The sequence below is a fragment of the Galleria mellonella genome, unplaced genomic scaffold, assembly GCF_026898425.1.
Source record: "Galleria mellonella isolate WM207_F2 unplaced genomic scaffold, CSIRO_AGI_GalMel_v1 utg150, whole genome shotgun sequence".
In the NCBI taxonomy this organism is placed as follows: domain Eukaryota; kingdom Metazoa; phylum Arthropoda; class Insecta; order Lepidoptera; family Pyralidae; genus Galleria; species Galleria mellonella.
The window spans coordinates 2,934,818-2,989,952 of record NW_026442002.1 but is presented as its reverse complement, the minus strand read 5'-3'; the positions used below and the strand labels follow the sequence as shown (position 1 = coordinate 2,989,952).

The 55,135-nt window shown below is 36.5% G+C and overlaps 4 protein-coding genes across 8 annotated transcripts; 1 reads left to right on the top strand and 3 right to left on the bottom strand.

Annotated features, from left to right (window-relative positions):
• The first annotated feature begins 8,416 nt into the window (after positions 1 to 8,416).
• Positions 8,417 to 12,081, top strand: LOC113519121 (uncharacterized). 3 transcript variants are annotated; one of them, XM_052892244.1, is made up of 3 exons: positions 9,860 to 9,926; positions 10,920 to 11,462; positions 11,920 to 12,081. In XM_052892244.1, the coding sequence occupies exons 1-2, from the start codon at positions 9,875 to 9,877 to the stop codon at positions 11,411 to 11,413; spliced, it is 546 nt and encodes a 181-aa protein (XP_052748204.1). In that variant the 5' UTR covers positions 9,860 to 9,874; the 3' UTR covers positions 11,414 to 11,462; positions 11,920 to 12,081. The 3 variants fall into 3 exon arrangements, with proteins under 3 accessions (XP_026759977.1, XP_052748204.1, XP_052748202.1); XM_026904176.3 differs by lacking the exons at positions 9,860 to 9,926; positions 11,920 to 12,081 and adding an exon at positions 8,417 to 8,528 and having other exon boundaries at positions 10,920 to 11,546; XM_052892242.1 differs by lacking the exon at positions 11,920 to 12,081 and having other exon boundaries at positions 10,920 to 11,546.
• Positions 12,082 to 14,981: 2,900 nt separating this feature from the next.
• On the bottom strand, positions 14,982 to 30,759 carry LOC113519119 (streptococcal hemagglutinin). 3 transcript variants are annotated; one of them, XM_052892267.1, is made up of 24 exons: positions 30,670 to 30,759; positions 30,010 to 30,037; positions 29,344 to 29,412; positions 29,167 to 29,235; positions 28,216 to 28,287; positions 27,668 to 27,739; positions 27,191 to 27,262; positions 26,999 to 27,070; positions 26,806 to 26,877; positions 26,616 to 26,687; positions 26,423 to 26,494; positions 26,230 to 26,301; positions 26,033 to 26,104; positions 25,681 to 25,752; positions 25,358 to 25,429; positions 24,698 to 24,769; positions 24,502 to 24,573; positions 24,268 to 24,339; positions 23,058 to 23,135; positions 21,936 to 22,013; positions 20,655 to 20,735; positions 18,286 to 19,197; positions 16,493 to 17,029; positions 14,982 to 15,645 (listed from the first exon to the last, which is right to left on the bottom strand). In XM_052892267.1, the coding sequence occupies exons 1-24, from the start codon at positions 30,712 to 30,714 to the stop codon at positions 15,488 to 15,490; spliced, it is 3,063 nt and encodes a 1,020-aa protein (XP_052748227.1). In that variant the 5' UTR covers positions 30,715 to 30,759; the 3' UTR covers positions 14,982 to 15,487. The 3 variants fall into 3 exon arrangements, with proteins under 3 accessions (XP_052748227.1, XP_052748229.1, XP_052748228.1); XM_052892269.1 differs by lacking the exon at positions 16,493 to 17,029; XM_052892268.1 differs by lacking the exon at positions 20,655 to 20,735.
• Positions 30,760 to 36,615: 5,856 nt separating this feature from the next.
• LOC128200087 (uncharacterized) lies at positions 36,616 to 41,134 on the bottom strand. The gene is made up of 6 exons (XM_052892248.1): positions 40,949 to 41,134; positions 39,891 to 39,962; positions 39,618 to 39,657; positions 39,420 to 39,490; positions 38,700 to 38,783; positions 36,616 to 37,740 (listed from the first exon to the last, which is right to left on the bottom strand). Exons 1-6 carry the CDS (start codon positions 41,034 to 41,036, stop codon positions 37,610 to 37,612), a joined length of 486 nt encoding a protein of 161 aa, XP_052748208.1. The 5' UTR covers positions 41,037 to 41,134; the 3' UTR covers positions 36,616 to 37,609.
• LOC113519118 (uncharacterized) lies at positions 41,051 to 54,094 on the bottom strand. The gene is made up of 10 exons (XM_026904173.3): positions 54,029 to 54,094; positions 52,633 to 52,666; positions 50,058 to 50,201; positions 48,105 to 48,182; positions 47,545 to 47,601; positions 46,522 to 46,596; positions 44,538 to 44,585; positions 42,674 to 42,748; positions 41,556 to 42,224; positions 41,051 to 41,202 (listed from the first exon to the last, which is right to left on the bottom strand). Exons 1-10 carry the CDS (start codon positions 54,065 to 54,067, stop codon positions 41,051 to 41,053), a joined length of 1,371 nt encoding a protein of 456 aa, XP_026759974.2. The 5' UTR covers positions 54,068 to 54,094.
• Positions 54,095 to 55,135: the final 1,041 nt, after the last annotated feature.

Below are 55,135 nucleotides of genomic sequence, written 5' to 3'. Positions count from 1 at the left end.
TGATTATAATGTATAGTACTTACTTACTTACTTACTGTTTTGAAAAAGTTTGTATTTGATGATTCTTTTTATTATTCATAAGAAGTATTTTCCTTATTGACGAAAATGGATAAGTAATACGCTGGCGGGGCACCAGTGACTGATGATAGACGAGGATGAAGTCTAATCATTAGGCACGTCTTGATGAATTCACCAAGAATTAACCACCACAAAAATACTTTCCAGGGGGATTGCGTAGTTGATATGATCTATTGCCATGGAATCACTAACTCCCATTACTAACAATGGCTGTCCCCTTCAATCTCATTTTAGCTCTCATGGATATTTTGTCAAAATTGGAATCTTTTTCGATTTCTTGAAACTGTCCACGTCCCTACGAATGACATTAGGGTGAAATTACAAAAATCTTCTTAAGTATAATGTAAAAAATATATATTTTATGCTAAAAAAAAAGTTTAATCGTAAAAACGTATAAATACTTTGTCATATTGAAAATATTTAAATTTGCAAAGAGCAGACAAATGTTTACAAATAAGTTTTGCATCGTATTAAGCAATTTTTGCTCCGCAAACTAAAACGGCAGCTTCAATTGTCACAAAATTGAAATGTGACCAACACGTCAGTAAACCCTATCGATTGGGAATAGAGTTATCAAAATCGGTTCAGCATTGACAATGAAAATATGAATATATCAAGTATTGCTTTGTATTTCCTCTATTCAATAATGCACCGCCTACTTATTTCTCTGTTCGCCCAATGCTCGACTGGTAGAGAACACCGGCCGGTGTTAAGTTCGCCAAATGTACATAGACTTTTACTGTGCCTTAAAGTTTAAATAAATAAATAAATATGATTCATGGTTGATTGGTAGAGTACACCATTTGGTGTTAAGTCCGCCATATGTACACTTACTTATATTATATAACTAGCGACCTGCCCCGGCTTCGCACGGGTGCAATGCTGATACTAAATATACTACAAAATACAATTTCGAATATATATTTTTTAAATTTATCTTAACGTACTTATAAGTACAATAAAATTATGTGTGTTTCTCTACAATATTATGCATGTATTATACATATAAATCTTTCTCTTGAATCACTCTATCTATTAAAAAAAAAAACCGCATTAAAATCCGTTGCGTAGTTTCAAAGATCTAAGCATACATATGGACAGACAGATGGGAAGCGACTTTATTGTATACTATGTAGTTATTTCGAATTGAAGTTTAAATAAATAAATAAACACTTTTTGAAGTCACATCGAAAAGAAAATTAAAATACAAGTCCAAGAAGCCCCAACTCACTCCCGCCTTAAAAACTATTAGGGTAAATTGAGACAAATGTAGCCAGGGTGACGATACCCCCAGTGATTAACTGAGATGTAGCCCCTCCCTCCCCACCATAGTGGGTGCTAATAATGGAAACGGACTCATAGGAAAACAGAATGCTAAATTTAGTACCGGCGCGATGCATGGGCATGGTTCATCATAATGACAAATAGATAGATAGATAGATACTGTTTATGATCTACTCCAAAAGGTTCATCAACATATATATAGAAATAGTGTAAATTCCGACAGACCCATATTTACCACAACACTACCTAGCAGCGCATGAAGTTAGCGCAAATGTGACGTATTGGTCTCGGGATGGTTTGTGGGAACATCAGCTGTAGTGTTCGCACAGTATACCTACAGTGCGAGCAATGTAGCGGACGCACCATACCACTATTGTTATAAAATATAGTTTAATTTGCTTAACGGATGCTTATGTTTTACTCTGTGGTAAACTATAATTGGCTAGCATGTAGTAAATGTAATGTAATATGTATTCAATTTTGTAAAAAGCTGTTGTTATACCAAATAAAATAAATAAATAAAAATAGTGTTTATCTATCTATCTATCTACATCACCATCATTTCAGCCGTTATCCGTCCACTCCATAGACTGCCATAAAGAAGTCCTAAGCCACCTGCATACACTGACTCCCTGCAATGCATTTGAGGTGGTCTAGTAGCGAGCTAGCTAGCACTTTATCTAGTAGCGGGTTTTTTTATGGGTGAAACTGGAATGGTATCTGGTACCTGCGCTATCGGTATAGCGTATACCGTAAGGATGATAGGTGAGGATGAAAATGCAGGTCAGTTAGTTCATTATGACTGTCAATTTGTTGAATTTGTTGTTGAATTCAGACAACAGAAAAGAGGGTATATTGCTGGCAATGAGACTCTAGTCTGCATTACTAACAATCCCTTCCTTTCCCTCCTCCGCCTATTATGTGTCGTTTTTAATGGTTGATAATGGAATGGTAGCCCCACCTGTGCTATCGGTATACGCTGGCGGGGCACCAGTGAGGGATGATAAGTGAAAATGAAAGAGCAGGTCAGTTAGCCCATCGTGATGAATACACCTGGAATTCAGCACGATGGTTTGTAGGGGAGACCACGTGGAGGTCGACCTGTCAGGGTATATTGCTAGCAATGAGACCAGTAGTTCGCATCCCAATTAAGTATATTGTTTCGTAAAAAAAAAGAATTTTCCAAACCGGTTCACAACTGACGGACTTGTAAGGTAACAAATTTGAAAAATATACAATCGAATTGAGAAACTCTCTTTTTTTAAATTGGTTAAAAAAATTATGGTAGTAAACTCATTAATTCCTCACTTTCCGTGTCTAGGGAAAGTAGATAAAGCTTCATATGAAAAATCAGTTCAGGATAGGATACGGCTGATATATCTGAAGAAGGTAAAAGTTCTTAAAATTAAAAAAATAATAAGTTAGCAAAATTACAAAAAAAAAAAAGAAAAACAAGAAAAGGTAATTTTATAAAGAAAGAGGAAATATATGTTTGTCTGTAAGGAATAAAGACTGTTTGTAAGAGATTGCTTAGCAATAAGACCGCCTTTCGTACTACACTATACTTATTGAAAATTGTTCAACAAATCCTGTTATGTTGGTGCAATAAAGTGTTAAATAAATAAAAATAAATAAATAAACTCAAAAACTACTCGACTGATTTTTTTATTATACCACTGAGGTGGCAAACAAGCATACGGCCCATCTGATGGTAAGTGGTTACCGTAGCCTATGAACACCTGCAATACCAGAGATATAATACGCGCGCGTTGCCGACCCTGAAGAAACCTCTTTACCCCCCTTTTGAAGAACCCCACGCTGTAGTCTCTTGGGAAAACCTCGGCAGGGAGCTCATTCCACAACCTGAGTGTTCGTAGGAGGAAACATCTTTGAAACCGCGCAGTACGCGACCATTGAGGCTGTAGGACATGAGAATAAACTCCCTGTCGATGGCGAGCTGTACGATGGTAGAAAGTGGCTGTGGGCATCATATGGAACAATTTGATTTAGAAAATTCTCTCATCTATCATCATTCATCATTTCGGCCATTAACTGTCCACTGCTGGACATAAGCCTTCCCCATAAAGGGAGTTTTGCCAGTAACTGCCACGCTTGGCAGGCGGGTTCACAACCGCAGTTAGGCTATTGGCGATATTTTGAGAGGGACGCTGCTACCTATCCTAAGAACTTTAAATTCTCTTAATCGCCTCTTACAACACCCATGGGAAATAAGGGATAATCCATTCTATGTTGGGACCACAGAACAATGAAAGCTAGAATAGCTAGAAAAGCATAGAATTGGCCACCCCTTCCTTTCTCATTCCTTTCTAGTGGGTGTCGTAAGAAGCGACTAAACGAGCTTATGCTAGAGAGATAGGCAGTAGTGTCCCTCTTAAAAGATCATCAAAAGCCAAACTACGGTTGCCAACCTGCCTGCCAAACATGACAATTACTGGCAAAATACCCCTTATGGGGGATTATGTTCAGCAGTGGACAGTTAAAATCTGATATAATAAAATGTTAAGGGGCGAAATGCCCTTTATTGCATAAGACAAGGACCGGAGGGAGACTTAGTACAAAAGTCGATTGCTTGGGCACCTCTGTCTCATTCGTGTTTCAACCTTGAAGCAGTTGTGTTTGCATGGCTGTGCTTAGGTTTGAAGGGTGAGATATGGCGTGAATTTACTGGCTACAGAGGAATAACACCTGAATCCTCAGGAATGGCAACGCATGGGGAGTATTATGGGCGAAACAGTATACTCCGTTATGTCCATGGTATTGCTCATGTCTATAGGCGACGGCTACCACTTTCCATCAGGTGGGCCGTCAGCTTGTTTGCCATTCTAAGTTGTATAAAAAAAAATAAGGCCCTTCTTTGCATAATGGTGGAAATTTCCATCATAGCATTGAATGCCCAAAAATTATATAAAAGAACAAGTTCACTTTAAATTGATCGTGTCTGGATACCTTTTTAATGTCCATTGCAGAAAAAAAACATAACTGTCAAATTTATTTTTTAATTTTTTAACCATTTTTCTTTTAATTTTGGACATGAATGTAATATAATACCTTGATTTATTTCACCAATAAAAAAAAATCATGCAAAAAAGGGTTAGTACGCTATAAATTCACAAAAATAGGATAGTTAAGGAACTATCCTAATAGTTCCTTTCAAATTTATTCATGGCAGTTACTTGAGGACTGGACGCGCCTTACTCGATAATTCACTCATGCAAATGTTCACAAGTGCATAAAATTCCCCCTCCGTAATAATAGAACTATATCCGATACTAAATTTAGCCACAATCGTTGAATGGAGGAAAATGTACTTATCATGTTAATATTATAAACTAATTCTCCGCCTCGGCTTCGTATAGACTTTTTTTATGCAACTTAGAATGACAAACAAGTTGACGGCCCACCTGGTGGAAAGTGGTAACCGTCGCCTATAGACATGAGCAGTACCATGGACATAACAGAGTATACTGTTTCGCCCATGACACCTCCCATGCGTTGCCATTCCTGAGGACTCAGGTGTTATTCCTCTGTACCCAGTAAATTCACGCCATATCCCACCCTTCAAACCGAAACACAGCCATGCAAACACAACTACTTCACGGTAGAAACACGAATGGGACAGAGGTGCTCAAGCAAACGATTTTTTTTACAAAGTCGCCCACTTCGTTTCCACTTTCCATCAGGTCGTCACCAGGTTTCCATTAGGTGAAACGTCATCTTGTTTGCCATTCTAAGTTGCATAAAAAAGACTTTATTTAAATAATAAATAAATTTTGGGTCAGATATTTGTGTATTAAAAATGTTGGGACACTTGATACGACACGACGAACTTATGAACATTATAATAGAAGGTAAGATAGAAGGAAGGAGGGGGAGAAGGAGACCGAGACATAGTTACATCAGGCAGATCAAGGAAGGAGTTGGTGTCGTGTCGTATCAAGAGGTGAAGAGACTCGCTGAAAATCGTAGTGAGTGGCAAGAGCTCCACCGACAAGAGCGCAGCTCTTAAATAGGATAGATAGATTATTTATTTACATTTCCATTAAATTCCATTGAAATGAAATTTAATGGAAATGAATTTCTTAACTCACACCTTGTTTCCAAATCTTTTTTTTTTATACAACTTAGAATGGCAAACAAGCTGACGGCCCACCTGATGGAAAGTGGTAACCGTCGCCTATACGAGTAGATACGAGCAGTACCATGGACATAACAGAGTATACTGTTTCGCCCATGATACCCCCCATGCGTTGCCACTCCTGAGGACTCAGGTGTTATTCCTCTGTAGCCAGTAAATTCACGCCATATCCCACCCTTCAAACCGAAACACAGCTATGCAAATACAACTGCTTCACGGTTGAAACACGAATGAGACAGAGGTAGCCAAGCAATCGACTTTTGTACAAAGTCTCCCTATATCTTGACAAAGTATTAAACAGTACAGTCTGTTCAGTATATTAAACTAAGTGACAAATTAGGTTTAAATTACATATGAATGCGCGTAAAGTGGATTATAACACATGAGTGCACAGCGTAATTGGACGACACTATGCAATATACTGTGAAGATTTTTTTATACAACTTAGAATGGCAAACAAGCTGACGGTATAATAGTTTAAGGGTATAATGTTGTCGAGCGGGGGAAAAGGGATTGTTAGCAATGGAGTTTGACTGCCCCATTGCAGGCAATATGCCTTATTAGGTCGACCTCCGCGTGGTTCCCCCTGGAAACCATCGTGAACAATTCTTGTTGAATTCGTCACGATGGGCCAACTGACCTGCTTCATTCTCACCTATCATCCTTTACTGGTGCCCCGCCGGTGTATACCGATAGCGCAGGTGGGGATACCATTCCATTATCACCTATTAAAAAAAAATGTTGTCGAGCAATAGCACTGAAGTGTACGACCATTTAGTATTTCAGAAAAAATCTACAGCAGCCTTGCCCAAAGTGGGCGATAACGCCCCCTTGTGGGCGCTGTTTAAACTCATTTTCACATTTATAATTCTAAGAATCTATACAAAAACATCAAGAGAACATTTGAGAGACATTTCATTTAATCAGTGCATGCTATTTTTGGGTCAAAATCAATGAATTTTCATTAATAAACACATTTAGCGATTAAACGGACAAATGGTGAAGGCGGTGTCTTCGTTAAATGAAAGTAATAGATCACGGAGTCGAAGCCAATAATGCTGTTGCGAATGGTATAATTGCTGATTCGTAAACTTAATTACATTTGACTACTTTCTTTTTATACAACTTAGAATGCCAAACAAGCTGACGGCCCACCTGATGGAAAGTGGTAACCGTCGCCTATAGACATGAGCAGTACCATGGACATAACAGAGAATTCTGTTTCACCCATGATACCCCCCATGCGTTGCCATACCTGAGGACTCAGGTGTTATTTCTCTGTACCCTGTAAATTCACTGCCATATTCCACCCTTCAAATCGAAACACAGCCAAGCAAACACAACTGCTTCACGGTAGAAACACGAATGGGACAGAGGCACCCAAGCAATCGACTTTTGTACAAAGACTCCCTCTACTTTTCAGCCGACTTCAAAAAGAAGATACTCCATTCGGTTGTATCTTTTTTACGTTTGTCACCTCATAACTCTGTCAGTTGTAAACCGATTTGCAAAAATTCTTTTTCTCAAACAATGATATAAGTGTATAATATAAAAATAGTTATATAAAAAATATAAAAATGTTAAAAATTCTACGAAACTGACTTAATTTGAATGAATCTGTAATATTAGTCTAGTGGGGGGAAAGGAATTGTTAGTAATGGAGACTGAGAATCCCATTGCTAGCAATATACCTAATCAGGTCGATCTCCACGCGGTTCCCCCTGGAAACTATCATGATTAATTCCTGATGAATTTATCATGATGGGCTAACTGGCCTGTTTTCATTCTCATCTATCACCCTTCACTGGTGCTCCGCCAGCGTATCCCGTTAGCGCAGGCGGGGCTACCATACCATTTTCACCCATCAAAAAAAAACATATTAGTCTAGTAGAAATTTTATCAAAATCGATTCAATAGTTTAGTTTTTATATTAAAATAACTGGTTTCGCTACCATTGAAGACGGTATTTATTTTTTATTTATTTATTTATTTATTCATTAGTACAAATATGTGTACACGGCGGACTTAATGCTAAAAGCATTCTCTCCCAGTCAACCGTAGGGAAGTGTCAGAATACACGAACGCGGTACTAGTAATTATTGATATACATACATACTAAAATTACATATATAAACGAATAAATATATATGAATAACAAATATACTTACACATATATAACATATACTATATTATGCACGAAATTAAGAATAATATAAAGCACTTACTGCTATATATATATATATATATATATATATATATATATATATATATATATATATATATATATATATATTGTGAAACACAATCTTTTAGAAGACATAGAAAAAATTTTAGATGTTTTCTTTTTTTAATTTTTTTCAATAACCCTAATCGATTTATATATTTACCCTATGACATGTGGTCCCGGCATTGAATAAGCCACCTCTTCTTTTCCTGTAGGTGCCGTAAGAGGAAACTAAGGGAGGATAAGGGATGGGCATCAGCGTTCCTCAATAAACATTTACAAAGTCTAACTGCGGTTACCAACCCGCCTGCCAAGCGTGGCAACTACTGGCAAAACCCCCCAAGGGGTAGGGTTATGTTCAGCATTGTACAGTTAAAGACCGATGTGATAATTATAAACGGAACTATTACAAATATGTATTTAAAAGAACAGCCAAATTGATCCGTTTGTTCCCAAGTGATACGTAGAAATAAAAAAGAAAGCTACTATTTATAAAGAAAAGTGAAGAAAAGAATAGAGGGAAGAAATTGAAGGAATAACTAGAATTTTTTTTTCTTTAATTCGCTTTCTTTCATGTATACAGAGAAAATGATTGTCATCACAACGTAGTAATTTCATTTACAAATATTTGTTTACTTTAAAAATATTACAAAATACATTATTGGTTCAGTTATCGCATAACGCTGTTTTCGAGACCATTGTAAACTTGATTCATCGTGATACTGTGGCACCGACAAACATACTAAAAGATCGTATTTTTATATCTTTAAAATATAAAAAAAATGTGTAAGTACCTATACAGTATTATAAGTTTTTTCACCTTTATATTTTATAAATTAAGGTTTTTTTTTTTACAGATCGTAATAAATAATCTCAAAAAAATACTTAACTGATTTAAAAACTAGAGGGAGACTTTGTACAAAAGTCGTTTGCTTGGCCACCTCTGTCCCATTCGTGTTTCTACCGTGAAGCAGTTGTGTTTGCATGGCTGTGTTTCGATTTGAAGGGTGAGATATGGCAATGAATTTACACGGTACAGAGAAATAACACCTGAGTCCTCAGGAATGGCAACGCATGGAGGGTATCATGGGCGAAACAGTATACTCTGTTATGTCCATGATACTGCTCCTGTTTATAGGCGACGATTACCACTTTCTAACAGGTTGGCCGTCAGCTTGTTTGCTATTCTAAATTGTATAAAAAAAACTATGGTGTTTTGCCTTCGTACATTGTAATTTTACTGTTAATTGCCACCTTGAAATGTGAGAAATTCCTTCTCAAGTGGAACCCGTGGGAATTATTCTGGTTAATTACTAGTAAATTTGTTACAATGGCCCAACATACCTGACTTCGTCTTAAGCTATTATCCCTTACTGGTAGCCCGCCAACTTATATTGACAGTGCAGGCGGGTTGTTCATTACATTTTCAGCTATTAAAATACTAGCTGGTCAGCAAACTTCGTACCGCCTAACCACAGACAATTGGGGGGAAGGGATTGTTAGCAATGGAGTTTGACAGCCCCATTGCTAGCAATATGCCATATTAGGTCGACCTCCACGTGGTTCCCCCTGGAAACCGTCGTGAACAATTCTTGTTGAATTCGTCACGATGGGCTAACTGACCTGCTTCATGCTCACCTATCATCCTTCACTGGTGCCCTGCTGGTGTATACCGATAGCGCGGGCGGGGTTACTATTTCATTATCACCCATTAAAAAAAACCAAAGACAATTTGTGTTTGACTAATGTTACCAACGTATAAATATTGACAAATATTGACATCAATATATATACAACTTAGAATGGCAAACAAGCTGACGGTCCACCTGATGGAAAATAGTAACCGTCGTCTATAGACATGAACAATACCATGGACATAACAGAGTATACTGCTTCGCCCATGATACCCCCATGCGTTGCCATTCTTGAGGACTCAGGTATTATACCTCTGTACCCAGTAAATTCACTGCAATATCCCACCCTTCAAACCGAAACACAGCCATGCAAACACAACTGCTTCACGGTTGAAATACGAATGGGACAGAGGTACCCAAGCGATCGACTTTTGTACAAAGTCTCCCTCTGGTCTTTGCCTTCCCGGAATCTCTCCACTAACGCTTGAACTTTACAGTATGGTATTAAAGTTTAAATTGTCTTTTAAGTATTATTACGAATCGTGTGTACGTGAGTATATAAAAGTGTTGTTTTAAGACTTTCTCAGGCAATTTCTTAAATTTTTCTCTCCGTAAGAACCAACCTCGTAATTCAAGGAATATTCTGTAAAAAAAGAATTCGCGAAATCGGTTCAGCTGTTCTCGAGATTTTCGCTTAGCAACACATTCAGTGATTCATTTTTATATTATATAAATGTATAAAATAACGCACGAGAGGTGTCGTGGGCATCATATGTTGATTCATTATCATCATGACAGCCTTTAACTGTCCACTGCTGGACATATGCCTCCCTTTTGGGGGTTTTGCCAGGTTTTTTTTTATGGGTGAAAATGGTATAGTAACGGTAACTCCGCCTGCGCTAACGGGATACGCTGGCGGAGCACCAGTGAAGAGTGATAGATGAGAATGAAAACAGGCCAGTTAGCCCATCATGATAAATTCATCAGGAATTAACCATGATAGTTTCCAGGGGGAACTGCGTGAAGGTCGACCTGGTTGGGTATATTGCTAACAATGGGATTCTTAGTCTCCATTACTAACAATCCCTTTCCTCCCGGTTTTGCCAGGTTGCCACGCTTGGCAAACGGATTGGTAACCGCAATTAGGCTTTGGAGATGTTTTAAAAGGGACATTGCTACCCATCTCTTACTACTACTTACAACATCCACGGGAAAGGAAGGGGTGGCCTATTCTATGCTAGAGCTACATGCCAATATGTTGATAGAGGGGAAAGGGATTGTTAGTAATGGAGACTGAGAATTACATTGCTAGCAATATACCCAACCAGGTTGACCTTCTCGCGGTTCTCCCTGGAAACTATCATGGTTAATTCCTGATGAATTCATCATGATGAGCTAACTGGCCTGTTTTCATTCTCATCTATCAGCCTTCACTGGTGCTCCGCCAGCGTATCCCGTTAGCGCAAGCGGGGTTAACATACCATTTTCACCCATAAAAAAAAAAAGGTTGATTATGTTCTTATAATTAAACTCTCCTTTCCAGGGACAATTCTATTTATTCTATCCATAATAACAACTATTAATTGCCATGTTTTAAACAAGAGAGAAGTTTTAGAAGATGGCATTCAAGAGCCAGATACGGTAAGACTTCAAAAGGAGGTAAACATTGTCGGTTATATACAAAATTTTAAACATATAATGAGTGAATATGTAAATTCACAATACAAATTAACTGCAAACGAGTTGGAAAGAGTTAATCTGATACTGGAAGAGTTTTTAAAGAATCTAGCGACCGATCTTAAAGATGTTATGGAGAAGAATATTGATTGGGAAAAGAAGAAGATAGAGGACGGCGTGGACGATGAGAAATTTGTGGAAATAAAGAAGAAAATCATGGAAGAGTTTCATGATATAGAGGAGAATAATGCTGACGAAATGGTTTATAGGTTAAGAAAGAATCTGTACGAGACAAGACAGAAATTGGATGGAATTATTAAAGATTCAAATAGAGCTATGAAAGAGATTTCTAGCGAATAGCATTTGAAATGTTTATTGTACAAAGCATAAGGATATTATGTATTTAAAAGTAAATATATAAATATTACTGGTTTAGTTAATAATACTAAAATTAAAGAAAGAAATAAAAAATCGTTAAAATAGTTAAATTAAATTGGATTTTTTTTTTATACAACTTAGAATGACAAACAAGCTGCCCACCTGATGGAAAGTGGTAACCGTCGCCTATACACATGAGCAGTAACATGGACATAACAGAGTATACTGTTTCGCCCATGATACCCCCCATGCGTTGCCATTCCTGAGGACTCAGGTGTTATACCTCTGTACCCAGTAAATTCACTGCAATATCCCACCATTTAAACCGAAACACAGCGATGCAAACACAACTGGTTCACGGTAGAAACACGAATGGGGCAGAGGTACCCAAGCAATCGACTTTTGTACAAAGTCTCCCTCTGGTGATATTTAATTAAATTGATGAAATTGAAATTGAAGTATTTAAATCTTTATTATTTAAATTTAAGGATCGACGCCCTCCTCGCTTCTAATTTCTGCGCCCGACAGGCTCTACAATATACTTTATTAATTATTAACATCTTTCATAATAATATTGCAGAATGCAATAAATAAATTGAAATAAAAAAAAAGTATTTTTTTTTATACAACTTAGAATGGCAAACAAGCTGACGGCCCACGTGATGGAAAGTGGTAACCGTCGCCTATAGACATGAGCAGTACCATGGACATAACAGAGTATACTGTTTCGCCCATGATATCCCCCGTGTGTTGCCATTCCTGAGGACTCAGATGTTATTTCTCTGTACCCTGTAAATTCACGCCATATCGCACCCTTCAAACCGAAACGCAGCCGTGCAAACACAACTGCTTCACGGTAGAAACACGAATGGGACAGACACTCCGCCCATTTTTTAATCACGTAATAAATATTAGAACATGGCTTTATAATTATAAATATGTATTTTTCCTTCTATTTATACAATAAAGTATTCGGGCAGCTTAAACACATATAAGCGGTTATTGCATTCTGGGGCTGCCTGCAGCTCTACAAGCAAAAACAGCAGCTTTTCAATTCTGATTTACGTGCACCTTTTTAACTACGAACTAAAGAAACTTTTTCTAGGGAAAAAATTTACAGGTATGAAAGTAAAAAGACGGAGCTACTCTGAAACCTCGTTGTGCGTTTGTCTAAACAGATCAGTTACTAGTGTATGACACTTATTTGTTGCAAGTGAACCATACAGCGCCATCTAGTTTCATTCACTGTCATTCTTTCTTTTTGCTTCCATGCGTTTACTTATATGGCCGCGCTTTCTTTTCACTCTATTTGTATTTTTCTTATTTTCAATAATTAAAAAGGTTTATCATTATATTATTTTTACTTTTATTCCATCATTATTCCTATATGGTTGAACAGATATACAAAGGCTGTATTTTTATTGTAAGAAACAAGAGAAAAATTGTCCAAACTATATTAATAGTAACAATTAATACATTTATTATTTTAATTATACAGTACTATTATACCTACTTGTACAACAATTAGTCCATTACCCTAAGGTTGTCGTGTAAAGATTGCTCTCAGCAATAAGACCGCCTCACTGTACTTCATACAACTGTATAGTTGTGTTTGTAAATTGTCTTGCTTATTTCCTATATTGTAAAATGCAAGTAAAATATACTCATTCATTCATTCATTTATTTATAATTATTTTTCAGCTAATCCATTATAAATATTTTTTCTTAATAATCATTACAAACACATCTATGTATCCTATTTAAGAGCTGCGCTCTTGTAGGTGGAGCTCTTGCCACTCACTACCATTTCCAGCGGGGGGGAAAGGGATTGTTAGTAATGGAGACTGAGAATCCCATTGCTAGCAATATACCCAACCAGGTCGGCCTCCTCGCGGTTCCCCCTGGAAACTATCATGGTTAATTCCTAATGAATTCATCATGATGGGCCAACTGGCCTGTTTTCATTCTCATCTATCACCCTTCACTGGTGCTCCGTCAGCGTATCCCGTTAGCGCAGGCGGGGTTACCATACCATTTTCACCCAGTAAAAAAAAAAGACCATTTCCAGCGAGTCTCTACAGACACATAAAGAATACGTATTATACCTATGCTGACGACTTTTCTATAGTTTACTGCAAGGTTGTTCCGTTTACGGGAACGAAGATAAATGATAGAACAAAGTAGATAAAGTAGCTACCAGTATATTTAATGAATGGCCGAATGACGTATTTAAATATAAAAATAGAAAGGGAGAAATATTATGTACTTATATAGATATAAATGAAACGTCAAATCTATGCACAAACCTCGAGAACGGCTGGACTAATTCCTTAAATTTTTTTAATTAATTAATATTTTTAAGAAGCAGAAATAATGGAAAAGTTTCCCGAAAAACTTAATATTTTTCCTAGTCGAATTCCTTACGAAAATTTAAACATGTCAATCAAATGTTGACATACCATAACATATCATTTGACAGAACGACATCTAGCGGGTCATCCAGTAACTAATATTTATTTTTAATTAAAGCAAATTACGTGTTTTATTAATTCTTAATCAGAAAACCCAAGTATTAATAATTAATAAAAAATATAATTTTAACCATTATTAATCTTGTAAAAAAGAAATACCTACAGCGCAATAGTTCTGCTATAAATCTTATGGACTTATTTCAGCTTGTTTGCCATTCTCAGTTGTATTATATATATATATATATATATATATATACCACCTGATGGAAAGTGGTAACCGTCGCCTATACACATGTGCAATACCATAGACTTACTTTTTTATAAATTACTTTTTATTATATGGTTGATTATTACCTATTCTTTGTATAGCTAGGGGCAGAGTGTGGGGGCCAGAATACCGTAACAGAGGGTATCCTAGTACGAATTCTGTCCACTTCCCATGGCAATCTATAGGTATATATTATATTTTGTAAAATGTACAAATAAAGTGCCATTGTGATAGAAATAAGGCATTATTAATAGAAATACATATAGGTTTTTTCCCAATAAAAAAGTATATATTTAATGCTTTAATAAAATACCGAAGGATATTTTGGATCAATCTTTTAATAAGTTTAAAAGGGGTTAATAAAAACATTTATTGAACAAAGCCTATTACATACTAAACGAATATTTGAAAGATAAATGTGCATGGTGTTAGTTGATCTTGTATGGGCTTTTAACGACCATGTAATCTTAGTTTTAATGCATTTAAATAAATACAAATAATATTGAGAGAGTTTTAAAAGAGTAATTGTTGAGTTTCTTGCAAGCTCTTCTTAACAAATAACAACTTTTCGAACCCATCAATAGGTAAAAAAATGACGATTTAAAAGTGCTTGTAAACAAGTCTACTTGATTAAAGATGATTTAAATTCGAATTCGATATAAAAAGAGAAAAAAAAAAACAGATCAAGAAAGACAAGAATTATTATATTTATTTAATTTCTATTATGAAAACTCTCATTAAAAACATATAAGTAGATTGAAATCCAAATAAAACACAAAACAAAAAAAACAAAAAAAAAAACAAAAACAAAAAGAAAACAAACTGTTATATTATTTATTTCATTTTTAAATGACAATTTTTATCAAAACACGTGTGTAGGTTATATTCGAAATATAAAAGAAAAAGAAAAATAATAAAACAATAAACAAATCAAGAAAGACAATTTTTACGAATCACTGACTATCGCTGGCGGTCAAATTATGTGCATAGTCTGTTTTCATAGAATGTACTGAAAATATAATGAAACGAATAATCGACCATAGACAATTTGCTTATGTCTAACTGCAATACAAACTGAGAACAAGGAATTTTACATAGAAGCAATGATAAAATAAAAACTGTAAACCATATGGTCGTCTCCTTTCTTCTTATGCAAATATAATTAGTAAAAAGAGGACAAACTATGCACTATCAGTTGCTATTTTTCTCAATTCATAGCAGGCTAGTGTATAGTTAGAGAGTTATTCTCTGTTAATTCCAACAAAATTTGATTACCTTTTCAGTAAATTCTATTTAAACAGAGATGGATATTTCAGTTTAGTATTCATATATTTCTGCACGCAAGTTCTCGGGGACATCTTCGATTGTCTCGTAGCAAACGCAGATCTTTGCCACTGAATTTACTACCCCAGGTTGCTGTGCTAAACTCGTCGCGACGTCAGATACTGAAGAGCTGCTTGAACTGGCCGCTTCAGCTAATACAAAAAAAAAAAAACACTTTAAATAAACATTCAAGTAATTTTGAGGTCAGTGGTTTACTGGATATAAATTGGTGATGCACGACCATTACCGAGGGCTGCACGTGGCGAGTTGCGGAGGTAGCCACTTCGTATCCGACTCGAAGGATCATATTTTATGATTTTGGAAGACTTAAATAATGCTTTAGACTGTAGCTTTATGTGATTGTAATTAAATATATTTATAGTAAGATGAGTTCGCCGTGTGGTCCCGGCATAGAATAGGCCATCCCTTCCTTTCTCGTGGCTATCGTAAGAGACGACTAAGAACAGACAAAGAATAGACAGCAACGTCCCTCTTAAAACATCTCCACAGCCTAACTGCGGTTGCCCATCCGTCTGCCAAGCATGGCAACTACTGGCAAAATCCGCCAAGGGGAGGCTAATATTGACAAGTGGACAGATAATAATAGTAAGCAGGTGTCGATGTCGTTTGTATACGAAGTAGCCGCCGCTTGCAGCGGAGGCCTATATGAGCGCGCCACCACTGCAGTCCTCCGCGAGCAGTCCACATTGATGATCATGTGTCAACATAAATTAAAGAAAAAGAAAACGCACCAATGATTATGTATATATACTTTTTTACAAGTTTTTTTTTATCTGTATATGTCTTAAGTTGGATGAGCGGTTTCGGAAATAAGCGTGAACAAACATTAAAATGTAGTATTTTGAATTTTATAATTATCAGGCTTATGTCGATGTTATGGTAGCGTGACAAACGAACAGACAGACGAAATTATGAGGCACCATTCTGACCATTTGGCCATAAATTAATAGAAAATTTGATTAGAATTGATAACAAGACCTGATGATGATGACGAGCTAGTGGAGGTGCTGGAATTGCTACTAGCAGTTGAAGATTGGGCGCTAGAAGAACTCTCGCTGGAGGAAGTCTCGCTAGTAGAACTCTCGCTGGAGGAACTCTCGCTGGTAGAATTCTCACTGGAGGAACTCTCGTTGGCTGAACTCGCGCTAGAGGAACTCTCGCTGGATGAACTCTCGCTAGAGGAACTCTCGCTGGTAGAACTCTCACTGGAAGAACTCTCGCTGGCTGAACTCTCGCTGGCTGAACTCGCGCTAGAGGAACTCTCGCTGGCTGAACTCTCGCTGGCTGAACTCGCGCTAGAGGAACTCTCGCTGGCTGAACTCTCGCTGGAGGAACTCTCGCTGGTTGAACTCCCGCTGGATGAACTTTGGCTAGATGAGTTCTCGCTAGTTGAACTCTCGCTGGACGAACTCTCGCTGGTTGAACTCCCGCTGGATGAACTTTGGCTGGATGAGTTCACGCTAGTTGAACTCTCGCTGGATGAGCTTTCATTGGATGTGATGTTCACTTCAGATTCTAAAAATTAAATCAAAAAACATCATCTAAGTCATCGGCAAGTGTACGTTGACTCTATTGATTTCTGGCGCTAAGCACTTGCTCTTGCATGATTTTGTTCCTGTTTGAAGAGTGGGATATAGACAGTGAATTTACAAATTACAGAGGCATAATACTTCAGTGCTCAGGAATGGTAACGTATTCCCATGGATATTACTGTATCTTAATGGGATTTTCCATAAGGTTGATCATATTGGCGTGAATTTACTGGGTACAAAGGAATAACAGCTGAGTCCTCAGGAATGGCAACGCATGGGGAGTATCATGGGCGAAACAGTATACTCTGTTATGTCCATGGTACTGCTCATGTCTATAGGCGACGGTTACCACTTTCCATCAGGTGGGTCGTCAGCTTGTTTGCCATTCTAAATTGTATAAAAAAAAAATCTATCAAGTGGGTTGTCTTTGAGGTGTCAGTAAGAACTTTTGTTATGGTTATATTATTTAAATATGGATAAAATTTTTGTTGTAGATGCATAAAAAAAAATATTATGTTACATTCAGAGAGATTTCCTTCCGCGAATGCTCAGATTTCAGTACAGAATTGAAATGAGCTTCCTATTAAGAGATTACAGCACGGGGTTCTTCAAAAAAGGCGTATTAAAATTCCTTTAGGGTCGGCAACGTGCACGTGACACCTCTGGTATAGCATGCGATCATAGGTTACAGTGATTGTTTACCATCAGACGAGATGTAAGCTTGTTTGCCATCGTTGTATTATAAAAAAATATATAAATCCCATACCAATACAAACAGATATACTCATTAATACAAATATTTATAAACTTATATGTATATATTATAATCTGAATCACCGAAAGGTTGCCGTTATACCTCTTTATTATCAACATTGTTAGGAAGGTCACAAGTGAGATGAAAGAATGATTTTTACGTCACATAGAATGGCAAACAAGCTGACGACCCATCTGATGAAAAATGATAACCCTCGACCATAAACATGCATCCATTTAACTCAATAAACAGAAGAAATTGTAATATCCATGCTATACCTCATGTGTTACTATTGCTGAGGACTATTGCTGAGGATTAGGTGATTTTGAAAGCAGGAAATTACCACTAATTCCTTGCTTTCCAAATCACTTAGTTCTTGGGCAGTCGAAGTGTGGACTTCCACTGCCCAAAACAAATTTAAATTAATTTAAGGAGTCCTATTCAAAAATCTCAAAAACGCTTAATATGATATAGAAATAGTGTACCAGATGCAGTAGCAGCTGAAGAAATGACCACTGGTCTTTCATTTTCGATCACAATAGTTTCCACCGGCGTTTCATCGATAATTTCTTCTATTGGTGCTGGTTGGATGACAACTTCGCTTGGACCTGACGGAATCTCTACTACTGTTATTGATGGTGTTAACCCAATTGACGATTCTGCTGATGCTGAAGAAGTGGCTTGGACTAATCCAGATTGCACTGTAGCTGGTTGGATGACTGTCTCGCTTAGATTTGGGGGAATTCTCTCTACTGCTACAGTTTGCCCCAAATTTTGACCAACCACAACTGTTTCACTGGAAATACCTTGTAATGGAGCAATTTCTTCAATTACAGTTGGCCTTATCTGGCCAGCAGAGGCCGTTGCTTGACTGACTGTTTGTATTGGAATGGAGCTAACTACTGGAGCTGGTTGAACCACTGTCTCAGTTGGAGTTAGGGGAATTCTCTCAACTGTTACAGTTTGTCCCGGAGTAGCTTCCACTACTACTGTTCCACTGGATGTACTTTGTAATGGAGTGATTTCCTCAATTACAGTTGGTCTTGTCTGACCGACAGAGGCCGTTGCTTGATTAACTGTTTGTACTGGAATGGAGTTGATAACTCCGGGTTGTACTTGTTCAATTATGGTTGGTCTTGTCTGAAGTCCAAGAATCGAACTGGTAGAGACTGATGTGGGCTGGATGGGAAGTGTCTGAACAGACCCCAATGGTCGGATTGGTTCGTAAATAGGGTTAATCTGCCATGGAGCACCGGAAAGTTGGCCTCCGTTTTGCCAGTTATACCCTGCAGTCCAAGATGCAGGTAAGTCTGATGGCCATCCGGTTGTTTGTGCAGGCGTCTGCCATTGGTAACCTGGAGTCCAATAGTTCCACGGTCCTGCTGGAACTGAGGTTCCTGTTCGAATTTTCAAAATATCTTACAATCACATATTTTATTTATTTTTTATTGACTACATTACAAGAAATGTTTGGTACAAAAGGCATACTTTATACTATATAGTTTTCTCTCCCAGTCAACCTTTGGCAAAAGAGAAATGTAATTATGCGGTGACAAAATTGAAAATCGTTGCTGAAAAACAATTGTAATGTATTTTGTACCAGAGGGAGACTTTGTACAAAAGTCGATTGCTTGGGTACCTCTGTCCCATTCGTGTTTCAACCGTAAAGCAGTTTGCATGGCTGTGTTTCGGTTTGAAGGGTGGGATATGACGTGAATTTACAGGGTACAGAGGAATAACACCTGAGTCCTCAGGAATGGCAACGCATGGGGGGTATCATGGGCAAAACAGTATACTCTGTTATGTCCATGATACTGCTCATGTCTATAGGCGACGGTTACTACTTTCCATCAGGTGGGCCGTCAGCTTGTTTGCCATTCTAAGTTGTATAAAAAACAAAAAAATTGTACGTAAATACATATATTCAGTTGGGTCTACAAGAGATTGATTTTAAAGATTAAGCCTATTATGAATTTGATATTAATATTAAATTTTGTATACAATAAAGAATTAACTATATCACGTTATACAATATTTATTATGTTATATATAAAATTCTCGTGTCGCGGTGTTTGTCACCAAACTCCTCCGAAACGGCTTTACCGATTTTTATGAAATTTTGTGTGCATATCGGGTAGGTCTGAGAATCGGCCAACATCTATTTTTCATACCCCTCAATGATAAGGGTGACCCTCCCCAAAATATATTTTTTTATTTTTTTAACAAATTTTTCCATTTCTATTTTATTATGATTTAGCATTGAAAAATACATACAACCTCAAATTTTCACTGTTTCACGATCAACTCCTGTTTTTTAATCGCGATTTTTATATGCTGCAATAGGGTTGCAAGATGGCAATCCAATATAATAATTGTAGTAGGATAAATTTTCATGTATAGTTCTAAAAATAATGTACATATATGGTAAAACAACGTTTGCCGAGTCAGCTAGTTACATATAATATCTGAAAATATTCAGATAAACTGCAATTAAAATTTAAATAAATAAGTAATGTACCATAATATTTAAATAATTATTAAATTTATTTAAATTATTATTAATAATAATTTATACTTGGTGTAACAGCCGTTAACTGCCCACTGCTGATCATAGGCCTTTCCAATAAAAGGAGTTTTGCTAGTAGTTGGCATGCTTAGCAGATGGGTTTACAACCACAGTTAGGCTTTGGTAGTGTTTTAAGGTGGATGATTTTGCCCATTCCTTGACTATTGAGTACCCTTAGTCGCCTCTTACGACACCCACGGGAAAAGAAGGGGTGGCTCATTCCATGCCGGGATTACAAGGTAATTTTGTGTTACTTTGGAGAAAATTTCGAAAATGTCTACCAGATACCTGGTCCGCTGACGACATTCGCTTGGTTCCGTGTACTGTATTGATTCTGCCAATTGACGTTTCGTATCCCATTGTTCACGACTAAAATGTGACCATATATGTATTTATAATATATAATTACATATCTTGTCAAATAATGAACAAATGTGGCTGTAAGATTATGAGAACCTATCCCGCGATTGCTTGGGTACCTCAGTCCCATTCGTGTTTCAACCGTGAAGCAGCTGTGTTTGCATGGCTGTGTTTCGGTTTGAAGGGTGGGATATGGCGTGAATTTACTGGGTACAGAGGAAGAACAGCTGAGTCCTCAGGAATGGCAACGCATGGGGGGTATCATGGGCGAAACAGTATACTCTGTAATGTCAATGGTACTGCTCATGTCTATAGGCGACGGTTACCACTTTCCATCAGGTGGGCCGTCAGCGTGTTTGCCATTCTAAGTTGTATAAAAAAAAACAGGAAAGGTTTGTTTGTTTGTTTGTAATAGATAAACTTAAAAACTACTCCAGCAATTTTAAAAATTCTTTCACCTGTAGAAAGCTACATTATCGGAGATTAACGTAGACTTGCTTAAACAGAGAGTCTCCATACAAATGCTTCGAGAAAAACGGGTCAACTTTTTCATACAATTTTGCGTGATAAATAGTTACGAGTGATTCCTTTATAACTTCCATATTTATTTTGTCTTATAATTTCTGCACCTTTTTAATGCGTAAACACTCTTTTTATTTATTAAATAATACGTCAAGATACATTGTATGCGTAAGTATATAGAACAATGATAAAAAAAACGGCTCGGTTAATTTGACAATTAGCTGACAAAAAGTTGACACGTTTTTGAGGCTCAATGCTCCATCTATATAATCTAAGGATAGACTATAATACAATACTTTCTAAAATACTATCTACTTATGCGTTGTCGGGTCGTATTTCTAGTTAAATAAACATATATAAATAACTAGCGGCCCGTCCCGGCGTCGCACGGGTGGACATTTTTAACATTTCCCTTCACTGCTCTGCTCCTATTGATCGTAGCGTGATGAAAAGTACATATTATAACCTGCCCGGGAGTATGAAGAATAATTGTACCAAGTTACGTTAAAATCCGTCGAGTATTTATTATTTCTATAACGAACATACAGACAGACAGACAAAATTTTACTGATTGCATTTTTGGCATCAGTATCGATCACTAATCACCCCATGATAGTTATTTTGGAAATATATATCATGTACAGAATTGATCTCTCTACAGATTTATTATAAGTATAGATTACGTACCTGGCTGGTTTACAACGTTAGCTTGATTTTGAGCGATCTGTTGATTCTGCCAAGCGCTGTTTTGTATATTGTTGTTAGCTGACGAAAATAAAAAAAAAAAATTACTCAACTTAAAAAATATTTGTAAATACTGAACTGCATTAGCTGTATCCAGCGGCTTCGTCTACGTGAATCGGTACATAAAGTATATTATGTGTTAAGTTAGGATATAACCTGCCCGTGTACCAAATTTAATTCAAATCCATTCATTAGTTTTTACCTAAGAACAAGGAATTACATAGAAGGAATGATAAAAAAAAACTATAAATCATATGGTTGCCTCCTTTCTTCTTATGCAAATATAATTAGTAAAAAGAGGACGAAAGATACACCATCCGTTGCTATTTTTCTCAATTCATAGCAGGCTAGTGTACAGAAAATGTTTGATATGTCAATTATTTGTCAATGACAAATTTTACATTACTAGATTATATATTGGACACAGTTTATGTAGAAAGTATGCGAGCAGGTTGTATCTGAATTTGGTATGGTTATACGGCCGTATAACATTTTCTACACACTAGCCTGCTATGAATTGAGAAAAATAGCAACTGATGGTGTATCTGTCGTCCTGTTTTTATTAATAATAATTAAGTAATGGTGAAAGCAGGTCAGTTGGCATCTCGTGATAAATTTATCCATAATTAATCACGATAATTAGGGGGACGGGATTATTAGTAATGCGGACTGTGAGTCCCATTGCTAGAAATATATCCTGTCTGGAAACAATCGTGCTGAATTCCAGGTGTATTCATCACGATGGGCTAATGTTTTTTTTTTACAACACAGGGGGCAAACGAGCATGCGGCTCACCTGGTGGTAAGTGACTACCGCCGCCCATGATCACCCACAACACCAACAGCATTGCAGGTGTGCCGCCGGCCTTTTAAAATGGAATATGCTCTTTTCTTGAAGGTTATGTTGTCGTATCGTACTGATCTGCCTTTTTATTCTCATTTATCATCCCTCACTGGTGACCAGCTAGTGTATACTGTTACCGCAAGCAGAGTTACCGTTCCATTCTCATCCATTAAAAAAAAACCTCATTGCTTAGTTTAAATGTAACATCATTTTTTTAAATACCTTGACTATTAATAATGGCTTGATTCTGGTTGGCCTGTTGGTTCTGCCAACTGACGCCTGGTGCTCCATTGGTTACTCCTAGAAATAAGAGTAAAGTGATCAGCATTACCACCATCATCGTCATCATATTAGCCTTCAACTGTCCACTGCTGGACTTAAGCCACTGCTAGACATAGGTCTCTCCCATAAAGGACATTTTGTCAGTAGATGCCACGCTTGGCAGGGGGATTGACAACCGCAGTGTGGCTTTAGTGATGTTTTTAGAAGAATGCTGCTGCTTATCCCTCGCCCTCCCTAATCGGTTCTTACGACATCCAGGGGATAGGAACGGGTGGCCTATTCTATTCCGGGACCACATAGCCAATCACCACCGTTATCATCACCATATCAGCCGTCAACTGTCTTCTGCTGAACGTAGGCCTCCCTCATAAGGTGGAGGGTTTGCTAATAGTTACCACGCTTAGCAAGTGGCTTGGCAGCCGCAGTTGGGTTTTGCTGTTGTTCGAAGAAGGATGCTGCTGGCCATCCCTCGACCATTTAAGTAGTCCCCTCTTACGACACCCACGGGAAAGGTACACTCTCTAAATGTAATTAGTAAAAAATAGAAACGTTCAATTAATTAAATGATTTTTTAATTTTGTACTTCTATGAGACATCAGCAGACTGACAACCTCTCATTGCAATGAGCTGGTCAAATAGCTCAAAGAACCGACAACCGATGGAGAAGAAAGGTTTTTTTTTTATAGATGATAATGAAATAGTAACCCCACCCGCGCTATCGGTATACACCGGCGGGGCACCAGTGAAGGATGATAGGTGAGGATGAAGCAGGTCAGTTAGCCCATCGTGACGAATTCAACAAGAATTGTTCACAATGGTTTCCAGGGGGAACCACGTGGAGGTTGCTAGCAATGGGGCTGTCAAAATCCATTGCTAACAATCCCTTCCCCCCTGGAGAAGAAAGATTGACTTGACTGGTGACCCCGTAACAACGAAGTGTAAGATGACCCTCCCCCCCCCCCCCTCCCTACTAGATGGAGTGACGACCGCAAATGCATTGCAGTGAGTCAGTGGATATACAGGTGGCTCAGGACCATTCCTTATTGCAGTCTATGTGGGAGGCCTATGTTTAGCTGTGGATGGATGACGGCTGAGATTATGATGAATAAATTTTCATTAGTTCTATTGAATTATGGTTATACCGACATACCTGGCTGAATTGCTTGAGTTTGAGAAATCTGTTGTTGTTGCAACGCGCCATTTTGGATTCCGTTGTTGTTTACTGTAAATTACAATACACATTTATTTTTATGGATTAATTATATGAAGTAAACATTTATTTTCTTGTTATTGTGTATGTGTTATTATCATTTTAATGTAATTTTATAATTTTTATCAATATTTTATATAATTTAATGGTTTAATTTTGGACATTCTAACGTACCTGGCTGAATGGCTTGATTTTGGGAAATCTGTTGTTGTTGCAATGCGCCATTTTGGATTCCGTTGTTGTTTGCTGTAAAAAAATATTAATTTTCCTATTGTTGCGTCTATGTTATCAATCTAGTAGACTAGTAACTTATTTTTTTTGCACTAATATAGTTTAAATATGTGACTCAGTTTAAAATACACAAATGTACCTGGCTGGATAGCTTGAATTTGAGAGATCTGTTGTTGTTGCAAAGCGCCATTTTGGACACCGTTATTGTTCACTAGAAATTACATATGTGCGTATTAATTTAGGTATTAAATACACAAACACAATAGACAACTTTTTATTATGATATAAATCTGATAATATAATCGCTATATAATATTGTCTAATTTTAATTTATTTTTTTACCAAATTGATCTAACAAATGTCATTTTATCAAAAGTGCAGTTTGCGAGGGGAAAAGAGAGACAGGAGTTTTACGTCTTCCGGGTATTTTTTCTCTTCGTAATAACCTTTTTTAGACTTAAAACAATACTTGAAAAGAAATTCAAATTATCTTTATAGTTCATAACAATAAAACATCAAAATTTTCATTTTTATAACATTAATATACATAGATATGATACTCATAATGTACCTGGCTGGATGACTATATATATATATATATATATATATATATATATATATATATATATATATATATATATATATATGTATATGTATTCTTTATTGACTACGTGACAAAAATCTTTGTATAAAAGGCAGACAAAATGCTATATAACTATATTATATATAACTAAAATAAATAATACACGAATTTATAATAATAATAAATAGTAGCTAAACAGTTGATATTCTTACGTACCTGGCTGAATGGCTTGACTCTGAGAACTCTGTTGCTGCTGCAAGGAGCTACTTGAAAGTCCGTTGTTATATCCTAGAAATTACATTAGTACATTCATTATTACTGAATGCCTCATGATTACGATTGACAATTACGATTGACATAATTTTGTCTACTATTACCAAAATAGATCTTGCTGTCTGGGATTAAATGGATTTAAATTGAATTTGAAATATTAAGTTTTGTTACACACACACACACACATATTAAAAATTCTTTTATTGCGCATATGTAAAAGAAATGTTAGTATATATTTGTATGTAGTTCTTAACATGCCGACGTACCTGGCTGAATGGCTTGGATCTGGGAATTTTGTTGTCGCTGCAAAGCACTATTTGGAGCTCCAATATTATTTCCTAAAAATTACATACACACAGATTTTATCAAGAGCCTAAGACTAAAATTTATAATCTTTTTTTTTCGAACGAAACGTTAGTGACTGCTGATCAAAATGTTTGATTTTTCTTTCTTTTCTTTTCGTACCGTTATAGCTGTTGGCCGCAGATGGCCTTTACAGCTTCACCGAGCGCGTGTGCAGGGGCGAGTGCAGAAGGCACTCTAAGCCTGCGAGAGGGGAGCGACGTTAAGCGTCAGCTCTTACAAATGGACTACAAAATGTTTGACAATCTGATATACCTGACTGGACTGCTTGAGTCTGAGAAGTCTGTTGTTGCTGTAGAGCACTGGCTGGACTTCCAATGTTATTTCCTAAAAAAGAAATATGCAGATTAGTTAAATGTTTTTTATTGATAATTGTAACTCATTTTTTTAATGAAATTTTGTGAAGTTTTATAAAATAAATTCTGAACTAAATTATTTTCATTCTTACGTACCTGGCTGAATGGCTTGGGTTTGAGTAGACTGTTGTTGCTGTAAAGCACTGGTTGGACTTCCAATGTTGTTTCCTAAAAATGGAATGTGCTCAATAAATACTTTTAATTGATATTTATAACCTATTTTTTTAAAGAAATTTTGTAAAGTTTTATAAAATAAAATCTAAACTAAATTATTTACATTCTTACGTACCTGGCTGAATGGCTTGAGTTTGAGAAGACTGTTGTTGCTGTAAAGCACTGGTTGGACTTCCAATGTTGTTTCCTAAAAATGGAATGTGCTCAATAAATACTTTTAATTGATATTTATAACCTATTTTTTTAAAGAAATTTTGTAAAGTTTTATAAAATAAAATCTAAACTAAATTATTTACATTCTTACGTACCTGGCTGAATGGCTTGAGTTTGAGAAGACTGTTGTTGCTGTAAAGCACTGGCTGGACTTCCAATATTGTTTCCTAAAAATGGAATGTGCTGAATAAATACTTTTAATTGATATTTATAACCCATTTTAATGAAATTTTGTAAAGTTTTATAAAATACAATCTAAACTAAATTATTTACATTCTTACGTACCTGGCTGAATGGCTTGAGTTTGAGAAGACTGTTGTTGCTGTAAAGCACTGGCTGGACTTCCAATGTTGTTTCCTAAAAATGGAAAATGCAGATTAAATGCTTTTAATTTATATCTATAACCTATTTTTTTATAGAAATTTTGTGGAGTTTTATAAAATAAAATCTAAACTAAATTATTTACATTCTTACGTACCTGGCTGAATGGCTTGAGTTTGAGAAGACTGTTGTTGCTGTAAAGCACTGGCTGGACTTCCAATGTTGTTTCCTAAAAATAGGAAATGCAGATTAAATGCTTTTAATTTATATTTATAACCTATTTTTTAAAGAAATTTTGTGGAGTTTTATAAAATAAAATCTAAACTAAATTATTTACATTCTTACGTACCTGGCTGAATGGCTTGAGTTTGGGAAGACTGTTGTTGCTGTAAAGCACTGGCTGGACTTCCAATGTTGTTTCCTAAAAACAGTGTATCCAAATTTTATTAATGCTTATAACCTTTTTTTTTCGAAAAATTTTATATAAGTTATCCTATTAATATTATAAATGTGAAAGTAACCTTGTTTGTTATCTTGTATCGTCTTAACTATAAAATCCGATATACACATACTATATTAGATGGAGAAGGATCCCAGTCATGTGGACGAAGTCGCCGATAAATGCTAGTATAAAATAAATTCTATAGTTATTCTATTTTTTTCGTGTTCATAGGACAATTAAATGAATTTTGTACGCTAGATTCAGGTGAAGTATGTTGATGATGAACAGTATTTGAATACTATGTACCATCCTTTTTACCACTTTACAAATAAAATAAAGTGATTTGTATTTTGTACCAACTGATTTTTTTACATTCTTACATACCTGGCTGAATGGCTTGAGTCTGAGAAGTCTGTTGTTGCTGTAAAGCACTGGCTGGACTTCCGATATTATTTCCTAAACATGGCATACACAAACATTATTAAATGCACATAGATATAACCTAAAGCTAATGAATGTTGTAATACCTCTATTTAAAAATAGACCTAATTTATACCCTAAATAATCTTATTACCTAATTGAAAAAAAAAAAAAAAACAATACACATTTACAAAGTTTTGTTGAAATCGGTTGAACAGTTTTGAAGATCAGCGTTAGCGAACATGGTAACTCTGAATGTGCATATTAAGATTTCTTATTTCTTAACCTAATATGTTAATTTGAAAATCACAAAAAAAATATTATCTCATTCTCACTCAAGAACCTTTCTTCCCCATCGGTTGCCGGTTCTTCGAGCTATATGACCAGCTCATTGCCACTTCAGGTCGCTTATCCTTTGAGCTATTATAATGTAAGGTAATGACATAACATAGACATAACAGAGAGGTGTGAGTTTGAATCTTATGGGAAAGTTTTACAACTAATATATTTACCTGGTTGGATAGCTTGAGTCTGGGAAGCCTGTTGTTGCTGCAAAGCGCTATTTGGAGCTCCGATATTATTTCCTAAAAAATATACCAGAAATAATTAACCAGAGGGAGACTTTGTACAAAAGTCGATTGCTTGGGGACCTCTGTCCCTTTCGTGTTTCAACCGTGAAGCAGTTGCGTTTGCATAGTTGTGTTTCGGTTTCAAGGGTGGGATATGGCGTGAATTTATTGGGCACAGAGGAATAACACCTGAGGCCTCTAGGAATGGCAATGCATGGGGGGTATCATGGGCGCAACAGTATACTCTGTTATGTCCATGGTACTGCTCATGTCTATAGGCGAGGGTTATCACTTTCCATCAGGTGGATCGTCAGCTTGTTTGCCATTCTAACTTGTATAAAAAAAAATATAGACAGATTTTATTAGATGCCTTTTATAAAAATAGGACGATTTTTTTTCTATCATACTTATTGACTTAATATGAAGCCATCTGCCGGTAAGAATTGTATTAGTATATACTTGAAATTTGATAGTAGATAGGACAGGAGTTATAAACAAGGACAGAGTTTTTTGTAGTTGTAGTTATATATAGTATAAAATAACTTTTGTGATTTTAGGAAATACGCTTCAAAATATTCTTTGTTTTTCTGAAAATTTCGAATAATTTTCACTGTATATTTGTCATTATTTACTGAGCGCTATGTGTAATAAAACATTGCTAAGTAAATTGATTCTGAGAAGTCTGTTATTAAGTTATTAGTCTGTTAAGTAAGAGGCTTCTTTTAATTCCACCATTTCCTAAAGTTTACATTATACACATTTAATATTAAGCAATTAATATAAAAACATAATATTACAATTTATATTCAAATTTGTTATTATCAGTGTATACACTAAATTTCGTGTAAGGTAAACTCAGTAGACATTGGCTGAGTTGTTGACATTCTGACGTACCTGGCTGGACAGCTTGAATCTGAGAACTCTTTTGTTGCTGCAAGGCACTACCTGGAGCCCCATTATTTCCTGTAAATTATATATATATACATTTTTTTATTACTAAAATTCTATTGTTGTAAAATTGTAAAATAAATATCTGTAGGTATTGGTAGAGTTGTTGACATTCTGACGTACCTGGCTGGATAGCTTGGAACTGAGAACTCTTTTGTTGCTGTAAGGCACTACCTGGAACTCCGTTATTTCCTACAAATTATACATACACATTTATTCGTATCCACTTGTTCATTTATATCATTTTTTAAACTACATCTACTGTTCTCAATTCGTCTGTATGTTACGCGATATCTTTGCAAAATCTGAACCGATTTTGACTTACATATTAATTGGGCCACGTTTGAAGTCTGCATTTTTTGCGAAGCAAAATCATATTTGTTAGTTTTGTATGATTCTATTGCCCAATTTAGAATGCAATTGCTGAGAAGGATGTGTAAAAAACTCAATTGTTAATTTTTTAAGCAGAAGTTGTTTTTGCAAGTTATAAATTAGAAATACCTCTGTCCCATTCGTGTTTTTACCGTGAAGCAGTTGTGTTTGCATGGCTGTGTTTCAGTTTGAAGAGTGGGGATATGGCGTGAATTTACTGGGTACACAGGAATAACACCTGAGTCCTCAGGAATGGCAACGCATGCGGGGTATCATGGGCGAAACAGTATACTCTGTTATGTCCATGGTACTGCTCATGTCTATAGGCGACGGTTACCACTTTCCATCAGGTGGGCCGTCAGCTTGTTTGCCATTTTAAGTTGTATAAAAAAAATTTTTTTCTTTCTAATACTTTACCTTGTGGTGCAGCGCTGGCAGTTAATATCTGAAAAGATATTATTACAAGTAGTAATACGATGCGTAAATTAATATTGTTTTAATAAATCAACAACACTGTAATATAAGACACAGTAAAATAAATAAATAGTCAGAAAGAGGTGGCCCATTCTAGCCGTGTGATCCCGGCGTAGAATTGACCACCCCTTCCGTTCCCGTGGGTGTCGTAAGAGGCAACATAGCGTACTTAATGGTCGATGGATGGGCAGCAGCGTCCCTCTTAAAACATCAACCGTGAAGCAGTTGTGTTTGCATGGCTGTGTTTCGGTTTGAAGGGTGAGATATGGCGTGAATTTACTGGGTACAGAGGAATAAGACCTGAGTCCTCAGGACTGGCAAGGTAAACAGTATACTTTGTTTTGTCCATGGTACTGCTCATGTCTATAGGCGACGGCTACCACTTTCCATCAAGTGGGCCGTCAGCTTGTTTGCCATTCTAAGTAATATAAAAAAAAATCACCAAAGCCTAACTCCGATTGCCAAACCGCCTGCCAAGCGTGGTAACTACTAGCAATACCCCCTTATGGGGGAGACCTATGTTCAGCAGTGGACAGTTAAAGGCTATTGATATGATGATGATGATGATAATAATATGATCTAAATTTGTAAGTAGGTACTTACACTGAACGCACACAGGCAGACAAAAGTCTTAAAACCGCCCATCATGAGATCTTGGATCCAGATGACCTGTACGGAACCGCTCAAGTCAACAACTATACCATCAAAACAGGCTACCGAATTTATATACCAGATTGTATAAACATACATGCCAATAAATCACTTGAAAATCATACGAACAGACGTCTCCTTTGTCCAATACAATAATTAATTTTCAATAAATGTTCAGCCTTTGACATATTTACCATAAGAATTCTATAGAATGGGTAGAAGAGACATACGTATACTTTTTTTTGTGAATGCCACAATATGATCCAAATGTAACTTTATTTCCTTCAGACTCTCATAGGTTGAGAGGATTGACAAAAATGTATTCGTATTTTAAGAAACAATTGTTATTATTAATAATAATAAAACTAATACTTCCTATGCAGACCATTAAAAGAGCGGAGTCAAACCGGTCGACCTCCATGCAGTTCTCTCTGAAAATCATTGTGCTCAAATCATGTTGAATTCATCACGACACTAACTGGCATACTTTATGCTTTGAACGAATAAGTGAACGAGCCGCGCGCTCTAACCGCCACGTCTACTTCCCGCGAGCGCTGACTGTCGACTGATTTTGTTCACAACAGAACACGGGTCGGTAGCGCGGCATACTAGTTATTATTATTGAATTCACGAGAGTGTCCGTTCTACCCACATATTTATTCTAATGTATTTACCTTTCTAACTTTATGCTAAATATAAAACACATGCTTCCACATATTATTATTGTTTCTATTCCCTTAGTTTTGCCCTTTGAAGACATTAACGCAGCTGTTTCTATATTATTTCTCAAACCGTTAAGTATTTCATAAAAGTTTCAACTTCAGTGCAGTTTTAGTTGCGTATCGATTTAATTAGATTAATGCAATCAAATGCTGTATTTATATATACAGATCTTGCTTACACGTCCGTGCTTTACTTTTTTTTTAATTAGCATGGAAATACATTAAAAAAATTATGGATTTTTAGTATCACTTAAATCTCTTGGGCTTTTTTTTTAATGGGTGAAAATGGTATGGTAACCCCGCTTGCGCTAACGGGATACGCTGGCGGAGCACCAGTGAAGGGTGATAAATGAGAATGAAAACGGGCCAGTTAGCCCATCATGATGAATTCATCAGGAATTAACCATGATAGTTTCCAGGGAGCACCGCGAGTAGGTCGACCTGGTTGTGTATAGCAATGGGATTCTCAGTCTCCATTACTAACAATCCCTTTCCCCCCAACCTCTTGGGCTTGTGTGTGATACTTTACATTTCATTCTCAAATGTCAAGGTTCGATTATGACACTTATGAAGAGGATGATGGCACTTATAATGCTGTCTCGTTCTAACGCTTCTGTTATTGCGTATCAAATAAATTAGAACCTCATGTACTGTGCGCCATCTACCCTTTGTCTTTTTTCTCAATGTCTTCTACCCAAAGGTTGTCTGGAAGAGATTGCTTAGCGATAAGGCCGCCTTTTGTGTCACTTCTCATTCAAATTAACTGTACTTTTATTATTTTACAAATAGTGCAATAAAGTGTAAAGTAAATAAATAAATACTGTCCTAAATTACAAAAAAAAAAAATCAAAATAAAGATTATATATCTCTAGTGCCAAATAAAACTTATATCATTCTTTCATTCATTCTACCAGCCTTTAACTGTCCACTGCTGAACATAAGCTTTCCCTATAAGGAAAGTTTTGCCAGTTGCAACGCATGAGGGACATCATAGGCGAAACAGTATATACTCTGTTATGTCCATGGTACTGCTCATGTCTATAGGCAACGGTTACCACTTTCCATCAGGTGGGCCGTCAGTTTGTTTGTCATTCTAAGTTGTATAAAAAAAAAAGCTCCTTCCTTGGTCTGCCTGATGTAACTATGTCTCGGTCTCCTTCTTCCCCTCCTTCCTTCTATCTCACCTTCTATTATAATGTTCATAAGTTCGTCGTGTCGTATCAAGTGTCCCAACATTTTTTCCCTTCTGTCCACAATAATTCCATTATCATCCATTAAAAAATAACCTCATTATATTAAACTGATTGTTGTTTTAATGTTGTTTATTAAGTTTTTTTTTGATGGATGAAAATGGTATGGTAACCCCGCCTGCGCTAACGGGATACGCTGGCGGAGCACCAGTGAACGGTGATAGATGAGAATGAAAACAGGCCAGTTGGCCAATCATGACGAATTCATCAGGAATTAACCATGATAGTTTCCAGGGGGAACCGCGAGGAGGCCGACCTGGTTGGGGTATATTGCTAGCAATGGGATTCTCAGTCTCCATTACCAACAATCCCTTTCCCCCCTGTTTTTAAGTTTTATTTCTTGAAACTGTACTCTTCTGCACTTGTACAAATATATTAATAAGAAAAATAACAAAACTGTATAATATAATGAACAACACACAATTATAATGAGTTATTATTCTTTTGTTTTATTGTATGAATGTTTACTGCAATGAAAATAGCGAGGAACAATACTGTGGTGAAAGTAAATAAAGGTGCCGCCTGAAAATCGGCGCTGTATAGGTTTCTTACAACGCAGGGGGCAAACGAGCATGCGGCTCACCTGACGGTAAGTGACTACCGCCGCCCATGATCACCCACAACACCAGCGGCATTGCAGGTGTGCTGCCGGCCTTTTAAAAAGGAATATACTCTTTTCTTGAAGGTTATGTTGTCGTATCGGTTTAGAAATACTGCTGCTGGATGTTGATTCCAAAGAATGGTTGTGCGTGGAAGAAAGTGCTTAGAAAAACGCACGGTGGAAGACCGCCACTCGTCCAGATGATTGGGATGAAACTGGTGCATCTTGCTGGAGGTGTGCTTATAAAGCAAGGGTGGTTTTTTTTAATGGATGATAATAGAATGGTTACCCTGTGCTATCGGTATACACCAGCCCATCGTGACGAATTCAACAAGAATTGTTCACGATGGTTTCCAGGGGGAACCGCGTGGAGGTCGACCTAATAGGGTATATTGCTAGCAATGGATATATGGATTTTTTTTAACCCCTGTGTGGGTGCCGTCGCATATTTCTTGTAAAATAAAGTTTTTTTCTTTCTTTCTTTCTTTCTTTCAATGGGGCTGTCAAACTCCATTGTTCCTTTCCCCCTAGCAAGGGTCGTTAACCGGTCGATCGCGACTTTTTTTTTTAATGGATGATAATGGTATGGAAAGTTCGCCGTGTCGGTCCCAGTAAAGAATGGGCCACCCGTTCCTTTCCTGTGGGTATCGTAAGAGACGACTAAGGGGCGGCGAGGGATGGGCAGTAGCGTCCCTCTTAAAATATCTTACAAGACCTAACTGCGGTTGTCAACCCGCTTGCCAAGCGTGGCAACTACTGGCAAAACCCCCCAATCGTAAACATTGTAAAGAAACGGCCCCCGGTCCCCGGCAGCTCCGCTATTCCTGGCGAAGTTACGGGTGGCTCGGAACCGTTCTTTATGGCAGTCTATGGGGGAGGCTATTGTCCAGCAGTAGACAGATAATGGCTGAAATGAAATGTTGATGAATGGTATGGCAACCGTGCCTGTGCTATCGGTATACACTGGCGGAACACCAGTGACGGATGATAGGTAAGAATGAAAAGGCAGGTCAGTTAGCCCATCGTGATAAATTCATTTAGAATTGAACACGATAGTTTTCAGGGGGAACCGTGAGGAGGTCGACCTGACAGGGTATAGTGCTAGTAATGGGGACTAGTAGCCCCATTACTAACAATCCCTTCTCCCCTCAATTACGACTATTAGTCCAGTCGATCGTGACAAGGCAAAAAATATAAATTACTCTGCACGGTGACATATTACTAAATGCAAAGTAATCCTCAGGACTAAATTTCTAGGCATTGATTTTCAACGAGAAATATCCAAATTTTAAAAAATATGTTTATTTTATTTATTTATTTCAAGTAAACAGTTACATAGACAGTATATATACTTAGTGCTGCGAAACTGCATTGCAGTTTGTCTGCAGCTTTGCGCTCTTGTACATACAGTTTTTTAAACAATTACAAACTAATATCCTAATTCTATATACTAAACTTATATCTTTATACATACATATACACAGATATGCATATATACACATATATACACATACATATATTGATAGGTTGATTCCTACGTGTTGTGCGTGGGAGAAAGTGCCTTGAAAAACGCACAGTGGAGGACCGCTACTCGTCCAGATGATTGGGATAAAATTATAATTTATGGCGGGATATACGATGGTGAAAATCAGTACCAGTTAACGGCTGGTATAATAATAAAAATGAAATATAATAAACAGGTAAATTTATTTTCTAGAAACAGAATTGCAAGAAAAGAAACAATAAAATAAATAGATCGTGTATTTTTATATGCAGATGCATAATATGTTTTGGTATGTACGTATTAAATTACGCATAATATAATTATGCATTTGTTTACTCAGTTTATTTGCATTTTAATATTATAATATTAAAATGTAACTGTATTTTAATTAATTGTCGTAAAATGTTGTAATTCTTTGTATCTATAATAAAGTTTACTATTGCAATCTTTTGGAGGAAACATCATCGTCTTCCTATCCTTATCTCAATTATTATTTGGGGTCGGCGTAATATGTTTTTATCCATATTACAAAAAGATTTGTACAAAAGTCGATTGCTTGGGTACCTCTGTCCCATTCGTGTTTCAAACGTGAAGCAGTTGTGTTTGCATAGCTGTGTTTCGGTTTGAAGGGTGGAATATAGCGTGAATTTACTGGGTACAGAGAAATAACATCTGAGTCCTCAGGAATGGCAACGCATGGGGATACCCCCCATGCGTTGAAACTTATATCTTTATACATATATATACACAGATATGCATATATACACATATATACACATACATATACATACAGACACACATGCATATACTGTATGATGTTACTGGTATGAGTGTATACTCATAGGGGATATGGCGTGAATTTACAGGGTACAGAGAAATAACACCTGAGTCCTCAGGAATGGTAACGCATAGGGGGTATCATGGGCGAAACAGTATACTCTGTTATGTCCATGATACTGCTCATGTCTATAGGCAACGGTTACCACTTTCCATCAGGTGGGCAGTCAGCTTGTTTGCCATTCTGAGTTGTATAAAAAAAAATAGTTATACGACCGACCGCCTGCCTGACGTCAACCCTCTTTGGGAATGCATGTGAGGAAACAATAAAGAGTAACTGTCTATCTACAACCCGCCACAAACTAATGTTCCATCCCAACCATCTGGATGAGTGGCGGTCCTTCACCGTGCGTTTTTCAAAGCACTTTCTTCCACGCACAACCATTTTTTGCAATTAACGTCCAGCAGCAGTATTTCCGAACCGATACGACATTATAACCTTCAAGAAAAGGGCATATTCCTTTTTGAAAGGCCGGCAGCACACCTGCAATGTTGTGGTGTTGTGGGTGATCATGGGCGGCGGTAGTCACTTACCATCAGGTGTGCCGCATGCTCGTTTACCCCCTGTGTTGTAAAAATTCAGTGAATTTACAGGGCACAGAGGAATAACATCCGAGTCCTCAGGAATGGCAACGCATGGGGGGTATCATGGCCGAATCATTGCCGCTGTGTTGTATCGATAACACGGGGTTTTTCGGGGAGAGAGTAGGTGTTGATTCTATATACTACGAGGACTTATCGCCCCATTCGTGTTTCAACCGTGAAGCAGTTGTGTTTGCATGGCTGTTTCGGGTTAAAGGGTGGGATATGGCAGTGAATTTACAGAGTATAGAGGAATAACACCTGAGTCTTCAGGAATGGCAACGCATGGGGAATATCATGGGCGAAACAGTATACTCTGTTATGTCCATGGTACTGCTCATGTCTATAGGCGACGGTTACCACTTTCCATCAAATGGACTGTCAGCTTGTTTATCATTCTAAGTTGCATAAAAAAACCTCTGTAAATTATTATTTCCTCTCTTTCCGTGGATAGGGAAAGTAGATAAAACCTTATCTGAGTAATAAGTTAAGGGTACGATAGGACCGGGTAGGACAGGGTGGGATATATCAAGTACAATAGCACTACAATTAAAAAAAAAACTTGTTTTTCACTACTTTTTAAACCCAGAATGTTCTAGTTCAGTAAGAGAAGTTCACTTCACCACTCCGTATAAAATATAAAACAAAATGTGGCATAAAACAAAGACAAATTAGAAAACTAAATATGCAACACTCCCCCTCCTCTCCCCCTCCCTAGGTCTATGTTCATCAGTGGACAGAGAACAGATGATGATGATTAGGGTTCAAGCGGATTCCCCGCGGCTCCGGCAATAGGTGGACGAAACACCGGGGGGTTTTAGCCGATAAGAGTCCGGCAGTACCTCGGGAGAGATATGTGGGTCTGCATGAAGCATTTCCCCTCGACAAAAAAAAAGGGTAACGGATAATAAAAAAAAAATACAAAATTTGCCAATGAAAACTATATTATTAACAATTTACCAGAATTACATGCGTAAAGGGAAGGCTTATGCTCAGCAGTGTACTGTGAATGGCTACTATAGTGCAAATATTTTATTTATTTGGCTTGATATTTAGGGATAATTAAAGAATTTACTTCCAATTGCATGTCAAGACATATTTGGGATATTTAGATAGATAGATAGATGATTTATTTGCATTACTTTCAACACACAAATAACAATAAACATATACATACACAGTAAAAAGAGATAAAAGAATGCATATACAAAATATACAAAACAACAATTTCCTTCTTCATGCGTGTGCCCAAAATGGTCACAACTCAATTTATTGTTTTGCCCTCAAAAGAGCAAAACTCAAAAGAGTTATATGACGATTTAAGGTAATTTTGTAGCTATGTTCAGATAAATGAATCGAGATTGATCGTGACTAACATTGCAGTGTGAATGGAGCCCTAAGCTGCGATCTGTCTTCGCACATTCCAGGGGATATACTTAGAGTCATCGTAACAAACACAAACGTTGCCAACTTCACTCCTGTCAATCCACCTCCTTGGACCAGAATTGGATGAGCCGGATGATGGTACTGTAAAGGAAACAATACATTCAGATGTAGACGATACAGAAGTGTTGAAATACGTATCATAATAGATTTAAAAGAGCAACTGTTGAGTTTCTTATGGGTTTTACTCAGTAAACAATATTTTGAATGCAGCATTAGAATCATAAAAGATATTAATTAAGAATTAAAAGTGCTCGCAAACAAATGTATTTGAATAAAGACGATTTGAATTTGAATTTATAATCTCTGTAATGTAGTTGAGGAGAAGTAGCGAAATACATATTTGTGTGTACCGCAAATAGTGGAAAATCATCATTAAAGATTTTGTTCCAAAAAAACCGAATTCAGTTGTGACAAAGGGAGATTTTGTACAAAAGTCGTTTGTTTCGATACCTCTGTCCCATTCGTGTTTCTACCGTGAAGCAGTTGTGTTTGCACGGCTGTGTTTCGGTTTGAAGGATAGGATATGGTAGTGAATTTACAGGCTACAGAGGAATAACACCCGAGTCCTCAAAAATAGCAACGCATGGGGGGTATTATGGGCAAAACAGTATACTTTGTTATGTTCATGGTACTGCTCATGTCTATAGGCGACGTTTACTACTTTCCATAAGATGGGCCGTCAACTTGCTGGCCCGTCTCCAGAATGTCTGAAAGTCAGTCTGTCAATTCGTCAGGAACACCTTTACCCACAGATATAGCCGTTTTGCATTGCGACTGCCAGGTTGACTCAGTATTAGATTGATATTACCGTTGTATAATGGCATATCGCCCAGAATCCGCTATCTCACGTTACAATTTCGGCCACATTCCACCAGCAAATGTAGAAGGTCTTTTCACTTTGTCACAATACATACAATTTGGTGATTGTTTCATTCCTATAAGATGATAAAATTTGTTGAGTGGAACATGGCCAGATCGCATCCTGAACGTTATCACTAAGTACGAAAGACTTGTTGTTGGAATCCAGGGTATAGTCTTACAGGATAATGGTGGCAATCCTAATTGTCCTCTTCTTTGGCTCCATAAGTTCCATAGCTCCCATAATTCTTGCAAAGTGGTGTACACTAAAAAATATATACATATTAATCTATGAAATAGCCGAAGAACCCGCGAGAGTGGTTTGGTTGTAACACCACTTCGCTCTTCAAAACAGCAACAGAAGTTAGGACCTTTAGAATTTTATGTTGTATACTCTCCGATAGGAATAAACTTCGAAGAAGAAGAATTGTTATTTCAGAGAAAAATTAACTTTTTGGTGAAAATCAACACTTATATCAATTTATTGTTTTATTGTTATTTTAAAAGACTATCCTAAATTCAGGCATTAAACATATTAGGAAACAACTCTTCGCATCCAAAATTAATTGGGAATTCATAAATATTTAACAGTTATTGATTTGTAATTTATGTTTTTGCCGTGTGGTCCCGGCATTGAATGGGAAATGAATGAAATCTTCCTTTCCAGTGGACGTCATAAGAAGTGACTAAGGTAGATCGAGAGATGGGCTGCAGCGTCCCTCTTAAAACATCTCCAAAGCCTAACTGCAATCTCCAAAGTCTCCGATCCGCCTGCCAAGCATGGCCACTGCTGGCAAAACCCCCTAGGGCCTAAGGAGAGGACTTGAGCAGTGGACAGTTAAAGACTGATATAATGATGATGATTGATTTGTAAATTAATGACAATATAAAAAAAATCTTACCTAAGTTTTCTATGTCAGTTTCAGCAGCAGAAGTTGCTGTTTGTTGCAAATTGTTGCCAAGTTGTTGTACCCTGTTAAAAAATTTACAGTTAATACTAACTATAAATGGAAGTCTAGTTAAACTTTAACATTTTAGTTTTGTCACAAAGTTAATTGTTTCTATATTAAAAATGTTAAACATGAAAAAAATATCATTACCTTTCCCAAGGGTTGGTAGGAATATTCAGAGAAGGTCGTTCTGTAAAAAAGAAATAAATAATATTATTTATTAACAACCGACTTAGAAAAAAGGAGTGTCTCAATACGGTTGTATTGTTTTTATGTTTGTTACCTCATAACTCTATCGGCTCTAAATCGATTTAGAAATTTTATTAAAATCGATTTTTAAATCAAAATTATTGGGGTTTATTACAATTGACATTGGTATTTTTTTTTATGCAACTTAGAATGGCAAACAAGCTGACGACCCACCTACTATTATTTCTTCTGTAGATGAAACAGGATCACCGTTTACTATGGTATTGGATCTAATAACTTCGTAATCTGCAAATATATTTAAAATAATTAGAAACAATGTAATTTATGAATTATCGTACAGCCACTGTCAAGGCTTGGATACTTGTTTTATTTTGCACATGGGGTCGAATACTGTTTTAGTTTTCGTTTTTCTTTTGTTTTTGTTGTTTTTACTGATATTTTTTTGTTATTTACCTATTGTTTTGCGCATGCCTGTGTATTGTATTACTTTAATTGCTAATTTATGATCTCGATGGACCGGGCTAGGTGATGAGGTGCTAATTGAAAATCAGCGTTTCTGCTTCTGCAGGAACTTTGAGCTGAATTGACATCCTTTTTCATTTCCATGACACAGACCGATCTCGACTACTTTATATATAAATGTAAACTTTATTTTTCTATTTCTTTTAGTGTTGTTATTACTTGCAGTCTAAGTATAACTAAGTGTTGTGCATTACTGAAATAAATTTTCATTCATTCGTTCATGCATTATTAGCATTCTTTTATTATTTTTTTTATTTATGACAAAATACATATTTTATTTTTATAATGAATATGAATAAATTGGACCAAGAATCACGCCCAGTGAAACACCTTCAATAAGAGTAAAATAAATTGGACAAAATTGAAGAATTAAGGATGTTGTAAATGATGAATAGAGTTTAAGTGCGCTGTAGATAATCATAAAACTATACTAGCTAAAAAAAGTACTTAAAAGTAAAAAAATCTAAAAAAATTTAAAGTCTATGTAAATTGTGATATGAAAATAGATTCTTTCATTAATTTAACATTTAATGTACCTGATGTTGACGACAGTGATTGCGATAATGGAGTAACTAATGAAGTTGGTACCGTGAGCACATGTAACTACAAATATTTTACACATATACATGAATAATATGAATGAATTGTACTAAATTGAAAAACACAAACTTGTAGCAAAATGTAATAAAATTAATAAAGGTATAGGTAGACATATTAGTATAGATTTCTTCCTAAATTATTTTATATACCTGATGCCGTTGATTGTGGTAATGCTGATGACAATGGAGAAGCTGAAGTACTTGAAGAGACAGATGTATCTGCAATGATAAATAACATAATAAATTTCCTACTTATATAAATGTATGCCTCATTTCATTAATGATAGTATACATACAGATTAAAATATCAATTTCATACAAGAGATACTTGCCTACTATAACTTCTTCAGAACTTAAAACAGGACTACCGTTTACAATTCTCTCAGATGTAATAACTTCCAAATCTGTAAATATAGTATGACGTTCATAAGATTCAGTATTTACTCTATTGTTTATAGTTAATTTCTAATTATTTCGATCGATTTATATATTATCCAATGTTATATTACACTTAATACAATAAATCTAGTGTACCTGCTAAATACTGTTCCAGTTTGAAAGATGATTAAAACCCAGCAGCAGAACAAGGGACGCTTAAAACCGTTTTAAACCATATATGAGCAGTCAGTTAAGATATTGTAAATAACTAAGATCTTCATGTTATAGCTTATAGTTTGTAATCGATATCCTCAAGAGATATACCAAATGTTATGTTACCATATTAATATAAATAAAAAAAAAACTAATTATCATGTACCTTGTGTACTACGTGGCCCATAAGTAGGATATGTCGATGAACCGCTGGAACCTGGTCTTTCTATATCATTAGTGACGATAACAACATTGTCACTTGGTTGTCCAATAATCGTGTCTATTCTCTCAACATCTACTGGTGGTATCTGACTCCCTAAAGGTACTCTGTCATCAGTTAAAGATCTTACTGTCTGTCCAGATCCAACAACTGAATTTACTCTGTCAATATTTAGTGGAGATCTCTGATACCCTGAAGATAATCTGTTATTAATTAAAGATCTTATGCTCTGTCCAGATCCCACGATTGTGTTTACTCTATCAAGTTCAGGTACTGTACGTCCAGATCCAAGAACCGAGTTTACTCTATCGACACCTAGTGAGGATCTTTGATATACTGAAGGTACTCTATCTTCAATTAAAGATCTAGATCCTAACAGTCGAATAGGTTCATTATTCCAGTTTTGGGAGACAGGACGTGATAGTAGTGAATTCAATAGTGATCCTGAATTAACTGGAGATACCAAACCTCTACGGCCTACATTAGGTCCAAGTCCCCATCTGTTTGAGTTTAATCTGGCTGATCGTAACGGTCGTACAGGTCTTGGTCGTAGTGATGATCGTCTTGGATATCCTGGGAGTAAATTGTTTAATGATCCTGTTCGAAGTTCAGATCCTAAAATGACAAATCATATCTATAATACAAAATTTAATTGGTGTTTGGAACTTTGTACCAAATGATCTATAATCACATTAGCTTTATAATATAACTTTGATAGTTGAGTTACCAGAGGGAGACTTTGTACAAAAGTCGATTGCTTGGGTACCTCTGACACATCCGTGAAACAGTTGTGTTGGCATGGCTGTGTTTCGGTTTGAAGAGTGTGATATGGCATTAGTTTACTCGGTACAGAGGAATAACACCTGAGTCCTCAGGAATGGCAACGCATGGGAGGTATCATGGGCGAAACAGTATACTCTGTTATGTCCATGGTACTGCTCATGTCTATAGGCGACGGTTACCACTTTCCATCAGGTGGGCCGTCAGCTTGTTTGCCATTCTAAGTTGTACAAAAAAAAAAGTTGAAGGCAAAGTTTCTCCGCAAGATTTAAATATGGACTTACTTAAATCATTAGTGGGTGACACGGTTTCAGTAACTTGACTCGTCTCCGATCCGGGCCGTTGTATATCAACGATATCTGAAAGAATTGTATTGTATTGTAAAAATCTTTATTGTACATAACTCAGATTAAACACTAGTAAATGATTCAATATACAATGGCGGACTTATCTCATAAAGGGATCTCTTAGTCAACCTTTGAGAAGCTGAAAGAAAACTGTAGAATGTATAAGGGTAATAACTGTAGAATGTATAAGGGGAATATGAAGGATACAATCAACAAGATAACAAATAGAGAAGAAGTCAACGATCCTATTTGCATCAATACAAATTTCATATATAATTTAAAAAAAAATCTTCACTAAACATTTTTCTATTCTATTCTATTTTGAACTTTAAAATAAAGTAAAAAAAGTTAAAATGTGTTTAATTACTGAAGTATATTTGTATAAGCGCGAAATTTAGCATTAATTACTATAGTTAGAATTTAGCCTGCCCTGTAGAAAACAGGATTCGTATGATACATTAATTATGTACATGCTTAAAGAAATTAACATGAGCTTTACTTAGTATTACTGATAATTTAATTAATTACTTATATTACCTATCGAAATAAATGTTTCTAATGGAATAAATTTAAATAGTTAAAGATAAAAAAAATCCTTAAGATCACTGCCAGTTGGTAGGGCACCTAGGAGACTTGCTGCATTTCCACGCTGAATAGCTATGGAAATGCGTTGACCAAAGTATAGGCCAGCTTTCTGGTCGCCAGAGGTTTCTACCAGCCGGCGTGAAATCTCTTTGAAAAGATTCATGGCCTTGGGGCCCCACGGACCCAGAAATTCAACTCAAAACACCGCAAATATATATCCATTTCTAAGGGCTGATTATTTATATAATATAACCAAGAGGAAATATTTGATTGTTGAAGTGAAAACTTCTTTAAGCGCGTTAAGCATTTTTTGAGATGGTAAAAAAACCATTGCACTCGCGATACTGTTACCATTACCGTGACCGAAATTTCTGTATATAAGTATGCACATATATTGTGTATGTACATAAATTCCACGTAGATACACATGTATGGTGGCATTTTATGCGATGGGAAAAAACCACTGATCTTGCAACATACATAAAATAAATATAAGAAAAATTAATATAAGAGACCTTTTTGAAAGCAATAGGCGACAAAACATACTTTTTGCAATTTTTGTCCGTCCGTCTATATGTTTGTTCTAGTATCATGTTAAAACTACTACACAAAAATTTAATGCTGTCACAGTATTTTCCTGAATGCCTAACTTAAATAGTGGTTTATATTTTACTACTTCCAAACTTCGGGCAATGTGGGCAAAAACTAATCAATTATAACTAGATTTTCCTCGCATCTTTATAATTAAATAAATGTATATTAATAAATTATATAAGACATTTAATATACTAATATATATATTTATAATACCAGAGGGAGACTTTGTACAAAAGTCGTTTGCTTGGGCACCACTGTCCTTTTCGTGTTTCTACCGTGAAGCAGTGTTTGCATGGCTGTGTTTCGGTTTGAAGGGTGGGCATATGGCAGTGAATTTACAAGGTACAGAGGGATAACACCTGAGTCCTCAGGAATGGCAACGAAATGGACGAAACAATGTATTCTGTTATGTCCACGATACTGCTTATCTCTATAGGCGACGGTTACCACTTTCCATCAAGTGGGCCGTCAGTTAATTTGCTATTCTAAGTTGTATAAAAAAATACTACCTTGTCCACCTGCAAATAAATAAATAAATAAAAATATTTATTTCAAATTATTATTGTTAGGTCTATTAATAATCCGAAGGTTTCTACATATAATAGTGGATTTTACTTACCAACAACATTCGTGGGTCTGCCTTCCAAATCAAGCCTCTGATTGGTATCTGAAAAGCATATAGTTTTTCTCCTTTAATAACTTTCATCTTCAATAAACAAATGTAAAAATAATATTATTAGTAGTAGTTTATAATAACCATGTGGTCCCAGCATAGAATAGGCCACCCTTTCCTTTCCTGTGAATGTCGAAAGAAGTGACTAAGGAGAGCGAGGGATGGGCAGCAGCGTCCCTTTTAAAACATCTCTAAACTTTAACTGCGGTTGCCAATTCGCCTGTTAAGCGTGGCAACCACTGGTAGAACCCCCCAAGGGGGAGGCTTACGTCCAGCAGTGGACAGTTAAAGGCTGATATCGTCATAGTCGTAGAATACTGACGGATCTGACAAATATTACATATAAAGGATCCGTCAGTATTCTACGACTATGACGATATGACGATGAAGAAACATTAGTTCATTGAAGAGTTAATATCTAATCATTATGTACTTTTTATTACAATACTGTTACAGTAAATGTTAAAATATTTATAACTGTCACAAATCACAATTTACAATTTTGATTTGTAATGTGAATTTACAGGGTACAGAGGAATAACACCTGAATCCTCAGGAATGGCAACGCATAGGGGGTATCATGGGCGAAACAGTATATTCTGTTATGTCCATGGTACTGCTCATGTCTATACGACGGTTACCACTTTCCATCAGGTGGGCCGTCAGCTCGTTTGCCATTCTAAGTTGTATAAAAAAAAATCAAAAGCAAATGCTTGGAATGAAATAATTTTTTTATTTTTATTATTAAATTAAATTAAATTAACTATTATCCTTGGTCTCCACCAATTTACAATGTCTATTAGGCATTCAAAGGTTGACTGGAAGATATCCTTTTTACAGAATAAGTCCACTATTGTACTTATTCATTTATTAAAAACACTGTATTATTTAATACTTTACTGTACGTACAATCAAGTGTTACAAACAAACAAGTCGTCATAGTCGTAGAATACTGACGAATCTGACAAATATTAAATATATATACCCGTCAGTATTCTACGACTATGACGAAGTGTTCTAAATTGTATAAAAAAAAACTTTTTGATTCCACAATAAATACTTGTGTTGTATGTAATAAATTCCACAATATTACAATTAGAATCATCATTGTCTCCCTATCCTTATCCCAATTATTGTTTGTGGTCTGCGTAATATGTTTTTATCCATATTACAAAGAGACTTAGCTTATAGTTTTACGACCGGCCGCCTGCCTGACGTCAACCCTGTTTGGGAATGCATTTATTGATGGTTTCTGTCACCTACGGTATAGAGGAAAGGATTGAGGAAAAAAGGAAGGAATCTTTGGAAATGCGTAAAAGGATTTTTTTTATACAACTTAAAATGGCAAACAAGCTGACGGCCCACCTCGTACTGTAAATTTTTTTTTTTCAAAGTGGAAAGGAGCAATTATGTCAGCGGCTAGAGTGGTGTACAATATTGTGAGAATTTTTAAACAAAGAAACTAGACATAATTTTATATACCCTCTTACCATCTTAGTGTATCTCACTCGTGTAAATTATCATCATCATCATCATCATATCTGTCACGCCTGTGACATTCCCATTAGGGTAGGCAGAAACAATGGAACGCCAAATGCTTCGATTCAAACAAACCTCTTTCGCTTCTTCCACATTCATCAATCTTGTCATACACGCTCGTCGGTTACGGGTACTTTTAATTTGGCCCTTCTTTAGCACGTCGCCTATTTGGTCGACATACGTCCGTCTAGGGCGGCCCCTACCGACATCTCCATTCATTCTTGCTCGATAAATCTCTTTCGTAATTCTTCTTTCATTCATCCTCTCCAAATGACCGAACCAACGCAACATTCCTTTTTCGATTTTTGTCACTACATCGTCTTTCAGTCCACACTTCTCTCTAATCATCGTGTAAATTATATATTAATTATTTAAAAAAAAATGTACTCACCTAAAATATTCGAAGGTCTAATGCTTTCACTAACTTGAATCGATTCAGATCCAGGCTGTTGGATGTCAGTGATATCTGAAATAATAATAATAATAAACACTTTATTGCGCGCAATAATCAACAAGGGCATCTCATGCCCGCCAGATGATGTGTGGGCGGGCGAGGTAGGGGCCTCGGGGTATACCCCACTACCCCGGCTTCAACTCCGGAGGCGACGACCTCCGGGTCGCTGGGTTCTTCAGCCGGCATACACTGGTGGGCTGTATATGCCGGAGGCGCACAATAGAGATGTATACAAGGAGTATTTATACAGAATGTGCATATACAAAAGGCGGCCTTATCGCTAGAAGCAATCTCTTACAGACAACCTGGCATGAATACAGAGAGAAATGTAGATGGCGCTAGTCAGACACAGTAAATAAATTATTAAATAGAAATCACTTAACAACATTCGTTTTAGAAAAATCTATCTATTTATTCGTATCATTCTTAGTATTATTGTCACCTGCAATCATAAAACTAACTAATTCCAAAATTATTTGGAATATGATTAAGTAATGGTCTAAAAATGAACTTGGTTTATCACCAAACTTTCTGCCATCGTACGTGTCGCCATCGACAGGGAGTTCATCCTCATGTCTTACAGCCTCAATGGTCGCGTACTGCGCGGTTTCAGAGATGTTTCCTCCCACGAACACTCAGGTTGTGGAATGAGCTCCCTGCCGAGGTTTTCCCAAGAGACAACAGCATGGGGTTCTTCAAAAGGGGAGTAAAGAGGTTTCTTCAGGGTCGGCAACGCACGCGTGATACCTCTGGTATTGCAGGTGTTTATAGGCTACGGTAACCACTTACCATCAGGTGGGTCGTATGCTTGTTTGCCACCTCAGTGGTATAAAAAAATAATTTAAAACTATATCAGTTTTTAATATCTTTGTCAAAATGCTTCATTGATAACGGTCTTCAAGTACCCATCTTGTGAAGAGCCTTCTGCAAAGTTAATATAACCAAATTTGATAAACTTACCAACTACATCCGTGGACGTAAAAGATTCCACTCCATTCTGTTGATTATCTACAATATCTGGAAAAAAAAAACAATAAATTAGTCACAAATGCAATAATTTTCTTTTATATTCAATATTATTAGATCACAGCCGTGTGGTCCCGGCATAGAATAGGCCACCCATTCCTTACCCGTGGGTGTCGTAAGTCGCCTCTTATATTTTATACCGGGACCTCACGGCGATTATATATTAATAACTAGTATGTACTAATGGGGGGAAAGGGATTGTTAGCAATGGAGTTTGACAGCCCCATTGCTAGCAATATGCCCTATTAGGTCGACCTCCACGTGGTTCCCCCTGGAAACCATCGTGAACAATTCTTGTTGAATTCGTCACGATGGGCTAACTGACCTGCTTCATCCTCACCTATCATCCTTCACTGGTGCCCCACCGGTGTATACCGATAGCGCGGGTGCGGTTACCATTCCATTATCACCCATTAAAAAAAAGTATGTGCTAAAATAGTTTGGAACTAGATGGCGCTGTCTCGACTATTTATTTACATAAAACACAATCTTACCTCGTCGGTCGATGATATTCAGTGGACTCTGAGGGCCGTAACGGTTCAGCAAATCGATGTTCCTTAGATCCGCGTTCACTGCCAGACATTAAGAAACTTAAAGTTATTGATATCTTAAAAAATATGTAATATATATATATATATATATATATATATATATATATATATATATATATATATATATATATATATATATATATATATATATATATATGTATATAAGTGTATATAATGAGTAGGGCCAAAGAAGAAGGGCCAAATTAAAAGTACCCGTAACCGGCGAGCGTGTATGAATTATGAAATATGATTGATGAATGTGGAGGAAGCGAAAGAGGTTTGTTTGAATCGAAGCATTTGGCGTTCCATTGTTTCTGCCTACCCTAATGGGAGACAGGCGCGACAGATATGTATGTATGTATGTATAATGAGTAGGGATATATAGTTTATACCATTACATGTATCATATCTCTATATTTAGAAATAATAGAATTTCATCGTTCCTCCGATCAAACTGTTTATAATTACTCCTCCCCATCCAAAGGCTGCCTGAAAAAGATCGCTTTTAGCGATAAAGTCGCCCATTGTTTTCTCGCTGTGATTATTTCCAGTAATTGTTTATATTTATAATAAGTTTACTATTGTAATCTTTTGAAGGAAACAATAAAGAGTATCTATCTAAGTAAAAAAAAAAAAAAACAATCTTAATACCTACAATTTATAATAATAGACAAGTTAACATTGCTCCCCAAAAAGTGACTTTTTTCGAATAAATAAGATTTTACAAAAAAAAAACTTTAATAATGGAAAAATCACTTATTTTAATTTAAAACTAAACTACTAAACTGATTTTATTAAAATGTATATACTGTCACGTACACAAGGTACACTTACACGTACCTTTTTAAATAAAAAAAGATTTTTCCAAATCGGTTTAAAACTGATAGAGTTATGAGGTCAAAAATGCTACCGAATTGAGAGCCTTTTTTAAAGTCGGTTTAAGAATAATAATTCAAACTAATTGTGAATCTTCTCCTATTGAAAGCAAATTTGTTTTTTAATGGATGATAATGGAATCGTAACCCCACCCGCGCATATCAGTATACACCGGCGGGACACCAGTGAAGGATGATAGATGAGTATGAAGCAGGTCAGTTAGCCCATCGTGACGAATTCAACAAGAATTGTGCACGATAGTTTCCAGGGGGAACTACGTGGAGGTCGACCTAATAAGGCATATTGCTAGCAATGGGGCTGTCAAACTCCATTGCTAACAATCCCTTTCCCCCATTGAAAGTAAATTAAAAATAGAATACATTTAACCAAAAAATACTACCTTAGTTGTATGTGTACCTTCCAAGTAAGTCAGCTAGCTATGAAGAAGATTAGGCTTAGAGTTTCACTACATGGTGGAATTCGGAATATAGAAATGCACCAAAGAACTAAAGTCACACGAAATAGATCGAAGAATCTGCAGGCTGAAATGGTAATGGGCTGGCTATATATTACCAGAGGGAGACTTTGTACAAACGTCAATTGCTTGGGTGCCTCTGTCACATTCGTGTTCCTACCGTGAAGCAGTTGTGTTTGCATGGCTGTGTTTCAGGGTACAGAGGAATAACACCTGAGTACTCAGGAATGGTAACGCATGGGGGGTATCGTGGGCGAAACAGTACACTCTGTTATGTCCATGGTACTGCTCGTGTCTATAGGCGACGGTTACCACTTTCCATCAGATGGGCCGTCAGCTTGTTTGCCATTCTAAGTTGTATAAAAAAAAAACATATAGTTCGAAGGATCGACAACCGATGAGGAAGAAAGTTTGTGATAAATATCAGCACACGACTTGTACAAAGTCTACCTCTTTCTCTCTTTCCCCCCTTCCCTCTCTATTTCTCTGTTTTCTTTGCTTTTAGAGTGCTAATACCTTTTAATTTAACCTACAATAAACGGTACCTTGTCCGTTGATGATGGTGGCTTCGTCCTGGAGATTCAGTACGTCTCGGAGGCTTTGTATCTTCTGTAAGTTCTGCAGGTCTTGTATGTTTCGAATATTACGCGAATTCCGCCAGTTGAGATTTCGTATCTCATTGTTCAGTGCTGGAAATAACAAATCCTCATTAAATATTTAACATTGGATTCGAACATTAGAACATAAAGCAAAGTACGTCAGAGTAAAACAGAAATCAACGAATCAATCTTGTCAATAGCCATCATATAATATGACGTGAATGGTTGCCACAAAAAAAGGTATGGAAAAAAAGTTTGTAAGAGTACAAACCTCCTTCTTACGTTTTTTTTTTAATGGATGATAATGGAATGGTAACCCCACCTGCGGTATCGGTATACACCGGCGGGGCACCAGTGAAGGGTGATAGATGAGGCTGAAGTAGGTCAGTTAGCCCATCGTGACGAATTCAACAAGAATTGTTCACGATAGTTTCCAGGGGGAATTACGTGGAGGTCGACCTAATAAGGTATATTGCTAGCAATGGGGCTGTCAAACTCCATTGCTAACAATCCTTTTCCCCCTCTCCTTCTGAGGTTGTCAAAAGAATTATATAAAAAAAAAAAAACTATAGTGACATATGTGACAATGAAAATAAATTATCAACTTAAGCTATGAATTGATATGTTTTAATATACGATAATATAACATAATTGTTAGTAATTTTTTTTATAACACAACGTGCAAACGACCTTGCGGCTCATCTGATGATAAGTGACTACCGCCTCCACGATCACCCGCAACACAAGAAGCAATGCAGGTGTGCTGTCAGCCTTTTAAAAAGGAATATGCTTTATTCTTGAAGGTTATAATGTCGCTATCGGTTCGAAAATACTGCTGCTGGACGTTGATTCCAAAGAGTGATTGTGCATGGAAGAAAGTGCCTTGTAAAATACACGGTAGAAGACCGCCACTCATCCAGATGGTTAGGATGAAATTTTAGTTGGTGGCGGGTTGTACGGTGGTGAAAACCAGCAGCAGGTATCAATCCGAATACCTCAGAGCACTCCACATGATTGTTAGAGTAGCAGTTGGAAACCTATCATGTTAGAAGTAGATATACATGGAAATATGACCAGTGTGAAGGTAATAGTAGCACTTATGTAACACAATAGATTTACTCTCTTTTATAGGCCAAGTAACTGACAATCTATTTATAACAGAACACATACTAAATATATAAAACACTGTATCGCACTATTATATTAAAATATTATTAAGTTTGTAAAGACAATTTTAGACAAAAGTCAGTTTTTGGACACCAACAAATATTAAGGTTACTAGGCGATAATATTTTTCTTTTTCTATTTTAAAATTTTACTAAAGAGTTTATTAATACCTAGTTTGCACCTTAACAATGATGAACTCGGTAAAAGGATGCACAGTAATTGAGTTTCGTGGCCCCATTGATCAGCTATCCCCATCAAGTCGAGTCCCCACGCCGTTGTCTTTAAAAACCAACGTGATCAATTCCTGGTTAATTCGTCCCGATGGGCCAACTGACCTGAATTTATTCTCATCATTGTCCCTCTTCTAGTGTTCTACCAGAGCATCATCAGCGTAGGTGCATACAGTATTCTATTTTCATTAATAAAAGACAAACTGTTGCTGATCGTAATTCTAAAACAAATCCCAAAACTTACCTTGAAGATTGATGTTCTCCAATTGGATGTCACGTAATGCATCACTCTCAGTAATTTGGTAGCCAATGGAAATGACAAACACTTTTAATGAATAAATGAATGAGTTGCAATGTAAAATATGGGGAATCATCATTTTCCTACCCTTATCCCAATTATTATTTGGGGTCGGCGTAATATGTTTTTTATCCATATTACAAAAAGATTTGGCCTTAATTTTACGACCGGCCGCCTGCCTGACGTCAACCCTTTTTGGGAATATATAAAATATGGGGAATAAGCAAGACAATTAATAAATGTAACAATACAATTGTATATGTACAGTAAGGCAGTCTAATTGCTGAAAACAATCTTTTCAAGACAACCTTAGGGTTAGCATTTTAAGTCTCAACACCCTCAAAAGAAAAAGGTAGATCTGTGTCTTCACACAAAACCTGGCTGTTAAATTGTTATTTGAAATTACAGGACACAGTGGAATAACACCTTAGTTCGTCCTTCTCACCCATCATCAGCAGGGTTACCATTCTTCTGGGAATGGAAATGATGCGGGAATGATTGCGAATAGAGAAAACCATATTACGCGACCCCAAATTAGGGTAAGGGTAGGAAGATGACGATGATTGGTCCTTAGGAATGGCAACGCTTGAGGAGTACCATGGGTCTCACCGTGATGTCTATGGTGCGTCCTTTCACATCATTGGATCAACAGAATTTTCGATTTTATCTGGATTTTTATCCCTATACCTTCATCATAATCGTATTTAAAGGGAAAGTAAGAAGGCTGCTGTTAGTAACGGGGACTACATTGTCAGGTCGACCTCCACGCGGTTTCTTTGATATTATTATTGGCTACTGTCGTGATTGAAAAAGATACAATACTTACCGTTTGGAGCCGCATTGGCAGCCAAGCTCAGAGCCTTAAAAAAAAGGAAATATTTAAATTAATAGAGATTTTTGTACAAATTCTTTTAAGAATATAAAAATGAAACAAACTATTAAAATAATTACAATAACTTCTTCTAATGTTATAAATGTGAGTTTGTCTGTTACATTATAACGCCTTGACGTTTTAACCAATCACTATGAAATTTGGTATACACGTTCTACTTATATATAGGATGGAGAAGTAAATAGGCTTTAGAGGGAGACTTTGTACAGAAGTCGTTTGCTTGGGTACCTCTGTCCCATTCGTGTTTCTACCGTGAAACAGTTGTGTTTGCATGGCTGTGTTTCGGTTTGTAGGGTGAGACATGGCGTAAATTTACAGGGTATAGAGGAATAACACCTGAGTCCTCAAGAATGGCAACGCATGGGGTGGTATCATGGGCGAAACAGTATAAAAAAGGCTACTTATTATTCCGGTCAGTAAATAAATCTCCGTTCACGCGGACAAATTCGCGGGTAAAAGCTAATGAGTCTATAAAATAAAATTAATCAAAAACATAGTTGGGATAGATAGATAAACACTTTATTTGAGCCATTTATGACACACGTAAATTAACAAATGAGTTTATGCAATCAGATTATTTACATTTTTTTAAATATAAAACAAAAGATGAAATATGAGGATATGTTTTCGCCATGTGTGTCGCAGTGACCCAAATAGGCTACAGCTCAGTGATAGTTTTGCTTAAAAGCAAACCACTGATTTTCAGGATATAAAATATAAGAAATGTTTAATTTGTTTTCGTCTTTTGAAATCTCCTGATGCAGAGCATCAGACGGATTATATGCTTTATGTAGTTAACTGTCCACTGCTGAACACAGTCTTCCCACTTAGGGAGTTTTTTTATTTATTTAAGGCAAACAAACAGTTAAAATATTACATAATATATACTTAAATAGTAATTTGGTAGCCAATGGAAATTGTACAAAATAAAATACAAGTAAACGAAACACAAAATTAGACAATACAGCAACATTGTCAATAATAATGCTCAGAAATTAACTTTTTATTGTTTTATTAATAAAACATTTTTTCATAAAAACACATAAAAATAATACCTATATAACCATTAAAAAAATTGATAGTACTTTAGAATAAAAAAAAATTAGGAAAAATTAATACTTCTGACTGTATATTAAAGAAAGATTATATAAAAAAGAAATCTTTGACAACAAATTAATAACGTTAATTACTTATTACCACCATATGCCGTTTTATCTCATTCTTAAACTTTATTTTCGACCCTATAAAGGGATCAATATCGGAGAACATATTGCTAGTAATTCGAGAATTTAGACGTATTTTTGAAAAGGTTAAAAAAAAAAATACTCACACTGAACACGAATAAATAGGCCAGCTTTACACCACACATCTTGTTAGGAGACTCTGCCAAACCCAATGAAGTTATGGTGAATACGATCCATGCATTTGAAACTCGACTTTTTATACACAAAATTTAATATTAAACAAATATCTATGTAATGATTAATTGTCATTTTATCATCTGAATAAACGTGCCACCTCATTGTTACAGTCAATTGCCAATGTCTTTTGAAGTCTTTTGAGTTCATTCAAATCGATGTCAGATCTCGGGTTTGCTTATTGTTATTATATTCACTCGTAAAGGCCGGAAATGAATTGTTTTTTTTTCATAGATGATAATGGAATGTAACCCCGCCTGCGTCAACGGGATACGCTGGCGGAGCATCAGTGAATGGTGTTAGATGAGAATGAAAACAGGCCAGTTAGCCCATCATGATGAATTCATCAGGAATTAACCATGATAGTTTCCAGGGGGAACCGCGAGGAGGTCGACCTGGTTGGATATATTACCAACAATGGGATTCTCAATCCCCATTACTAACAATCCCTTTCCCCCTAGGCATATCAGTTAGCCTATCGTGATGAATATATCTGGAATTTAGCATGATGGTTTTCAGGGAGGACCATGGGGAGGTCAATCTGAAAAGGTATATTGCTAGCAATGAGACTGGTAGTCCATCACCACGTGACGCCACGTTCATTAAAAATTGAATGAACGATTATTGTAGTTAAGTCTTGATGAATTCGTCACGATGGGCCAATTGATCTGCTTTCATCCCCACCTATTATCTCTCACTGTTGCCCCGCCAGTATTTACTTTACAATTTCTACGTACCCTGTAATTTAAGTCATATCACACCCTTCAAACCAAAACACAACCATATAAATACATAATATACGCATAGGGGTTGGGGGGGGGGGGGGGGGGTATCGAAACAGTATACGCTGTTATGTGCGCAACGCGCACGTGTCATCTCCAGTGACCGTCTACCCTCAGACGAGATGTACGCTTGTTGGGTTACCAGAGGGAGACTTTGTACAAAAGTCGTTTGCTTAGGCACCTCTGTTCCATTCGTGTTTCTACCGTGAAGCAGTTGTGTTTGCATGGCTGTGTTTC

Coding starts and splice junctions, on each gene's coding strand:
- LOC113519121 (XM_052892244.1), top strand. CDS start 9,875: ATGGTATTAAAGTTTAAATTGTCTTTTAAGTATTATTACGAATCGTGT. Junction 9,927..10,919: donor TTATTACGAATCGTGTGTAC/GTGAGTATATAA, acceptor TCTCCTTTCCAG/GGACAATTCTATTTATTCTA.
- LOC113519119 (XM_052892267.1), bottom strand. CDS start 30,714: ATGATGGGCGGTTTTAAGACTTTTGTCTGCCTGTGTGCGTTCAGT. Junction 26,495..26,615: donor AACTCAAGCCATTCAGCCAG/GTACGTAAGAAT, acceptor TTCCATTTTTAG/GAAACAACATTGGAAGTCCA. Junction 24,574..24,697: donor AATTCAAGCTATCCAGCCAG/GTACATTTGTGT, acceptor ATTTTTTTACAG/CAAACAACAACGGAATCCAA.
- LOC128200087 (XM_052892248.1), bottom strand. CDS start 41,036: ATGTTATTTATCATTGCAGATACATCTGTCTCTTCAAGTACTTCAGCT. Junction 39,658..39,890: donor TACAGAAGAAATAATAGTAG/GTGGGTCGTCAG, acceptor TCTTTTTTACAG/AACGACCTTCTCTGAATATT. Junction 38,784..39,419: donor AACTGACATAGAAAACTTAG/GTAAGATTTTTT, acceptor TATATTTTTTAG/TGTACACCACTTTGCAAGAA.
- LOC113519118 (XM_026904173.3), bottom strand. CDS start 54,067: ATGTGTGGTGTAAAGCTGGCCTATTTATTCGTGTTCAGT. Junction 42,749..44,537: donor CAGACCCACGAATGTTGTTG/GTAAGTAAAATC, acceptor CAATTCTTTCAG/ATATCGTTGATATACAACGG. Junction 42,225..42,673: donor GTCACCCACTAATGATTTAA/GTAAGTCCATAT, acceptor TTGTCATTTTAG/GATCTGAACTTCGAACAGGA.